General features: G+C 58.2%; 2 protein-coding genes across 6 annotated transcripts in view; one reads left to right on the top strand and one right to left on the bottom strand.

Annotated features, from left to right (window-relative positions):
- MRGPRF (MAS related GPR family member F) overlaps positions 1 to 4,438 on the bottom strand; it is an 8,375-nt gene extending 3,937 nt beyond the window's left edge. Inside the window, exons 1-2 of the mRNA XM_058526197.1 lie at positions 4,312 to 4,438; positions 974 to 1,086 (exon numbers count right to left, since the gene is read on the bottom strand). Coding sequence (XP_058382180.1) covers positions 974 to 1,021 — 48 coding nt within the window. The 5' untranslated portion in view covers positions 1,022 to 1,086; positions 4,312 to 4,438. The remainder of the gene's footprint in view (positions 1 to 973; positions 1,087 to 4,311) is intronic.
- A 28,073-nt stretch (positions 4,439 to 32,511) lies between these two features.
- Positions 32,512 to 60,666, top strand: TPCN2 (two pore segment channel 2). 5 transcript variants are annotated; one of them, XM_058526194.1, is made up of 25 exons: positions 32,512 to 32,655; positions 35,843 to 35,907; positions 36,491 to 36,567; positions 36,960 to 37,137; positions 38,540 to 38,656; positions 42,052 to 42,158; positions 42,869 to 42,941; positions 44,900 to 44,999; positions 45,987 to 46,052; positions 46,800 to 46,864; positions 47,414 to 47,514; positions 48,160 to 48,241; positions 48,475 to 48,561; positions 50,340 to 50,459; positions 50,619 to 50,678; positions 51,201 to 51,329; positions 52,145 to 52,194; positions 53,627 to 53,726; positions 56,171 to 56,242; positions 57,565 to 57,638; positions 58,146 to 58,227; positions 58,329 to 58,411; positions 58,894 to 58,975; positions 59,387 to 59,481; positions 60,065 to 60,666. In XM_058526194.1, exons 1-25 carry the CDS (start codon positions 32,544 to 32,546, stop codon positions 60,141 to 60,143), a joined length of 2,256 nt encoding a protein of 751 aa, XP_058382177.1. In that variant the 5' UTR covers positions 32,512 to 32,543; the 3' UTR covers positions 60,144 to 60,666. The 5 variants fall into 5 exon arrangements, 4 of the variants coding, with proteins under 4 accessions (XP_058382177.1, XP_058382176.1, XP_058382178.1 ...); XM_058526193.1 differs by having other exon boundaries at positions 44,897 to 44,999; XM_058526195.1 differs by lacking the exon at positions 38,540 to 38,656 and having other exon boundaries at positions 44,897 to 44,999.
- The last annotated feature ends 7,624 nt before the right edge of the window (positions 60,667 to 68,290 follow it).

The following is a 68,290-nucleotide window of genomic DNA, read 5'->3' as shown; positions in this document are numbered from 1 at the left end:
TGCTGTCTTTTCTCTGGGGATTCCCCCCGCTCCTCAACAAGCCAGTCCCATCTCTGCCTCCCTGGCTGCCACTCTGCAGTGGTCACCATGGGAAGCAGGACAGGGCCGCAGGCATGGCGGGAAATGGCAGGGAATGGGGTTCAGGGACCCAAGCGGGAGTCCCGCCTCTGCCTCCACCTCTGGGCTCACCCCAGTCCAGTTACTACGCTGGTGTCTGCCTCAGTTTCCCCAAATGTGGAAGAGGTTGCACCAGGTAAACTCGAGGGGTCCTTCCAACTTGAGAGTGTTTTGGCCAGGATTCAGAAGGGAATTCCAGAGTTTCCAAAGGCCTCAGAGGAGTAGAGGGCCAGTGGGGGGAGGACAGAAGCTGTGGGTCAGCCTGATGGTCTGTCAGAGTCTCAGCCACGGCTCAGCTCGTGCCTGGAGAAGGGCGGGGGATGTGACCTGTGACTAACGGACCTTGGCCTGGGGCAACACTGGTGGGATGGCCTAGGGCGGGTAACGCTCTGGGAAGCATGTGACATCAGGGCCACCTTGGAGCCAACCTCTGGGGGCCTCCTGGCAGGGCCTGGCCGTGGGAAGTAGCTGACCGCCCCATCTCCACAGGGAAGAGATGGAGCGAGGCTTCTGAAGGCTGCTAACAGATGCCCCCAAGGTCTGCATGGGAAGGGATTCGAGAGTGTCCAGTCCCCTGTGCTTGCTTCTCTGGTGAGGACACTGGGGACCTGAGGGACCCAGTAACCAGTGCCAGGCCACACAGCCCAGAGGGGCCCTGCTGTCCGCCTGTCTGTCCCGAGCTAGATCACAGAGCCTGGGAGAGAGAGAGAGAGAGAGAGAGAGAGAGAGAGAGAGAGCGCGCGCGCGCGCACGTGTGCGTGTGCGTGTGATGCTGGGCTGGGTCTGCCCCCTCCCACCACACCCTCCCGACACAGAGTTCCCCCTGCCGTGAGCTGCTGCCCCGGGCGGCACCTGCCTTGTTCCTGTTGGCAGGATGGGCCTCCCAGGAGCAGTTTCCCGCCATCTCCAGGCCTGGCGAGTCCAGATTCCACACGGCTCTGCTCTCGGCTCACCCGCCTGCAACCCGACCTGGCAAAGGCAGAAAGGGTCGCATCAGTGTTCTCCGCCCCCTCCCAGACCCCTGTCCCCAGGTCCCTAGGGCTGTCACCTTAGAAGAAAGGTGATGAGCAGTCCCCTGGCTTACTCACAGGCAGGGCGGTGTGGGAGGCACAGGGACTGCCCTGCAGAGTCCAGAGCGGGTCACTTCACGCCCCCTCCCCTCCTGCCCTGGCTCCTCATTCGCCCCCCTGCTGATGCTAGTCGTCCACTGCCATGGGCTGGGGAGGAAGCCCCTCTCCTTCCCCGACTCTCGCTCTGTCTGTGAGATTTCTGGAGCCCAGGCGGCTTCCGGAGATATATCTTTAATTAGCCACACACATTTCCTGGGTGCCTCCTTTGTGCCCACCCCAGGGTGCGACAGGGGTTCCTGGCTGTCAGTCCCAGAAGGCAGGGAGGCTTCCTGGAGGAGGAGACCTTTGGCTGGGCCTTGGGTATGTAACACGCTAAGGGATCCCCCTACAGGGGACTGGAAGGCAGGACAGCCCAGCCATCATGAGCATCATTGTCACCACCATCAACCCCGGGGGAAAATGAGTAGCAGCATGAGGTGGGCACTGTGTCAGTGGCCCACACCCATCCTCCCGTTTGGTCCTCAGTACCAGCAGAGGCAGGTTTTGTCACTCCCCTTTGACCCGAGCACTGAGGCTCAGGGAGGCGAGGTCACCTGGCCAGCAGCACAGCCATAACCGCGGCACACGCTGCAATTCTGGAGATCTGTGTATCTTCAGGACTAGAGAGCTGCGCAGCAGGGAGCGGCTGGAGGGGTCAAGCCAGGAGGCCGCTGCGGTTACCCCAGCTCCAGGCTGGAGGAGGGGCAGCTGGACTCCGCCAGGACTGCAGGTCGGGGAGGCGTTGTCCCTGCCGGAGACCGGTCCACCCCGGCCGGGCACAGCTCACTTGGTCTGCCTGCCCCGGGGTTCTCTCGAACTGACTCCTGTCCCCCGACCTGGGCTCTGCCCCCGCAGGCTAGCATCTCTCCCTCCCACTGTGCAGGTGGGGAAACTGAGGCTGCAAGCGGGGCAGGAGGTCTTGCGAGGGCACGGCCAGGCGGCAGGCAGCCGGGCCCCTCCACCGCCTGGAAGGAGCGCAGGGCAGCGCGCTTGGCTGACTCCCCCGGAATTCCTGCCTCCGCCGCCCGCGGCCGCCACGCGCACCCACTCCACCCCCTCCAGCCGGTGGGCGGGGCCGAGGCAGGCGCGCCCGTCATTGGCTGGAATGGGTGGCCGTCCGCGCGAGTGGCCCGCCCCCCCTTTAACCCTTGGGACCCCGGAGCCTGTGGAGCCAGTGCCGCCCCGAGGGGCTGGGGCGGGGCAGGGGGCGCGGAGATTCCCGCGCCGGTGCTGGGCCCCCTCGCTCCCTGCCCGCCCCGCGCGCCTCGGTCCCGCGCGGATGAACAGCGCGGCCCTGCGCCTTCCGGGGGACAGCGTGGGGGCTTGCGCCGGTGCCCCAGGGTGGCTTCGCGCCGGGTGGGAACCCCTGTGCCCAAGAATAAGTGAGCGAGTTCATGATGCGTGTGCAATGTGCTTGCAGAGGGCGGGGTCTGCGGTGCGCATATTTAACCCCCCCATCTTGACTCTAGTTGGGCTGCTGTCCGCGCTGCCAATGACAGGCCTCGTGCTTCTCCACCTGTTGGGGCTGGCCCAAACTTTCCCCGTGGCTGCAACCCCAAAGCTACCCACCTCACCCCCATCCTTCCTGCCCCCAGGTCCACTCCACCCGGGCTGGTCCCACTCTTCTCAGTGGCCCTTCCAAACGCACACCACTCCTAGCTCTGGGCCCTAGGTTTGGCCCCCAGGGATGTCCGGACTCAGGAGTGCCGTGCCCTTTCACCTCTGCCAGGCTAGACCCGCAACCACACAGATGCCCCCCAAGGGCAGCTGGCTGGAGCCTGCCCATGAGGCCAGGCTGGGACTGGGCATGTGGTTGGCAGGAGCCCACCTCTGCTGATTGATTCCATGTGTGGGTGTCCCTTGTGTGTCTCTGAGCCCTCGTCCTGTCCTGCCACGGGCAATCTGAACAGCTATTGCACTCATGCGGAGAGATCTGGGAGCCAAGTGGACCCCACGTGCAACATAGAAAGACATGCGTGTGACATGTGTATGGGGTGGTGTGAGTGTGTGCGCCCCTCAGGTCAAGATCTGGCCTATGACAGAGCCAGCATCAGGTAAAGCAGACAAAAACGCTGCCAGCTCAGCTCACCCCTGACCCTCCCTTCAAAACACAAGCCCCTGAATGGGCCCCCAGCCACCTGTTTGCCTCCTGCTGCCTGGGTCTCAGGAGGTTCATCTTCTCCTGTTACCCTCGCTCCACCTCCCCCCAACCCCAAACTAATTTGGGGCCCCCAAGGCCACCAGGCAAGGCTGTCCTCCAGGAGGCCTAGATGGGAACCGTCGGACTCCAATTCTCAAACTGTTTTCCCAGACCCTCTCCTTGTCCCCGGCTGGCCACCACCTGGGCTGGGCCTGAGAGCACTGGCTTTGAGGTGGGCTCCTGGCTGTCACCCACTCCAGGTGCAGAGCCTGTGTTTCTCCCTCCAGGCCCCCTGAGAACCCTGCTCACAGCTTAGACTGAAGAGGTTTATTCTCTTGTTGGGGGGAAGTGAGACCTTCCAGAACTCTCACGAACAATACCAGCACAGGGCGCCTCCGGCCTGGGAGAAGGTGGGACGCAGCTGCCCAGCCTCCCGTGGCTGCCATCCCTCGGTGTCCACCCTGGTGCCGGTCCTGCGGCTGCCTGAGCTCAGCACCGACGGAAGGCGAGGAGAGCAGTGGGTGAGCGTGAGAGCGATGGAAGCTGTCTCCCCGAGCTTGGGATGCTGCCCGCTGGGTGTTCCCTTCCCGCCCTTCCAGAAAGCACGCTTGGCTGCTGGAGAGGGTGGGGGAGGGACATGGGGGAGCCCCCATTCCCAGGAGGGCAGAGCAGGAGCTGGAAGTGGAGGACAGCTTGGGGGGCAGAAACTGCCAGAATGTCAGGGCCTGCCACCCTGAACGGGGACTCGCCAAGCTCCCCTGTGTCCCTGGGACTCCTGGAGCCTCGGGGGTGGTGCAGGAGGTCCTCCGGCGGGTGACAGCCTTGCCCTGGGTTCCCAGCACTCCCTGCATGGGGCCGTGTGATTCCTTCAGCCCCAGCTGGCCTTCCCTGTGCAGCCCCGAGTTCGGACCGCCCTCCCCTGGGCTCTGGGCCCCGCCGAGCTACCTGCAGCTGTCCCGATCCCGATCCTCGGAGGCCTCCCCGCTGTGGAGGGCTCCTCCCGTTGACACCCACCTCCAGCCTCGACCCAAGGGGCAGCCGGCCAGTGAGGAGCTCTGCCCCGAGCCTCGGAAAATGCGAGCTCAGAGTGGAGGAGAGCCCTCGCCTGCTGCACGAAGAGATGGCCTTGGAAGCAGAACCCGCCCCAAACCCAAGTCCAGGCCCGGCGGGAGGGGGAGGGGGAGGAGGGAGGAGGAGGGGCTGAGCTGGGATGAGGCTTCAGGAAGGAATGCCCCGCTCGGGAGCCCCCCCAGAGCCCCGCTGGGAACTCATCTCTCCGCCTGGTGACGTCACGTTGGCCCGAGCACTGCGGCCCGAGTCCAGCTGTTCATCTCCCTCACATCCTGCAGCTCCAGCAGGCTGTCCCGGAGAAGGAGCGCCAGGCTGTCCACTCGCCTGGTGCCTTCTGGCTGCTTCCACTGGGCATTTCGGGGCATTTGGGCCCAGGAGGGGCGGGTCCCACCTGTTTGTTGAAATGTACTCAGGGGCTGATATGGAGACACCAGGAGGCGGTGGGTGAGGGCTCCACGGAGGGGCGGTGCAGGTGCTTCAAAGAGAGAATTGGCAGAAGGGCGTGACTCCCCCGGGGGGCACCCCACTCTCCCTTCCCACCCTGGACTCTGCCCAGGGCGCCCTGCGGGCTTCTGGAACCGGGAATTCCCTTTTCCCAGCCCTAATAGCAATCAGATGGTGCAAGTGGAAAATCACAGTCCTCGCCTGGGCCGAGGGGGGAATTGGCGGGCTGTGGTGCCTGAGCTGTGGTGCCTGGTGCGTGTGCCGCTCAGCGGGAGGATGAGTCAGCCTCCCCCTGCCCCGCCATGAGCCCCCGTGGGGTCCTGGGGCACTGAGCCAAAGCCTGGGGAGGGGGGGTGCAGGAGCCCGAGGAGTGGCTGTGAGGATGGCCGTGAGGATGGCCGTGAGTGAGGAGTGGCTTCCCAGGGAGCCACCGGGGAGGGGCCCCTGCCCTGGGCCAACTTTCTCATGGCCCAGGGAGCCCAAGGGAATTCCGATCAGTGCTTTCCCTGCGGGAGCAGATAGTGCCCAGATTGTGGCGTGCCTCTGGGCATCTTGGAGAGAACCCAGAAGCAGAACTTCCCCTGCACCTGCCCGGGAGCGCAGGCCTCTGTGGAGGAACCCGGCGTCCTGCACTTGGGCTGGAGGAGCCGGGGGTTGTTCCCTGCGTGGTCCAGCTGGCCTCCTGGGCCTTTGCTTTTAGGGAGGGGGGAGAGGGAGGGCTCTCGGATGCTGAAGCTCAGGGGCCGCGCCCGAGGCTGTGAGAGAGGCTGGGCAGGCGGCAGGCCGCGTGGTGACCCTTCCCTCCCCTCCTCTCTGGGGCAGGCGAGCCGGGGCCCAGCTGGGCCGCTTGTTTACATGAGGAGGCCAGGCGGAGGCGGGAGGAGGGCCGAGAGCAGGCAAGTTCCAAGAGTAATTGCATTTGGACACTTAAAAGGAATTGTGTGAAGTGGGCAGTGGCTCCGAGTCCGCTGCCTTATTTGGTCTGGAAATTTGTTTCTTTCGAAACTAATGAGAGGCGCTTGCGGATGGAGAGTCGTCCCGTGCCTGGGTTTGCGGGGTCCCGTGGCTGCCCGGTGTCCCCACCTGGGGAGCAGTGAGTCAGGGCTGCCGGGGGCAGCCTGGGGGCTGGGCTCCCACAGGGACAGTGGAGGAGCCCCGCTGGCTGGCGCTGGGGCTCCCGAGGCTGCCTCCAATCTTGGGTGACCCTGGGCATCGGTTTTCTCACCTGTCGGGTGGAAAAAATCATGATTCACGGAGGAGCAGTGAGGAAGGGATCGGATGTCAGGTAGGAAGGCCCTTCATGCACCTCGAAACACTGCCCCGGGCTCAACGCGTGGGCCTGGCGTCAGCCATTCATTCGTTCATCATCCGTTCGTTCATTCGTTCGTTCGCTCCCTCCCTCCTTCCCTCCACAAGGCTTAGGGCTCAGGCCTGAGGTGACCAGCCCAGTGCTGGCCAACACGGAGACGGAGACGAGGTCCCTGCTCCCTCGCACCCTGTCCTCATGCGCTGAACAGCCACCACCCTGCCAGGTGTCCCCCTCCGCCCCTCCCAGGAGAAAGGAACTTTATTTTTAATTTTTCCCTGCCATGGGCCTCACAGGAGGCCTCTGTGGTCCCACACCCCACCCCACACCCCCCACCAAGGGTGCAGGCCAGGCCCCTCCTCTGCTGGGGCTTCCTGGGGGCAGAAGGCTGGGTCTGGGCAGGGCTGTCTCCTGCCAGAGTCCTTCTGTGGTCCACGGTTGCCCCGCTGCTCCCCGGGCGATGGGTGGGGCACGGACCGGCCTTGCTGCGGCCCCTCTGAGCTGGCAGGGCAGCAGAGCCTCTGGGGTCCTCTCACATGGCAGGTGTTCCCGAGAACCTGCTGGGCCCCAGGCCCTTGCTCAGGGCTGATGAACAGCTCAGACAAGGTCTCTGCCCTCAGGGAGCGACAGCAAACCGGGAGGCAGACTGGAATCAGAAGACCCAGATGTGTAAGAGTGCACCTGGCCAGAAGCCACGCAGGGCCAGGTGGGCCAGGTAGATCAGCATGACATCTCTGAGGAGGCGACCATGAGCCCATGGGGAAGGTTGGGCAGGAGTGACTCAGGAGAGAAGGGGAAGGAAGGCATCCCCAACAGAGGAAATGGCCTGTGCAAAGGCCCTGAGGCAGGAAGATGGGCAGCACAGTGAATGAGGGGCTGGAGGAGGCCGAGGGGATGCACAGAGGGCAGAGGTGTGGATTAGGACCAGAGATGGGCAGCTCTGAACGGCCCCTGAGTCCTAGGATCTCACTCTCCTTGTCCTGTTCTCACCTCTCTGAGCCACACGTCCCATCTGCTCAGGGGACAAGTGCGGTGATGGTAATGACAACAACTACAGCCACCATTCACTTGTCCTGTGAGCCAGGGCCTACGTAGACTGAATCATTTAATCCTCACAACATCCCCATTTTACAGTCATCCAGCACACAGTTCCTGAACACACGCCATGTGCCAGGCACTGTTCCAGGCCCTGGAAATCCACTGATGGATGAAGCAGATAAAGATCCCTGCTGGCTGGGTGTCCAGATTCTGGAAATGAGGAAACTGAGGTCCAAGGAGAATCTCTGTGTATCTGCTGGACACCCCCCACTCCAACAGGACCTGAGCTGGGGAACTGGGCCACTTTATGTCTACTGGGCATGGAGATGTCAAGATGCGAGGAGAGCTCCGGAGCCCCAGGATCTCGCCCTGGCTCTGCCTCTGACAAACGGAGGGAGACTGAGCCTCGGTTTTCCCATTGTACCAGGGAGTGGGAGTGGTGGGGTGGGATTTGATGACACCTCTGCTCCATGCCCTGTTCTCACCTTCCACTGCAGCTCTGGTGGGCTCATTCTTCTTTTTTCTCAGCAGATCTATTGAGATATAATTCACATACCAAGAAATTCAGCTCTTTATAAAGTGTACAATTCAGTGGTTTTGGTATATTCACAGACTTGTGCAACCAACACCACAATCTAATTATAGAACATTTTTGTCACCCCCAAAAGAAACGCCGGACCCATTAGCAGTCACTCCCCATTCCCCCACTCCCCAGCGCCTGGTGGCCACTAATCTGTTTTCTGTGTCTGTGGATTTGCCTATTCTGGACATTTCATAGAAATGGAATCACATACTTTGTAGTCTTTTGTGACTGGCTTCTTTCACTCAGCGTAAAGTTTTCAAGGTTCATCTGCGTTGTAGCGTATATCAGTGCTTCATTCTTTTTTACCGTGGTAAGCTGGTTCTATAGGGCTGTGTGGTCCCAGGTCCTTCTCTCTTTTGCTTGACTAAGATCCTCCAGGAGTCAAGGCAAATGTGTGCGTGGTCTGGGTCTCCCAGGCTAATTCCCAATGCCCTCTGGTTTCAACCCTTGAGATAAAAAGATCTCTCTAAGGTCTAGCTGGCTTACCTGATGGGGAAGGGTGAGTGGGACCTCCTCCTCTTCTCTTCCCCTCCTGCAGCCAGGCTGGACCACCCATGATGGAAGGTGCATCTTGGGAATCTCCCAGAAGCCTACGTTCTTCTCTGTCCTGCATGTAGGAGACTATTCATTTGTTCATTTGTTCATTTATCCATGCATGCATGCATCCATCCACCAATCATCCATCCATCCATCCACCACCTTCCCTCCTTCATCCTCCATCATCCATACATCCATCCATCCATGCATCCCTCCCTCCATCCATCCATCCACCAATCATCCATCCACCTATCATCCATCCATCCATCCACCACATTCCCTCCATCATCCATGCATCCCTCCCTCCATCCATCCATCCACTAATCATCCATCCATCCATCCATCCACCACATTCCATCCTTCATCATCCATCATCCATCCATCCATGCATCCCTCCCACCATCCATCCATCCACCAATCATCCATCCACCTATCATCCATCCATCCATCCGCCACCTTCCCTCCTTCATCATCCATGCATCATCCATCCACCATCCATCCATCCATTCTTATCTTCATTCAGCATATATTTACTGAACACCAACAATGTTGATGCTGGGGAAAGAATTGTGGAGTAAGCAGGCATGGGGCAGAGAAGAGCAGATGGAAAGCAGAAACACATGAACACAAGAATTCCAGTGGGGCTCAGTGCCGTGAGGAGAACACACAGGTGTGGTGATGGAAAATCATGTGGAGGGAGATGAGGGGTTGTGATGTAGGCTGAACAATGGCCCCTAAAGATGCTAACGTCTCAATCCCCAGCTCCTGAGAACATGTGACCTTAGTTGGCCAAAGGGACGTTTGCAGATGTGATGAAGTTCAGGATCTGAGATGAGAGATGACCCTGGATGATTGAGGTGGGCCCCGTATAAGCACAAGCGTCCTTATAAGACAGAGGCAGGAGGGTCAGAGCGAGATGTGATGATGGAAGACGATCTGGAGATCGGGCAGGAGATGTGACGACTGAAGAAAGAGGTCGGAGTGACGTGAAAGAGGGGCCACGAGCCAAGGATGCAGGCAGCCGCTAGAAGCTGAAAAAGACAAGGAAATGGATTCTCCCTGAGGGGCTCCGGAAGGAACCAGCCCTGCCAACACCTTGATTTCAGGCTTCTGGAACTGTAAGAGAATAATTGTGTGTTGTTTTAAGCCACTAAGTTTGTGGTCATTAGTGACAGCAGCCATAAGAAGCTCATGAAGGATGGTAGGTGGGCCTATTCAGCAAGGGCGGCCTGGAAGCCCTTCTTTTTTTTTTTTTTTTTTGTGAGGGAGATCAGCCCTGAGCTAACATCTGATGCCAATCCTCCTCTTTTTTACTGAGGAAGATTGGCCCTGGGCTAACATCTGTGCCCATCTTCCTCTACTTTATATGGGATGCTGCCACAGCATGGCTTGACAAGCGGTGCATCAGTGCGCGCCTGGGATCTGAACCTGAACGCACTTAACTGCTGCACCACTGGCCCAGCCCTGGAAGCTCTTTCTGCTTGAGCTGAGACCTGAAGCCGGGAGGAGAAGGAGCCAGCTACTCACTGAGCCCAAAGGAAAGCATTCCAGGACAAAAACCAGCAGGTGCAAAGGCCCTGAGGTGGGAAAGGATTTGTGTGTTAAAAGAACAGAAAGGGTGGCTGGGGCAGGAGTGGGAGGGTGCATGCAATGAGGCTGGGGAGGTGGGTGGGGCTCCAGCCCCTACAAGCCCAGGTGCAGAGCCGCCTCCTGGAGCCTGAGGTTGGGATGCTGGTTTCCCAATTTGCTAGTCTGAGACTCTGCCCAGTTTCCAATTCCTCACTTCCCTGATGCCCACACATTTCCCGACTGTGTCCACTTCTCTCCCTCCCCATGCCCACTACCCTGGTGCAGACCTCTGGCACCTCCCGCCCTCACTCCTTGCTGGCGCCACAACCTCCACAAGTCCCAACGTGCATTCTGCTAACACGTCAGCCTTCTTCATGTGGGTTACCCAGCCCGTGGGGACCCCTCCAGCATCGTCGCTCCACTGCCACACCCACCTTAAACTCCATGGCCAACCATGATACCAGCCTTGGTCCACCTCTGCTCACCTACAGCCCTGCTCCCTTCCCTCCACACCCACCCCCGCCTGAGCAAATCCCAGACGTCGTAGCATTTGATCTGTGACCATGTCAGTGTGGAATTGAAAATAAGGAAACTTTGAAAAGTCCACAATACCCTTATCACTGCTAAAAATAATGAACAATAATTCCTTAAAATCAATAAATATGCAGTCCATATTCAAATTTACTTATTTGTTTGTTTTTATTTATTTCTTTATACAATTCTCTGTGTGCGAATCGGGATCCAAACAAGGTCCATTGGTTGATACACTTCTTTTTTCTATTTTAATCTATAGGTTCCCCGCAGCCTCTCTCCGTCCCTCTCTCTCTCTCTCTTCTCTCTCTATCTGAGTTGGATCAGGAAACAGAGACCTCACACTATTACGAAGATAAGAGCTTGAATACAGGACTGTGGGTGGGGCCGGGGCGTGGAAGTCCGGGAGGCTGTGGCCAGAGGATGGGAGAACCGGTCACTAACCAGCCCGAGCCGGGGCGGGTGCAGAAGCTGGAGAGGCCAGAGAAGCCGTCCCATCTGGCCTTCACCGGCCCCAAGCAGTAGCTCGTGGAGAGGTCTTCGAAGCCACGGCCTCCTGAGAATAGCAGCGCCCACTTTGCTCCATCTTCCAAACATTGCCGTGAGTTCTTCTTGTTGGCAAGCTCTGACACGGTATCACTCTGGGAGAGAACTCAGAGAAACACCGTTTCCAGCCTTAGACAACATGAAGGGTCGGCAGGCCCTCCAGCACAGTCCACCCCTCTGTCCCGCTGCCATGCAGACACCCGCCCTTTGACTATACTTAACTTTTTTTGGGGGTGCAAGTAGTTTCTTTGGGTGCTGATCCCAGGAAGCACAGCACGGGAATGGGGAAGTGAGACAGGAAGGAACGGAACTATGAGAATTTGCTGCCTCCTTGCTTTGAAGGGTCCAGTCTTCAGCTCAGCATCGCCCCAGCCTCCTTCAGTGGGTTATTGTGACACTGATACCTGCAAAACCCAGGCAGGTGCCAGGGAGGGTGGCTTGAGGGAGAAGAGACAGGCTGCGACCAGCAGTCAGGGTGGCTGTCAGCCCCTTGGGGGGACTGGTGTAAACCTACTCCTGATTTGGGGGAACAGGAGGGAGGGAGGCCATTGGTGACATTGCACTAAATACCAAGCTCACCTCTGGATTTCCGCCTGCTGTCGATGCATATGTGCAAATACAATGGAAATGTGTCTGGATACCCACATCGAATTCATCACGGTTTTCCCTGGGGCTAGTGCAGAATCGCAGAGAGTGCGATCGTTCTCAAGTCTGATGTCTCGAGCTGCTGTCTTCTGTTTGAGGGAGGCCACGTTTCCTGAACTTTCTGGTAGAAGTAGCTATTTTCCAGATAAAACTCAAGATTGTTTAGCTCCTGGTACATCTGTTTGATCTAGAATTTCCCCCGAGGCCTGGTTCCATCTGCCAGCTGAACAGATTACACTCATTGGTGTGTGTGTGTATTGGTGTATGTGTAAGTCATTTTTTCTTCTTTTAAAAAAATTTTCAATTCCAGGATCTTTTTAAAAAAATTGTGGTGAAATATACCTAACACAAAATTTGCCATTTTAACCATTTTTAAGTGTATAGTTCAGTGGCATTAAGTACATTCACATTGTTGTGCAACCATCCATCTATCCATCTCCAGAAATTTTTCATCGTCCCAAACTGAAGCCCTGTCCCCATTAAACACTGACTCCCCATGCCCCTAGCACCTATCGTTCCACTTTCTGTCTATGAATGTGGTGACTCTAGGGACCTCCTAGAAGTGGAATCATACAGTTTTTGTCCATTTGTGTCTGGCTTATTTCACTCAGCACGTCCTCAAGGTTCATCCATGTTGTCGCATGTGTCAGAATTTCCTTCCTTTTTAAGGCTGAATAATATTCCATTGTATGTATAGACCACATTTGTATTATCCATTCGTCTGTTGACGGACACTTGGGCTGCTTCCACATTTTAGCCATGGTGCATAATGCTGCTGTGAATATGGGAGTGCACAGTTCTCTTTGAGACCCTGCTTTCAGTTCGTTTGGGGATGTACCCAGAAGTAGGTTTGCTGGGTCATATGGTCATTCTATGTTTAATTTTTTGAGGAACTGCCATAGTGTTTTCCACAAGCAATTGCACTGTTTTACCAACCAGCGCACAAGGGTTCCAATTTCTCCACATCCTCACCAACATGTGTTATTTTCTATTTTTTTTTCATAGTAGCCATCTAATGGGTGTGAGGTGGTATCTCATTGTGGTTGCCTATACTTAACTTTTGAATAAAGAAAACAATAATATCCTTCTACCTAATATAACCCACCTGTCCCTTGTTACAACCGAGCATACACTAACCCTCCTTCCAAAAGAGGAGACACAAAGTCCCATTCGTGTCTCTCTCTATCTCTGGGTGTGTTCCCTTCTCTTCTAGCTGAGCCACACCCGCTTCTGTACCCTGTAACTTAGATGTTAAGCATTGGGTGACCACTATTAACACGCTTTATATTAGATGGACTAGGAATGGTGGGGGCAGAGAACGCACACATCTCTACAACAGTCCTTGTTCCTACAATTCCAACTAGGTAGATAAAACTTCCTTCTCCTCTACGCATTCCATACCATTCCACACCCATTCCTTTGGCCCGCAGCACCCATCTCAGTCTGTCTTGGTTCTTTGCCTGGTGGGGTGATCCAAACCTCATTCCTGAAGGATCCATGCCATTAGTGGGCCTGCCTCTTTTGGGTTGTTGCGGTTTCTCACAGATTTGGACCACAGGACATGGGAGTGCTAAGGGATGCCTCAGAGAATCTCCTGGATTCCAGGCAGATGCTCCCCACTGCGCTGTAGAACCCCAGTTTCCTCGCGGAACCAGGACGAGTCATCCCAGCTGGTCCAGTAACTCCCTTCTTTGCCTCGTGGTTCAGAGCCTAGACTGCATCCATGAGTCCTGTGAAGGACCATTCACATCAGCCATCAGAAGGCCATTCCTTCACGCAGAAATGCCTAAGATTGGGGCCGGCCCGGTGGTGCTAGCGGTTAAGTGTGTGTGCTCCGCTGCGGCAGCCCAGGGTTCGCCTGTTTGGACCCCGGGCGCGCACCGACGCACCGCTTGGCAAGCCATGCTGTGGCGGCGTCCCATATAAAGTAAGGAAGATGGGCATGGATGTTAGCCCAGGGCCAGTCTTCCTCAGCAAAAAGAGGAGGATTGGCAGATTTTAGCTCAGGGCCAATTTTCCTCACAAAAAAAAACAAAAATGCCTAAGATGATGGGAAACATGGCAAGACAGAGAATTCGGTGGGCATAGCCTACGGATACAACTCATTTGTGGAGAAGTGAGTCCTTCATCTAAACAATGTCGTGGGGGAGGGGAATATAACAACGAGAAAGAAGGTTCCGTAAGTCCATGGATGGTGGTTTTGACAGAAGCCTTGCAGGCAGGGAAGGCAAATTCATATTCAGAGCAAGTGATTATTCCAGGAAAAACAATTTGCTGCCTCTTCCATGATGGAAAGGGTCCAGTGAAATCAACCTGCCACCAGGAGGCTGGCTGTCCCCTGGGGAATGGTGTCCTATCGGGGTGTCTGCGCTCTCAGCAGTGGTTGAGCCGTGTCAGCGGTGGTGAGGGGAAGCTTGGGTTGCTGAGCCGATACAAAGCAGGGCGGCTGGGGACACAGGCTGACCGACACCATCAGAGCAGCTCATCTTGTCCGTCTGGTTATCGAGAGCCTCCTCTGTGAAGTTGGCCTTTGGCGAGTATTTTCGTGGGACACAAATATCTATCTGCTCGCCTCGTGTCCACTAAAAGAGGTTCTTCCTCCTGCCTCTTCCCCAGACCTCCTGTGACCAGTCATCCAGTCTTGTTCCTTCTGAGTCCCTGGCGATCCATTAGGCTCTGCCAATGAGTCTATAGATCTATTTTTCTGACCATCTCTCCTTCTAAGTAAAATGAACGGCCAGGTGCACTGTTCGGAATTCTGTCCCCAGACTCTCAGGGCCACCTCACCGGAGCAGCAGAGCCACAGCTGCCCGCTCTCAGGTGATGCCAGCGTATGGTGCAGAGCCATCTGTGAAACAGGCCTGGAGTTGTTCTTCCTCAGTCCGCTGGTCCTTAGGAACTCCCCGTGAAGTCCCTTGTATGGATGGAGGGAGAGGGGCCGACGCAGCGGAGTAGGTGCACGGGGAGTCTGAGCATTTGCTTCTGCAACTAGCTTGTGCCGTCAGGACCTGCTCAAGTCTGACCCCCTATGTCCCACCTCCACTTGACCATAGAGAGCTACGGTGCCCAGCTAAATGTGTAGCTCGTGGGGTTGGTTATCCTCTAGTTCAAGATGGGCAGCTCAGAGCAATGGTAACTTTGTGACCCCTGGTCACACATATAGTCTCTACCAGGACCCAGCAGCAAGCCATAAGCTGTTTTCAAAACGAGAACAGTTATCTTCAGAAGAGGACACGCTCCAAAATTCTAACACCCTGTTCTTTTTTTTTTTTTGGTGAGGAAGATCAGCCCTGAGCTAACATCCATGCCAATCCTCCTCTTTTTGCTGAGGAAGACTGGTCCTGGGCTAACATCCGTGCCCATCTTCCTCTACTTTATATGGGATGCCGCCACAGCATGGCCTGACAAGCGGTGCGTTGGTGTGCACCCGGGATCCGAACCTGGGCCACCAGCATCAGAGTGCACGCACTTAACTGCTACGCCACAGGGCCGGCCCCTAACAACCTGTTCTGTGAAACACCTGTAAGAGCCTGCTGAAGGCTTCAGACAGGATCCCTACTTCCCCCAGACACTTTGAGATCCATCGGCTCTGGTGGGTCCACTGGCCCAATTTGTAGAGTAGCTTGCACTGCAGCCTGGACTATGGCAGAGCCTCCTCTGGTTCCAGGCCCTGTTCAAGCGTGGCAACGTCACAGGTAAGTCAGCTGGAACAGCACACCTGCGTGAGGTGTATATCGCATCCAAAATCTGGAGGCCCACTAGGCGTTGTGTTGCTCTCTCAGTGATAGGAGCTGCCTGGTCTGGCAACTTCTGCTTCCTCTTTGAGGGGATATCGCAACACACCCCGGCCCATTGTACCTCTAGAAATTTCACTGAGATGAAGGCCTCTGCATTTTGTGGGGTTCACCTCCCACCCTCTGACATGCATGTGTCTTACCAAGATTTCTAGAGTGTTTCTGCGTCTTGCTCATCAGGTCCCATCTGCATGATGTCATCAGGATAGTGGGTCAGTTTGTTGTCCTGTGGGTCAGATCTACCATTTTTTTGCTTATTCCAATCAAGTAAGATCTCAGAAGGCTGCTCATTTATTAGGTTGAACCATGTTAAATTGTAGTTGTTCAGGTCAAAAATGGTTGCATATCAGCAATTTTGTGTGGTTAAACCCAACGTTTCAGTCCCAGGTACTTCATGATCAATTAGCCACTGCCAAGGATCTCTGTGGGTCAAGCTATTCTGACGATGACTGTTTCTACTATGATAATGACACCCTCCTTGTCTCCTGGGCCCCTGCCATGTTGGGATTCCATCATCCCCATTGAACTCAGGAAGCCTGTTTCAACGACAGCATATCCCACTGTTGTTCCCGGCCTGCAGGGAACAGCCACAGCCTTTCCGCGTGCTGTGCTCCTTCCCCAGTGTATTCCTCCCAGCGTCGGTGAAGGCCCTCCTGGGGGCATAGCTGGAGTATGGGTGAGCAGGCTGTGTATAATAAATCCACTCCAATATTCCTATGTCCTCAAGTCTTTGAATACCTTTGTCTACAGCAGTGGTTCTCAGCCAGGGGGGATTTTGTCCCCAGGGGACATTTAGCAATGTCTGGGGACATTTTTGGGACATTTTGGGACAACTAGAAGAGGTGTGTAACAAGAATCTGGTGGTCCAGGGATGCTGCTAAGGCCCCACAATAGCCTCCCCAAGAAAGAAGTATCTGGCCCAAAATATCCATAGTGCCGAAGTTGAAAGACTGTGCTCTACCAAGGAAGTCCTGGTATCTCATCTTTGTTTAGAACGGGCCACCATTGGTCCAGATTTCAGTCAATGAAATGAGCGAATGATTAGAGCCACTCCCAGCTGTCGAGTTAACATGTTGAATCCAGGATGGGTGGTGCACTCATATCAAAAATAAAGCCCGGCCCAACATCACATTTTTTCCACCAACATTACATTTCTTCCATCCTGGTCTAACACCTATAGGGGCCATTCTTATACATAATCCCGAGGTTTCTGCCAAGAGAAACTGGAAATACCTGTCAATTCTTTTGCCGTGTCTAGTGTATCTTCCTGGGATAGATTTTGTACCCACACTCCTGGGCCGTGCTGCGATTTGAGTTTAAGCACAGATCTAGAGGGAAGAGGTTGTGGTGGGCTCTTGAGGAAGGCTCTACCTTAGGAGTGATCATTATAGTTTCTTCAAGCAAATGCCCTTAGAGAGGGGACAAGGGGCTGCTTCTCCTGGCGAGAGAGGTTCTATGGAGTTTGCAGGGTCAATGTCCTAGCCGCACTGGACTCTTTCCAAATGGAGTCCGTGCCAGTGTTGAGGATTCCCCTATTTCCCAATCAATGCCCCAAGTTCAACTGAGGAGAACCCATGTGGCCATGAGTTCAAATGGTTGTGTTGTAATTTAGCCACCCACCGGGTCAGAGTTTGGTTTTTCTGAAAACTCAGCTCTGTGGCTACAAGAGATATGGGCTCTTTTAGGGCAGTAATGGAAGTTTTTAATAACTTGGTCATGGCTGGGTATTTAAAGCCTTGAGCTCATATTTTTTTCCTCTGAATTCTCCAGTGCAGTTAGAAGAGGCCGACCAACTTCACAACATGTGCGCTCTGCTGTGCATTGTTTCCCTATCACAGCCTATCGCAACAGCTACGGGTCACCATGCTCTGCCCTCTGTAGGCACTTGACTCCATGTGACTAATGGTGATAATTTAGATCGCTGTTTTGGCCGCGTACGTGCACGAATACCAGCGTCCCATTCACTGTTGCAATGAGCTACTAAAAGCCTTTAAATATAATCAGACCAGAGAACACTTTTCAGAATCTCATCTTTAAGAGTTTGTTTTTCCAGACCCCACTTCTGTTATAGAAAACTGCCTCCATCTGAGTTTGATCAGGAAAGCAGAGCTGCTACATGTATTCCAGAAATAAAGGGCTTAAAATAGAAATCAGGGCTTATGTGAATGTGGGAACAGCTGTGGGGTGAAGGTCTGGAAGGCTGCAGGCGGCGGGTCAGGGACAGAGTCACTGTTCTCTTGGACCTGGAGCACTGGAGCAGGTGGGAAGCCGGGGTCATGGAGAGGTCCAGAGGGGACGACCTCGGGCCGCCATGGGTGTGAGTAAGAGCCCAGGGAGAGGCGTTCGGGGCCAGGTGGAAGCTCTTGGAGACATTCGTGAAGCTGTGGTATCTGGTCGCCACAACATCTAGAGGATAATGGTTTCTGTTTTCCTTATTCCTTACGAATCTTCTGAAAATGCCTCCCATTGGTAACTTACCAGGAACCACACAGAGAAGGGGATTCCGGGATACGTAGTTCTTAGCTTTAGAAGGGCGTGGCATTGGCCCCTACTTGACAACAGATGGTCCACCTGTCAGCTCAGGCTGCCAAAACAAAGCACCATAGTCTGGGCAGCTCAAACAATAGAGATCTATTCTCTCATTGTTCTGGAGGCTGGGAAGTCCAGGATCAAGGTTAGCAGGGTCTGGTTTGTGACGAGAGCTCTCTTCCCGGCTTGTGGGCGGCTGCCTTCTCGCCGTGTCCTCACGTGGCAGAGCAAGCTCTCTGGGTCTCTTCTTGAGAGGGCACTGATTCCGTCCTGGGGGGCCCCACCCTCATGACCTCATCTAACCCTAACCACCTCCCAGAGGCCCATCTCCAAGTACCATCACGGTGAGGGGGCGTTAGATCTTCAACGTATGAATTTTGGAGGAACACAGATGCTCATAAGACCAGCACACTCTCTATGTGTCTTTGTTGGTTTTAGTGCATATTTAGGTATTTAGAACCCTTGTCTCCTGGTGACCTTACACCTTTATATGACACCCTTAGTCCCTCATTTTTTTTCGGCCTTTTTCATTTGATTTCCTGTTCAGAGCAGTGTGCTCTTTTATTATGTGGTTTAAAAAATTTTTTTTTTTTGTGAGGAAGATCAGCCCTGAGCTAACTTCCATGCTAATTCCTCCTCTTTTTGCTGAGGAAGACCGGCTCTGAGCTAACATATATTGCCAATTCTCCTCCTTTTTTGTTTTTTCCCCCAAAGCCCCAGTAGATAGTTGTACATCATAGTCGCACATCCTTCTAGTTGCTGTATGTGGGATGTGGCCTCAGCACGGCCGGAGAAGCGGTGTGTCGGTGCGCGCCCGGATCCGAACCCGAGCCGGGTGCGGCAGTAGCCGCCAGTAGCAGAGCGCGCGCACTTAACCGCTAAGCCACGGGGCCGGCCCTAAAATTTTTTTTTTATTTCAGGATATTTTCTTGAATTATAATTTTTGTTTCTCGTTCTGATTCTTTTCTTTGATTTTCTTCTGGGTTCTTCTTATACGTCTCTTGGATATTACTGTCCTATTTTCCACATCTATAATTGTCCCTCAACGTTTCTTTTTTGTCTCAACATTTCTTTTTGGTTTTTAAATGCTCCTGCTTTCCGATCTGTCTTCCTTACGGCATTATTTGCAGTACTTATGTGTTCTTATGTTCCTTTTAGTTTCACTCTTCATTTTCTTAAACAGTTTTCTCTCTCATTTTAATTCTTTTCTGAGTTCTGTCACCTCTTCCCAAATTTCCCTCTTCTCCGGTTGCTTTGTTTCTGAGTTTTTTCTCATTCTGAATATGCTACTCGTTCACAATTTCTATTGGGTCCTTAATATCTAAAATAATAGGTATTATTCAACCATAAAAAAGAAGGAATTCCTGCCCTTTGCGACAACATGGATGGAGCTTGAGGGCATGATGCTAAGTGAGATAAGTCAGACAGAGAAAGACAAATACTGATGATCTCACATATATGTGGAGTCTAAAAAACCAAACTCACAGAAACGGAGGACAGATGAGTGGTTGCCAGAGGTGGGGGCAGCGGTTGGGAGAAACAGGTGAAGGCAGTCAAGAGGTACAAACTTCCGGTTATAAGATAAATAAGTCCTGGGGATGTAAACATTGAAAAATAAATAAATAAAGTGAAATAGCTCATTTTGAAATGTTGAACTTACTTCTCTTCTCTGTCTAGGGCGTCTCTTTTCGGCAGCTCTTCCCGGGCTGGGGAGGGCTGTCGTCTGCTCCCCCTCCTCTCTTTGCAGTGTCTTTGTGTGGGTTTTGACACAGTGTGGGCCTTTGTCCTGGAGGGATGTTTCCTTTTGTTGGTTCAGGAGTTCCCGGGCCCAGGCCGCTCCGGCACCGGCTGATCTGACTGCTGCCTCCCTGCGCGCTGTGAGTGGAAGCCCGCGCTCCCCTGGTTGACTCCTGCTCTCTGATGGGACCATCAGGCTGGCCGGGGAGGACCTGTTGGTGACTGGGGGGTCCTCCAGGGCTCAGGACCATCAGGGCCCCACTGACTCCCCTCCCCGTCCTCTCTTGCTGTTGCTGATACTACGTGGGTCTGGCAATTCGTGCCCCCCGGCTCGCATGCTGGGGGGGCCTTGCCGCCCAGTTTCACGGGGGCTGCTCCCCCCGAGTTTGGGGTTTTGCTGTCCTAGCGCTTTGTCCATTTTTATAGGGGGGTTTTGGGAGATCAAAAAACTATAGCATTCCTGTTCCTTCTTCCCAAAATTGCCTTCAAGACTACTTACTAGACAGTAACGGAAACATCTACCCTGAAAGTCCGAGGGCGAGGACAGTTCGCAGTGGGCTGTTCTTCGATAGAAACCAGCCACGCCAAAGAGCAGAGCATGACATGCGTGGGGATCTGGGCCTTTCCAGGCCCCTGTCGCCAGACTGCAGAGGCCCTGCGGAGAGAGCTGCAAGCAGGGCCACCGGGTACTGTTGCTGGGTCGCGCACTCCTCAAGTGCACCTGGCTACGAGGCCGACTGGGGCTGAATTCCAGCTCATGCTGTTTGCTGAGCCTCGGGTCCCGCCCCGGGGCTGCACCCCTCCACCCCGAGAATGCGCGTACGTGCTGGTGGCTTCCCTGACTGAAGAGGAGGGCGTGACTGCATGACTTCCAGGTCTCTTTCCGCAGTGGGATTCCCTGCAGGGGCGTCTGCAAAGTGTGGGCTGGGCCCCAGGTCTCTCCCTGAGATGGCGAGAGCCGTCACCCAGGTGAGTGCACGGCCTCCGGGTTCGGAACTGCGCCGAAGTCCCTTCCAGCAGAAACGCAGATTCCCTCACCTCTGTCCTCGTCCACGGTATCTGCAGCCTCACCTGCAAAAGAGGCTTCAGGAATCGGGAGCGGGTGGACCCACAGCCAAGCCAGAAGATGGGAGAGTTAAAGGAATCTAACCAGATAGGGAGCTGCCGGCTCACCCTCGCTCAGCCCTGGAGGAGTCCCCAGCTGTCCAACCCTGCCCCAGACACAGACTGCTCAGTCACCTGGTTGGTACAGGCCCTTTCTCCCCTCTAGGTCTGTGCTTATGCGGTTCTCTCTACCTGCTATTCCTTGGAAAACTCCTACACATCCTTCAGGACCAGCTCAAATGTCACCTTCTCTGGGAAGCCTCCCCACAAAGCCTCACTCCCCACCCAAGCTCAGTTTGTTGCTCCTTCCTAAGTGCTGCCACCGCGGTGCTGCTTCCATTCAACAGGCGTGGCTCAGTCAGTCATTCAACAAACGTTTGTTGAGCACCAACTATGAGTTCAGCCTCTGAGGTGAGTCCCCGGGAGTGAATGAGACAGTCCCGGCTACTGTCCCTCGGGAGCGTGCAGTCTAGGTGTCACTTGTCTACCTCTCCCCAGGGACGGCATTACGGCTGATCCTTTGCTGACCCCAATACCCGGTGAGGACCTGGCACACAGGAGACGCTCGATGCAGGATGAACGTTCCCAGGGCAGCAGGCTCAGCTGGCTCTGAAGGGGAGCGGAAGTTCCTTTGGCATCGTTCTCTGAGTAGCTTCCCGGTTCCAGCTGCCGGGACGTTGCCGGCTCTCTGACGGGCCCCCCTGGTCGACTAGCCACCTGAGTCGGGTAGGGGCTTCTCCTCTGCCCAGCAGAACAGACCTTGACCGTGAACTGCCGGGTCCCCTAGCCTGGCTTAGACCCCTGGCAGGCGAGGCAGGACCAGCCCTCTGCAGCCTGGGTGACCACCAGTCTCTCCCCGGCCTCCAGTCCGGGGTCCTCCCCTTCCAGGTCATCTCTGCCCCTCGGGCTCATGTCCTGCTGAGGAGCCCTGGGCAGCTGGCCAGCAGCAAGTTCAAAGTCCAGGCTGCTTTCCAGGCAGTCACGGGGTCTGCTCCCGTCCCTGTCCGGCCGTCTCTCGCTCGTCCGCAGCTCACCTTCCCTGCAGCCTGGAGGTGGGCCTCCCCTGAGCCCCCTTCTCTGTGCTGTGGCACCCCCAAACTTTTCTCTCCCCGCCTGGGCGCATCATCTGAGGGCAGGGGTGCCTTTAAGACACCATGGGACGCAAATGGCCATAGCAGAGCAAGGTGCCCCCCACCCCAGCCCCACTTAAGGCACAAGAGTGTGTTTGCACCGAGTAACCTCCAGCACCAGTCCCAAGAGACTCCCAGGAGGTATCTGGACCCCTGGAGGGTCTGCCTCCCGCCCCTTCTAATTCACTCCCCCCTCCGCCACCCCCCTTTAAAAGCACAAATCCCATCGTGTCCCTATCCCTGGCTCGAGACCCTCCAGCGGCCTTCTTGTTGCCCTCACAATAAGATTTGCACCCCTCAGCACGGATGCCTAGCCCTGCAGGGTCGGCTGCTGCCCCTCACTTCCTCTCGGCCCTCTCTCCTCAAGGTCATTGCCCTTGGCCCTGCTGTCACTCCCCCTACACATCACGCTTCCTCCTGTCCCCCTTTCTCCACCCCACAGCCAACTCCTCATCCTTTAGACCTCAGCTAAAATGTCACCTCCTCCTGGAGGCCCTCCGTGACCCTCTCATCTGAAGATGGCCCACCCTGTGGGTGCTTTTTGGAATCAAGATATAATTCACTTACCATGAAATTCAGCCTTTCAAAGTGTACATTGCAGTGGTTTGTAATATAATCGTGACGTTGTGCAACTGTTACCACCGGCAAATTTCAGAACACTTTCATCACCCCCGAAAGAAACCTCTTACCCGTTAGCGGTCACTCCGCATCCCACCCTCCCCTTGGCCCTGGCCCCCACTAACCTGCTCCTGTCTCTGTGGGTTTACCTATCCGGACAGTTCACGTTAATGGAATCACACACGACGTGGCCTTTTGTATCTGGCTTCTTCCACTTGGCATAATTATTTTCAAGACTCAGCACTTTGTTCCTCTTTATGGCTGAATAACACCCCATGGTGTGGATATGCCACATCTTGTTTATCGGTCTGTCAGTCCCTTCCTGGCGTGATTCCCACGTGTGCTGTTTGTTTTCCTGCGTGTTCTTCTCATTTTCAGCCACCTCTGAGAGGGAAGGCCTGACTGTGTGCTCCCTGCTGTGCCCAGTGCCTGACCGGTACCGGGCACATTGGGGTGCTTGGTGAATAGGAGCACGTGGGACGGTCTCGGTGCTGCCGCCTCGCCTCGGATGCCATTGGTGCTTGTTGGCAGCGTCCTGGTGCTCACTGATCTAGGCCAGGCTGATGGCGCCCTCCTGCCAGCACCCACGCCTCTCTGTGCAGGCAGATCTGGGCCCTAGGGGCGGCTCCAGCAGATGGCCAGTGTCGCAGGGGAATTGGAAACACCCAGCTTCCTCGGCCCTAGGCGGGGATACCCTGAGGTTCCTTCTCTGTTATCTCCAGGGGGCCCCATGGAGACTGAGCCCTGTTGCCACCCGCTGATGACGCACCTTCTGTGACTTCCTCCCCATCCCAGACCCCCTTCTCGGGATGGCGGTCTGAATAAACCGCTCACACCCCATCTCAGGCTCTGTGTCTGGGGCTCCCAGCCTAGGAAGTCACGTTTGTGCTGGGTAAGGCCCAGATGCCGCCCCGGCCACCGGCCTTCCCACCAGGACCGACACGGCCCCTCGCCTCCCCCAGGCCCTCCCTCCAGGCTCCCCACGGGCCTTCAGCCCAGTGCTGCTCCCCAACCCCGCGGGCCTCTGCCCTCCCACCCCGCCCTGCTGACCCTCAGCCCCCAAGCCCCTCCGCTGGTCGCCACCATGAGCAGCTCAGTTCCCAACACAACAAGTGATCCGGGTCTCCCTAGATTCCTGTTGCTTGTGTCGTGCGTGAAAGGACTCAAAATAGCAAGTGCAGCCTGGGCGGCCTGGGAAGTATTTGTTTTTCCCAGGGGTTGGTCCCCAGGGCACGGACGAGGAGGTCTGCTCACGAGCGCCCCCGCTGGTGGCCCTGTGCCCAGCCCACATGCTCTCCTTCCAGGCTCGGGCCAGGTTTGGCGTGCACTGTGCTCCTCACTCGCTGTGTGACCGCAGAGAAAGCACACAGCCTCTCTGAGTCTCGGTTTCCCTCAGGAGGATGATCGCCGGGCTGCTCTTGGTGGTAGCTTCGAGACTGAAGCGTGATAAGCGATTGGAGAATTCTTCACGGTCTTAGACACTGCCTGTGTTTCTCCCAGAGATGCTGTAAAGGACGCGGGTGGAGGAACAGGAACGGGGACCACGGCCCCGTCGTGTGTCCCCTCTTGCTGCAAGCCCGGGAGTCACCTCTGTCATTATCCCCACTTTATGGATGCACAAACCAAACCCCAGCGAGGCGTTGGGCTGCCCGAGCGCGTGAGGACGGTGGTGGGGCGGGATGTGAGTTCAGATCTCGATGGTTCAAGGCTCATGCTTTCCCCACATGCCCACGAGGCCCGGTGATTTCTGCTTTTCCCCACGTGCTTTCAGAAATCGTTTGGAACTGTTGCAATGAGCACGTTTTGTATGAGTCAATAGTGCCCAGGACAGGTCCCGGCACACAGTAGGCGCTCAATAGATTCGTGGATGAATGAGCGCAGAAATGAACAAAAGACATGAAGCTACGTTTAGAAAGACCTACGTGGGCGCGTGCTTGCCCCTCATGCAGCTAAACAGAGGAAACCCAGCCCGCGGCGGGCGGTTGGTCTGGTGCATCCAGGAAGGAAATGAATATGACCAAGACGCGTCCCCAAGATGTCCGACCTGTGATGCCTGGTGCCTCCAGGCTGCAAGGACGTTTGGCCCCTCTTGGAGTCTGCTATATACCCCATGGCCTCACCAGGAAGGTTCCAGTATTCCCCCTATAGAACCAAGCAGGAACGAAACACAGAGGGGGTTGGCATGTTGCCCAAAGTAACACAGCTCGGGGCACGTGTTTGGAATGGGGCACTTCTGACATGCACACCCAATGTGGTACAACCTCCGTGTGGGTATCTTAGAAGAGAAAGCTCTCTATTGATGGAGCAGTCCTCCAACAGTGGCCCTGGTGTGACATGAAGTGATCCTCAGGCTGAGCCACAGTCATTGTCCCCACCAAGAGGACGGCTTTCTCCACTGCAGGTTCCGAGGGGCACAGGCAACAAAGGCAACATTGGAATTGCAGCTGCATGGTGGTGGGCGTGTTCTTCTATCATTTGTGGTGTGTGTAGGGGGTGGTGGGAGAGAGGAGGACACTGTCCCTGATGAATCTCAGGTTTGTTTTCTCTCTGGGGGCAGGGCAGGGAACAGAGTTCTGTGCCAAGAACCCCCTTTCTCATCTACTTTGCAAACTGCTGGCTCTGACTTTGCCCTGTCGCTTCCTCTGGGCTGGCCTTGTAAGTGAGCATAAGTGAGGCCATCTTGTTACACTAAATAGCCCAGCTCCTCCTCTGTGTGACTACTAGCTGGGCTGCACATACTCCAAAAATTCACATGCTTTCCTGATTTATGGCCTCCACTTACCTACGTACTCCCCAATAGCTTGATAAATTAAAAACTTTGTTCTATAAGTTTCTCTCCAGGAACAGGCTGACCACAGACAGGAAACACACCTACAAAGTATCCATCACAGCTGACAGAAGAATGGAACAATGTGATGCCTGGAGCCCATCATGCCTGGAGACTAACATCCCTGGACCCCCTCCTTACTGCCCATTTTCTCTCTATAACTGCCTCAAGATTCTGTAATCTTTGAAGATGGGTCTTTGAGACATTATTCACCTGTCTTCCTATTTGCCGGCTAATCTGATTAAACTTCGTTTCTCGATCTGTAACTCATTGTGATTAATTGGCTCAGATAGCAGCGAGCAGAGCGAGCCCATTGCTGGGTATCAGCCTCACTCACGGGAGAAAGCCACTGCTTTGTGGCGTTGGACGGTGGTGCAAGCCACGCTGGGCCCTTCCCCAGGCCTGCTCTGCTGTGGCACGCCCACCCGGCCCCATCCCACCCTGAGCCGGGCCTGTGCTCCTGGGCCCAGCTGATGGCGGGCCAGGGCTGTTTTCAGACACCGTGCTTCCAGCCCGTTGGGCAATGCAGCCTTGGGAGGCATGTCACGGAGCCCCTCCAGCCTCAGTTTCCTCATCTGCCCAGGGGACAGTGACAGCTGTCTTGGCTCACAGGGGGGATGTGAGAACCAGGTGAGAATTGTGTGGGAGATGGTCTTTGAGGCACAGGAATTAACATGAAAACAAAGCCTTACTTGCCGCCTATTATGGTAGGCAGCCTTCTAAGATGCCCCCCAAGGGTCCCTGCCTCCTGGTGTTCTTGCTCGAGTGATCCCTGCCCCTTGAGGGTGGGCTGGACTTGGTGACTGGCCTCTGATGGATAGAACACAGCAGGAGGAATGGGAGGTCACTTCTCAGATGAGGCTATGAAGGACTGTGACTTCCATTGTGTTAGTCCTCTCTCTCTGGCTCTTCTCGCTCGCTCCTTCTGATGAAGCTGGCTGCCGTGTCCTGAGCTGCTCTATGAGAGGCCCACGTGGCAGCGAACTGAGGGCAGCCTCCGGGCAATAGACTTGGAGGAACTGTGGCCTTCAGTCCAACGGCCCATGAAGAACCGAATCCAGCCAACGGCCGCTAAGTAAGCCTGGACCTACATTGAGCCTTGAGATGGCGGCAGCCCTGCTGGACACTTTGATGGCAGCCTGTGAGAGACCCAGAGCCGGAGGCATCTACCTGAGCTGCATTCAGATTCCAGTCTAAGAAAAACTGGCAGATAATAAACATTGTGTGAAACCATGAAGTTTGGGGGCTGTTACATAGCACTAGATTACTAATACATGTATTTATTTTAACGTGTGTTAGAAAAAACATAGTAGCCCATTAAATTGGGTTTGTAGCATTTATTACCTGCAATGAAATTAAGTAGCGAAAATGAATCAATTTAGATAGATGAGATCTGTTCTGCTGAGGGGGCTGCATGTGAAGACCATCCAGGTTGCTGCCTCCTTCCTCCCATCACTCTGTCAATGAACAAAAATTCAACTGAGTAAATTGAAAGATTGGATTGGCTTTATTCCATGATTCAAGAATCAGGCAGCATCCCATCTAGAAAATAGAAAGGTGCTCTGAGGAGTTTGAAAAAAGGGAAGGTATTTACGGGCAGAAACTCGGCGGGACGAAGTTATTGGGAAAAGAAAAGAATAGGGTTGTTTCAGGCGAGGTCACTTTTCTTTGGTGGAGGGCAGCCAGGGTCTTAACGGGCAGATGGCCTCACTCATGTTGATCAGGAATTTCCAGACGGATCAGCTTAAGGTCACATTCACGGGAGGGGCTGAAACTGCAATCAAGACTTCGTTTGCTGCCTTGGAGGCAAGTGACTGCACTTTGGGCCTGTTGTTTCTTTTTTTTTTTTTTTTTTAGCGAGGAAGATTCACCCTGAGCTAATATCTGTGTCCATCTTCCTTTGTTTTGTATGTGGGACACCTCCACAGCATGGCTGATGAGTGGTGTACGTCCGCACCCGGGCCGCCGAAGTGGAGCATGTGGAAATTGAACCACTTGGCCGCGGGGCTGGCCCCTGCCATTTCTTTTTTCAATAGCTCCCTGCCCCTCCCTGGTTTCTCCCTGCACCACAGCCTAAGGGCGTGCAGTGTCCCCCTCAGGGGAGGAATGGCTTGTGGCCTGTTTGCTGCAGCCCAGTGTCCAGCAGGTTGAGGGGACTGGGGTCTGGGAACCCTGGTTCTAGGGCAGCTTCTGCTGCCACCTGGACAGGGGACAGCAGCAGAGTTACTTCTGTCTGGGCTGGAGGAGGGACAGTAGGGGCCGGGGCTGGAAGGGGAAGGAGAGAGGAAGACAAGGGTAGGGATGGGGTCACTGTCTTGCCTCAGGTCTCGTGCAGGACTGCCTCCCAGTCTGGGCACCAGAAAGACCCACGCACCCAGCAAGTAGGGGCACTGGTGACCTCACCCAACCTCAGCCACAGACAAGGGGAGAACTTGGCAGAGCCCTTCTTGAAGTGGGTACCTGAGGGTTACTGTAAATATTCAATAAGAATATGATTACCCTTGGACTTTGTTCCTGACACAGACACAGATGAAAAGAAGTTGACTTTGTTAACTTGCTGTTTTCTTGTTTAACCTGAGGGGTGACTCAAGGGTCACAAAGATTTATGAGTTTGTTTTGCAGAAGAAAAAGAATGCCTTTAAGGGAGTTGTCACCAGATAACCAGCCCCCAGCTGATTGCCCTAGGGCTTATCTGGAGTGAAAGAAACACGATTCTCCTTTGTTTCTCTGAAACTCCTCCTCCCAAGCCCCTTAGCTCTATAAAACCCCCTGCTTTCTTCTCTTGTGAAGGCAGATTTGAGAGAACCTATCCTCCTGTCTTATGTTTTGGCCAATTCGAATAAACCTTTCTCCATCTCCAAGCACCCATGTCTCAGTGATTGGCTTATGGTGCATCAGGCACACAATCTTGAGATTAAGAGGTTCAGTATCATTCTCACCTTGGCCTCAGTTTCCTCATCATGAAAAGCAAGGCAGAGGGCCCTGTGGGCCTGCACAGCCTTGGAGGGATGTGGCCAGAGCCGGCTGGGTCTGCATCCTTTCCTCCCGGGCCTGGGAAATGCTGCTGCAGTGTCTTCTTTCCCAGTTCTGTCTGTCTCCTCCACTGGACCAGATAGACGAGGAGCTCTGAGGGCAGGCACGCAGGGTGGGGCCGGCACTCAGACTGTTCCCAATGGAAGGGCAACCTGTTCATCTATCACCTCCCATCTGCCCCATGCTTGACATGTGTCACCTTGTTGGGACCCTCCCAACAGCTGTGTGAGGCTATTGCAATTGCCTCCCCACTATACAGATGGAAAAACCGAGGCTCAGAGAGGGGCATGATGTGCCCAGGGTCTCACAGCTGGGCAGCCTAGGAGGGGACGCAGCAGAGCCAGAATGCAGGTGTCCCAAAGCTCCCCTGTTTTGTTCACCGTTGTGTCCCCAGCACCTAGAGTAGTGCTGGGCATGTCATAGGTGCTCGATAAATACTTGCTGGGCAGGGCTGGCCTGGTGGTGGCTCCTGGTGGCTCTCACGGGGTGGCTGGACCTGGAGGAGGTGATACCGAACCTCTTAATCTCAAGTACACGTGCCTGATGTGCAGTAAGCCAATCACGGACACCAGTGCTTGGAGATGGAGAAAGGTTTATTTGAACTGGCCAAAATGAGAAGGAGGGAGGATAGTTTCTCGCAAAGCTTCCTTCACAAGAAAGCAGGGGGTCTTTATAGAGCTAAGGGGCTTGGCAGGAGGCGTTTCAGAGAAACAAAGGGGGAAATCTGTGTTTCTTTCACTCCAGATAAGCCCTTGGGCAACCTGACTTCAAGGGCGTCTGGGGACTGGTTATCTGGTGATGTAACTTCATTGAAGGCATTCTCTTTCTTCTGCAAAACAAGCTTATAAATCCTTGTGACCCTTGAGTCACCCCTCAGGTTAAACAAGAAAACAGCAAATTGAACAGATTAACTTCTTTTCATCTATGTCTGTGTTGGGAACAAGGTTGAAAGGTAATCATGTTCTTGTTGAACATTTACAGTAACCCTCAGGTACCCGGCTTCAGAGGCAGCTTGGGCTAAGGCCTGGAGCTCAGCGGCAGTTACATTGACTTGAGGTGGGCCACGTGTGCCCAGCAATTCTTAAGTGCCTGTGTGACCCTTCACTCCTCACAGTGGTCTTGGGTTTGTTATGACCCCACCTCACAGAAGGGGAAACTGAGGCACAGACTGGGGCAGTGTCTTGCCTGAGGGCACATAGTGACCTGGTGGGTGTCTCTGGTTTCACTCCCAGGCCAGCACTGCTCCCCTGCCCTGCCCCACTCAGCCAGTGCCCCAGGGCCCCAGAGATGCACATGCTGGACCACAAGGCTGCTGTGAGAGCCCAGCTACCCAGAGGGGCCCACCAGCCCTTTCTCTCCCTGCAGGCCCCCTACGGACCAGCTGACTGCCTTACGGAAAGCTGGTGATGGACACAGACCAGCTGCCATCTGTCTGCACCCTGGGGACAATTTGGCGGTACCGGGGACAGCGCACTGGCATCTGAGGGTCAGCGCCTTCCTGCGGGATCATGCTGCCCCCTCCATAGTTTATTTCTGTCTCCCCTTTCATGAGAGCTCCTTCTGTTAGCCCACCTGCATCCACACCAGGCTCGACACCCTAAAGTCGGTGTAAATGCTTATGCTGCACCACATTCCACCGAGTTTATACCCAAACATCAAAGGAAATCTTTAATTGCAATACAGACAGGTCCTTGGGGGATGGGCCTTTTTTTTAATTGACGTAACACTGATTTATAACGTTATATAAAATAAATTTCGGGTGTATATCATTATAATTCAATTTCTGTATGGATTACATCATGTGCACCACCCAAAGACTAATTACCATCCATCATCACACACATGTGCCTAATCACTCCTTTCACCCTCCTCCCTTCCCCCTTCCCCTCTGGTAACCACCAATCCAATCTCTGTCTCTGTGTGTTTGTTTGTTGTTGTTTTTATCTTCTACTTATGAGTGAGATCATATGGCATTTGACTTTCTTCCTCTGACTTATTTTGCTTAGCACAATACCCTCAAGATCCATCGATGTTGTCACAAATGGCCATATTTTATCCCCTTTTTATGGCTGCGTAGTATTCCATTGTGTATATATACCACAGCTTCTTTATCCATTCATCCCTTGATGGTCACCTAGGTTGCTTCCAATTCTTGTCTATTGTGAATAATGCTGCAATGAACATAGGGGTGCACGTATATTTATGCATTCCTGTTTTCATGTTCTTTGGATAAATACCCAGCAGTGGAATAGCTGGATTGTTTTATTTATTTATTTATTTATTTTTTTCCCCAAAGCCCCAGTAGATAGTTGTATGTCATAGTTGCACATCCTTCTAGTTGTTGTATGTAGGCCTCGGCCTCAGCATGGCCGGAGAAGCGGCGTGTCGGTGCGCGCCCGGGATCTGAACCCGGGCTGCCAGCAGTGGAGTGCGTGCACTTAACCGCTAAGCCACAGGGCCGGCCCTGGCATAGCTGGATTGTATGGTAGCTCTATTCTTAATTTTTTGAGGAATCTCTACACTGTTTTCCATAGTGGCTGCACCAGTTTGCACTCCCACCAGCAGTGTATGAGAGTTCCCTTCTCTCCACATCCTCTCCAACACTTGTTATTTCTTGTCTTGTTAATTATAGGGGATGGGCCATTTTTGCAAAGAGCTGCCTCTATTATTTCCTTTTTTCAGAATAAAAATATCTTACTTTTTTGAAGTTTTAAAATGCATGCTCCTTGGTAAAGAAAAAAAATTTGAGCCCATGAGCTCATCCTGTGATTTCTCTCTACCCTCCTGGGTATGCCACCCTCTTGCCCTCAGGAGCTGAATCATTCTTTAAATATTTGCCTTGCCAACTGAAGGGCTTAATGATTTCATTGCTATTTTAATTTGCATCTCTGTATTCTAATAAGGGTCATCATTGATATTTCTTCCTTTGTGAACCTCTGGTACATGTCCTCTGCCCCTTTCCCACCTATGGAGAATTTAATCTTTTTCTTACTGATTTTTAGGAGCTCGGTGGGAGGCAGGATTTTGGCCCCCATGACCTTCACATCCTGGCATCATGCTCTTGGTTATGGTAGGTTACATGGCAAAAGGGATTTTGCGGTTGTAATTAAAGTTACTAATCAGCTGATCTTAAAATAAGGAGATTATCCTGGATTATCCGATGGGCGTGATGCAATCGCATGAGCCCATAAAAGCAAAGAGATGTGGCAGAGAGGGACGTCAGAGGCACTGGCAGCATCTTGCTGTGTCTTGCAGCATCTCGTTGGAAGCATGCAAAAGATTCAGTGCACTCTTGCTGGCTTTGATGATGGAGGGGGCCGAGAGCGAGTGGCCTCCAGGAGCTGAGAATGACCATGGGCCGCCCTCCAGGAGGAGATGGGGACCTCAGTCCCAGCCCCATGGCAGTGGATTCTGCCAGCCACCTGGATGAGCCCGGCTCAGGCGGGCCAACACCTTGACTTTGGCCTTGCGAGGGCTTGAGATGAGAACCCGGCAGAGCCACTGGACTTCTGACCTCTAGGACTGAGAAATAATAAACGGTAGTTGTTTTAAGTTAAATTTGTGGCAATGTGCAATAGAAAACAAGCTCTTTATTAATCTTGAGAACACTTTTTATACATGTAATTATTTTTTCAGTGTGTCATTTGCCCTTTTAAACTTCACCCTCTATTCTATTTATTCTTCCTAATTTCATTAGCAGAGCGCAAACTCAAGTTCCATTTTAGGGGGTGTCCTTGGCGGTCCCCCACGTACTCAACACTCACATGCAAAACACAGATCCCTGGGCCCGGCCCCCAGAGTTTCTGATTCGGCAGGTCTGGGCGGGCCCAGGTGCGGCTGGCGCTGCAGGTCCGGGGACCATCCTTTGAGAAGCACTCCTCCCAGCCCTAAGGAGTCTTGAGAGCCCCTCCCTGGTGGAAGGAAGAGAGCCGCACGCCGAGGGGCGGGGCCCAAGGGGTCCCCGCCTCCTCACTTGAGATCTCCGTCCTCATTGGCTGCTAGCGAAGGGGCATCCCCTACGTCACAGCCGTCCGCCCCTCCCCCCGAGCCTCAGGGGCGGGGACGCCGCGCCTGCGCAGTGGAGCCCGCGCCGGCGTCCCGTGTTCCTGTGAGGTCGGGGCGGCGCGGCGACCCCATGGCGGACCCCCGGGCCGAGTCGGAGCCCCTGCTGAGCCGGGCCCGCGGCGGCAGCGGCCGCGATTGCCCCGCGGGCTCACCCGCTTGCCGCGGCGTCCCAGTCGGCCCTGGTGAGCGGCGGCCGGGGGAGGGGACCGGGCGCGGGGGTGGCGCGTGGGGGTCCCGCCGGCCCGCGCCGTGTCGCTGCGGGCGCCCCCCCGCACCCCGGCCGGGGTCCGAGCGGGCGGCGCGGGGCGCCAGGTGGCCGCCTTCCGGAGGGCGGGGCGCTGCGCCCTCGGAGCCCGGCCCGGGCGTGGAGTGGGGGGCGCCGGCGTCGGCCGGGCGCTGCGGGCTCGCGCCCTGCCCCCGACCAGCCGGACCGAGAGCCCTCGCCCAGCCCGGGGGCAGCCAGCCCCCTGCAGCCCCCGCTAGTGCCGGGGGCGGACCCGGGCCTCGTGCTCTCCGTGGGTCGCCTTGGTGACTCCTAGGAGGCAGCACTTCCATTTTCCCGTTATTAAGGGGGGTAACTGAGGCACAGAGAGGGCGTTCCCGTACCCAGTGCCACACAGCCAGGCAGTGGCTGACGTGGGATTCGAACCCAGCTGGGGGTGACTTGGGAGTCCTTCCGCTCTCCCTTCTCGTTCATGGTCCCAGGAGGCTCCCCAGAGGTTGGTCCCCCTTCAGCCTGGGGCTGGGGCAGGCCTCCGTAGGCCAGGGCAGCTTCCTCCCTTTGCCTTCTGCAGCTCCCTCCTACCGTTCCTGTTTACGGCTGAGAGATTGCTGAATCCCAGGAGGGCGGGGAGGGTGGAGTCTGTCTGTCTCTGGCTGACACCACAGGCATTGCGTGCTGGGTTAGGGATGGAAGGGCTTCAGCCCCATTTTGCAGAGGAGGAAACAGGCCCAGAGCATCTGGGATCTGGTGCAGAAGTTGCTAGCATCATGCTGGGTATCCTTTCTGGGCCACTTTCCCTCACTGGGCTCAGTTTCCTCCTGTGTCCGGGAGGGGTCTGTAGTGTGTTCCTATCCATGGGATAAGGTGGCAGATCCCTGACAGGAGATGAGAAGACGAGGCTGAGGCGGCCACCCACCTGCCCATCTCAGTGGCTGTCCCCAGGAAAGTTCTCCATCTGGCCGTGCCAGGCCTGGCAGGGCCCTGGACAAGGGACATAGGACATGGCGGCAGTCAGGGGATACACACTTTGTGTCTGGAGGTCTGAGTGCCTTTCTGGTGCTGTCACTTCCCAGCTGTGTGACTGTGGCAGGTTGCCTAACCTTCCTGAGTCTCAACAAAAGGGGAGTCATCATGGGGGCTGCCCTGAGTGCGGGGTGTGAGGGTTTAGAGAGAATCCAGGGACGCCCTCAGCACAGGGCTGGCCGGGTGGCGGAGCTGCTGTGTGTGGGTGCTGATGGCTGTCCTGGGCGGAGCACCATGATGGTTGCGGGTCCTGGTCCTGACAGAGTGGACAGCTGGGCAGATGAGACCCACATTGTAGAGACAGGGGCCAGGTCAGGCAGTGTCCAGCAAGAGGGGGCTCTGGGGGAGGGCTTCTGAGAACGTGGACAGGACACTCTGTGTTCTGCATCTCTTTGGCCGGGCTCTGCAGACCCGGGGCAGCGGGGGCTGAGAATGGCCCATCCAGTCTCCGTCCAGCTCTGTGCGGGGCTCCTAGCTGAGGCCCTGTGCTCCGGGTTTGCGTGTCCTGCAGTCGGATTCTTCTACCCCCAAGGTAGAAGGGTGCCCCAGCACCTGCCGCAGCAGGGTGCCCCCAGACCCCAGTGGACCCTGCCGTCAGGTCCTTCAGACTCAGCCCCACCTCGTGGGACACAGCCAGGGAGTGAGGATAGTCGTTTTCTTGTTGCTGGTCAGGAACTCATCCTCTTACTGGTTTTGGAAGAGTCAGAGGACAGGGATTGCTATGCTGTAGAAGGGGCTTTAGAATAATAATAATAATAATAGTTATAATAATAATAATAATAATAATAATTATAATAATGTCCCAGACAGAGGAGGGTGCTGGCTCTGGGTGATGCAGCGAGGGGTGATGGCAGAGCCAGGACAGAGTCTGGTCTGCTCCCTCTGTCTAGGGTCCCCCACATCCCCGATTGGTCCCTGGGCCCTGCTGCATGAGCCCTGAGCACAGGGGCAGCGGCCTCCCTGGGGATGGTGGGCAGTGGCCCGGAGCTCTGCCAGGTGCCTGGCCTGCCTCTTCCCCACCTCTGGCCCCTCTGCTCCAGAGGTGTGCATGTCTGCTTTCTCTCGGTACCGGGGAAGGGCTGTTTCGGCAGCGCTGGCCCCACAGGACCATGTGTCAAAGCAGAATCTTCAATGGAAGTGGAGACAGGGCTGTTCGCCTCATTTCCAAGCCCTGGTCTGGGAGTGCTGGGGCTGCAGACGACTCTGCTCCCCAGGGCCCTGGGCTGCCTGGACTGCTCCCTGTCTCCTGGGCCTCGGGCAGTGGGGTTCCTCTGTCGCTGTGAGTGGCAGCTCCTTGTGCCTTTCTTCTCCTTTTGTGTCAGGCAGTGGCTTCTGCAGCGAGGCCACAGAGGCCGCACTTGCCCTTGAGGTGGTTGGCAGAACCCAGGGCTGCGGTGACTGACGGGTGTGCGGCTTGTGGGTCCGGGATGGGCGGGGGCCTGGGGTGCTGGACGAAGGCTTTCGAGCTTCCTGACTTGTCCCGAAGGCCACTCGTAATAGGGAGCCTGCCCAGCCCATGGGGGCCCCATCCCTTCCTCCTGTGCCCTGAGCGCCCTTCGCTGGTTGGGGAAGGTGGCAGAAGGGTAGCAACAGCCTCCCGTTTACTGAGTGCACTCTGTATGCCAGGCCTGGCCTGGGGACTCTCCTGTGCTTGCGTTGCCCCTCACGGTACCCTCTTGGGGGCCCAGTTGGGTGGCCATTAACCCCCCCATTTGACAGAGGGGGAGATGCACAGAGAGCTTAAGCCCATAGCCTGAGGCCCCCAGGCCCACAGGCGGGGGAGCCGGGGTCTGAGCGCTCCGAGTCTGCCTCCGGGCCTCGCTCGTGCTGCGTGGCCTCTACCACTGTGTCCTGGGGGCAGGAACTGTGGGGGCGGAGCTGGGCCCGGAGCCCCATGCACGCAATGAAAAGACCGCTTACCTGTTCAGACCCTGCTCCACATGGGGGACACAGCACCGAGGGGGGTCCTGTCTTCTGTGTGGGTGCAGACACAGCGCAGAGTGCAGGACATCTTGTTCCAGAAGCTTGGAAAAGAGCGCAGCCAGGTTCTTTCCCTGATCTCCTGTATTGGGTGAGCGCCACGTGATCCCCCTCGTCACCCGATGTGTCCTCTCTGCCCGCAGGCGCCGAGGCCAGGCGGGCTCTGCGCTTCGACCAGGCTGTGGTCTTCATTGAAGACGCGATCCAGGTGGGTGGCGCCTGCTCCGAGTGGCTGGGCCTGGGCTTGTCTCTGGGTCTTGTGGGGACTGGTGGTGGCTGCCCCACCGGCCCCTTCACTCCTCGCCATCCTGGGGCCGAGGCTGTGGTTGCTGGACTGTGTGGTCAATGTAACGCTGACTGGCCCTTGGGCCCGTCTCCTCTCTAAAGGAGACGGGTGCTGGGCGCTCTTCTTCTGAGTCCCAGAATCATTCATTTCGTTGATTTACTGCCTACTGAGGGCCTGTTGTGTGCCGCCCTGTTCTGGTCCTGTGAACGATGCCCAGAGATGACAGGACCGTCCCCTGCCCACAAACGACACACACGCTCCAAGAGGGAAAGAAAATATGGAAGCGAGCAGTGTGCCACATGTGGGATTAGGCTGGGGGGCATCCTGGAGGGGGACACAGTCACCCTCGCAGAGGAGAGAGCCTTGTGGGCAGACAGAGGGCACGGCTGTGTGTTCGGTGCGCCTTAGATCTGTCGTGGGGAAGGTTGGCCTGCACGTGGCTGGCTGTGCGGCGGAGCACTGTAGGGACCCCTCACGCTCCCCCGTGTGTTCTTTTCACTTCCAGTATCGCTCCATTCACCACCGCGTGGACGCCAGCTCTTTGCGGCTGTACCGATGGTACTACTCGGACGTGTGCCAATGGTGAGAACGCTCACGTGGAAGGCGGGGTTCCCGTGGCCTCCCGGGGGCGGGGGGCAGGTCTCAGGGTCCAGGCAGGCTCCCCCTCCCCATGGTGGAGAAGGAGGTGCTGTTTCCCCTCCTCGTGGGAAAGGAGCCCAGCCTGTACACAGAAAGTCTCCTTTGGTGCTGAGGGTTCCTTTCCAGAACATTCCGGTCAGCCATGGCAATTGAGTTTCGACCCCATTAGTGTTACCTGACCACACATGAGTAGCCACAGGCTGGAAAGTGTGGGCTCTGCCCTTGGGACTCGTGGAGTCTGTCCTGCTCTCCAGGCATTCTGCCTGCTGGTCTGCGTTGTGGCCCCAGAGTGCGGCTGGATCTTGCATTTTAACCAGTTTTTGTCCCTTTTCCAGGGTTTTGAGCTTGACCATTTTCTTGATCCTGTCTTTGGCTTTCATTGAGACCCCTTCCTCGCTCACCAGCACCTCGGACGTCCGCTACCGCTCGGCCCCCTGGGATCCGCCCTGCGGCCTGACGGAGGGCGTCGAGGTGCTCTGTCTGCTGGTCTTCGTGGCTGACGTCACCGTGAAGGTGAGGTGGGCGCTGACAGCTGCCGGAACCCGGGCCCTGGCGCCCCGCCGCCCATCTGCTCCTTTCCTGGTTGACTTGTACGCTCCTGGAGCCGGCTGCCTTTTCTCCCGACTGTACTTTGACCCTCTGGGCAGAGGCCTGGGTGTCTTGGAGAATTCTGGGCCTGCAGCAGAGGCTCTGTCAGCTCCACTCCCTCTCCAGAGTGTAAACTGAGTCAGAGTGTAAAGTGGAGCCATCGAGGGCACATAGCCTTGCAAGACCTCTGGGAGTGGCCGGGGGTATGGCAGTGCCCCTGGGACAAGAGACCCCGACCGAATAAGAGAGGACTGGTGGTTTCCCTCACGACCCCCCCCTCCCGCCCCCGAGAGAAGAGAAACATAGGAGGCGAGGAGCTGGGCCTGGGGTTGGGGGGGGTCTGTTGCTCATGCTGCTGTGTGTCTAGCTCTGGCTTCTGTTTGTGACTTGAGTCTTTGCAGCAGCTGGAGGTGGGCCCTGCCCTGCTCACTGGGGCTTCTGAGCCGTGTCAGCTTCAGAGGCTTAGCAACTTGCCAGTGAGATGCAGAGGGGCTGGGTCTTGCTGTGGCCACACGTTCTGTTACGTGTGTCAAACAACAGCGATTCCAGTGCTCCAGTCCCGGCCCCATGTCCACATCCCAGGCTCCCGAGCGCTGGGCCGCACCCTGCCCGCAGGCCAGGCCGGTCACGGTCACAGTCGTGGTGTTTGCCCGGCAGCCCTGCTGTGGGAAGGGTGGTTTCGCGCCTCTCTGTTCTGACCCTGAGGGGCTCGGGTGAGCGCTGGTGCAGTATGTGACTGAGGGCCCAAGGCAGTTTCTTGTTCCTTCGTCTTCAGCCCATGCTGTGGTTAGCAGGTCTGGGGGCTTTTAAGGTGGAACTGAGACTAGTGAGAAGTTCTCATTAGCGTTTATTGAATGGTCGGGCCATTTGGGAAGTCTCCAACGGTGAGAGAGAGCACACGTTTTTATCTGCAGGCCGTGACCTCTGGAGGCCTTAGTGATGGTGGGAGACGGGCCCTGAGCCTGTGCTTGCTGTGTTTCCTGGTCTTTTCCAGAATGCTTCTCATGCACAAGTTAAATTGATGGTTGGGTAGACAGAGTGGGCAGGGACCCCTCTTTCCGATGAGAGAACTGAGGCCGGAGTGGTTCAGTGCCGAGCCCGAGGCCACTAGCTGCCCGAAGTCACCAGCAGGCTGGGCGAGGAGTGTGGCCACCTGACCGCTGCCCAGTTCCTGCTCCCCGAGTCACGTGGAGATGCGCTGCTCGCCGAGGCGCTCTGCTCTGGCCACGCCAGCCTCGCCTGTGTGCGTGGACGGACGGTCTCAGGCTGGCTGCAGGGCCGGTGCCTGCGTGGCCACCTGCCTGCTCACCCGCCGCCTCTCTTGCAGAGCTACCTGGTCGGGTGGGCTGAGTTCTGGAAGAATCTGTGGCTGCTGGCCTACCTCCTGGTGCTGGTCGTGTCTCTCCTGGACTGGCTCGTGTCACTGAGTCTCCTCTGTCAGGAGGTAGGTGGTGAGGTGGCTCTGAGGCGAGAGTGGGGAGCTCTGGGCGGGCTGTGGGGTGCAGCCATCCCGGTGAAGAGTGGGCAGGGGTCCTGAGGCCCCGCAGCCATCCTGCCCAGCTCTGCCCACCCTCCGTACCGCTGCAGTCACCCATTGGCCGGGAGCCTTGTTCCCGTCCCGTGGATGAAGACACTGAGGTCTAGGGAGGCACGAGGAGCTGGGAGCAAGTTCCAGGACTCCTGATTCCTGCCTCACCATTTTTAGTTAATTCCTCGACTGGCTGGGTCCCCCATGAAAGCACCCGCAAGACCTCACCCAAAGGACACATCCAAAGCCCTGTGAGGCCCGACAGTAAGAAAACCCACGTCAGCTGCCGGTCCTCTGTCCTCTCTGATCGCAGCATCTTTGTTTCCCCTGAGACACCCAGAAGCACCACGTGATCTGATAGGACAGGGCTGGGAAAGTTGGTTTGGGGCCATCCGTATCCATCAGGGCCGGCCACAGACGCCCATCAGGTCCTTTAGTAGAGGGAATTTTGTATGGGGACTTAGGTGTGGAGGAACCGGGAAAGGAGAAAGAGACCCAGTGGACACAGAGCTGCAGGAAGCAGCCCCACCCCGGGCTGGGGGAGAAAGGGAAGAGCGGGCTTGTCGGGACCTGGAAGCCCAGGGGAGGGGCACCCGGAGCTGGGACCCTGCCCTCCGACTTCTGAGGAGGGGCTGCTGTCTGGCGGGTGCTCGAGGAGGTTGGTTCTGGGGGTGCTGAAAGAAGGGGAGGCTGGAAGCCCCGGGGCCCTGCGGTAGGAGCCGCCAGTGATCAGAAGGGAGCAGGCCCACCTCCCTCTCCTGCCTCCGGCCCCTGTCTGAAGCGGCGTTGGCCCTGAGGCTCAGACGGTGGTCCTGGGAGCGGCCTGGAGGGCAGGGCGGGCAGAGCCCTAACCTGCACACCTGTCTGTCCAGTGAGGACAGATGAGTGCCCTGCATGGGGGAGGGGCCCACGTCACCCACCCACCAGGGGCCACATCCGCGCTGGTGCTGGCTCGCTTCTGGCAGCAGTGGTGGCCTTGAGGGGCTCCACATGGTTGGCCCCGGGGGTAGCCTCCGTCCTTGCCTCCATGGCCACTTTGTGTGTGGCCCATGAAGATTGGAGCAGGTGGCCGAGGGGAAAGGCTCAGGGGCATCACGGGACGTGTCATCTGTCCCGAGAACCTCCTCTTGGGGGTACCCTGTGGTGGGCGTTCACCCTGCCTGTCCACACGCGTCCTCCCCAGACCTCATTTCCAGCGTCCAGCCTGTTCTTTCCGCACCCCTGACCACCCACCCAGGAGTTGTTACCTTTCAGTCCAGACGGGGAACCCTGCCCACTTTGCCTCCTGTGCCGTCACTCGGGGGCTTTCCCGATTGAGGCTGTAACGCCAGGTCTGGTCCACTTCTGCTTGGGGCCGCCCAACACTCAGAGCCGCCTGCAAACCAGGCCTGAGGTTTTCCTCTGTGGCCAGCTGGCCGATCCTGAGATCTCCCAGGGGCATGGGGCGCCCGTAGGGAGGACCTGCTCAAGCCAGGCCTCTCATGTCCGTTTCTACCTGATGGGGTGCTGCTGCCCCCAACCTTGTGGCTGGGAGGGGCAGATCACACGCAGGCGCTGGTCACCTGACAGGCCGTGGTCACTGCTCTGGCTCCGCCGTGGCTGTTTCTCACAGGACGTGCGTTATCTTCAGATTGGTTGGTAGCTTTTTCCTAAAGCCTTGGGGGCCGGGGTTGCAATTCTTAACTGGCACTGGGCCTAGTCCTCTCTGCAGGCGAGTCCCATGGATGCCCTGTCCCCTCCTTCATAAAGGCTGCATGTCCCTGTGTCCGTGGCACGGACGTGGCCCCAGCATTGGGCAGGCCCTTGGTGTGGTGGGTTACTGTCTGGGAGAAGCTGCGCTCTGGTCCGTGTCTGACCACAGGCGAGGGTCCAGACCCTGCGTGGGGGCGCCGGCAGGATCTTCAGCTCCTGCTTGACTAAAGGGCTGGCTGAGACCCTGATACTGGGCCTGAGGTGGGGCCTTCCCTCCAGTGGCCAGTGAGCGGCTTCTGGGTGAGCTGGGGGCCTGGTCCTTTAGCCCTCGGGGGCAGGAGGCAGAGCCCTGAGTGGTGTCCCTTCATCACTGTTTCCTTTGGCCTTCTGAGTCCCGTGCTGGGAGCTGGGTGCCCTTCTGAGGATGGGTGCAGCCCGGGAGGTTGAGTGAGTCCTCGGGATAACGCTTCTGTACACATTCTGGAGGGCCTGCTGTGCGCTCGTGCTGGAGGGACCTTATTCTGTTGTGACTGGGAAACAGCACATACCTAATAGGATCCCAAATTGCGACAGGTGCTGTGGAGGGGAGGAACCCGGGGCAGCACTGCAGGAGGTGGCATTTACGCTGACATGGAAGGGACGGGCACACGGGCCAGCTGAGCAGACGGGGGGGTGGAGCGCTGCAGCCAGCGAGAAGGCAAGGGGCAGGCCCGGGACCGGTGGAGTGGGCCTCAGGCAGCCATGGAGCGCTTGGGCAGGGAGGTGACACAGCCTTGTGTTTCTAAGACAAGATGTCCAGGGGGATGAGAGTCTGGAGTTGAGAGCTTGGATTGGAGCTCGAATGTGGGAGTCTAGAGCGTAGACCTGGTGCTTAACATCGCAGGGACGGACAAGTACCCCAGGGCGTGGGCCAGAGTGGAGTTGAGGGGCTCAGGGCCTCCAGCATGCCAGGTGAGGCACGGATGAGGGGCCTGAGGGCCTGCGCGGAGGGAGAGGCAGCTGTCTGTGCTGAGCGCCAGGGGTTGGAAGGCGATCTTGGGCTCAGAGGCCTGGAGGTCCCCTTGGGTGGGTCCAGCGCCCCTGGACGGATTGGCTAGGACAGGGCAGGGACGCGTGGGGCGAGTGAAGGGGCAAGTGTCTTTGTTGTGAGTGGAATGTGTTAAAACATGGAGTGTGTTGATAGCGGAGGCGGAGAAAGGGCGCCTGAGGGAAGTCTGGGGGGGTCCTGAGGACAGTGTGGGGAGGGAGGACCCTTGTTTGCTTCTGACAGAAGGGCAGGGGAGGGAGGAGGTGTGTGTGGGTTGGTGTGTGTGTGTGCGCGTGTGCGGGCGTGCATGCTTGGAGGGTGCCCCGAGAGGCGCTGGTTGCCCCCTTTTCTGAGGTGCCAGTGGAGTCCGAGATGTGCCCTGGGGGGCTGTGGGGGTGGGTGTCAGGAGCGCAAGAGGACGGGGTGTCTGGAACTGGGAGGAGGCCCGAGTCTGCAGCAGTGGCCGGGAGCTGGCATGTGGCGGGGGAGGTGGGAGCTCTGCCCTGTCTGCCCACGACCGTCGTGGCAGCAGGGGCGGGGTGGACTGAGCCGACTGTGCCTGGCGCGGTCTCCAGCCCGTCCTGTCTCGCAGCCCCTGCGGATACGCCGGCTCCTGCGCCCCTTCTTCCTGATGCAGAACTCCTCCATGATGAAGAAGACGCTGAAGTGCGTCAGGCGGTCGCTGCCCGAGATGGCCAGGTGGGCTCTCAGCGCCGGGCTGGCGGGCGGGCGGGTGGGGCCTCCTGCTCCTCGCCGTGTGGTTGGGGGCCGCCTGGGCCCCCTTCCTGGAGCCGTGGGCCGAGACCTGCATGCCGTCTGTGAGGGTGGCTGGACGCTTTCCCCCGCCTGGGGTGGTCAGTGGGTGGACATTCGGGGACCTCTGTCCCGCACTTGTGCCCTGTAGCTCCGGCAGCCCTCTCAGCGGCCTTGCTGAGGACCCCACCCCTGCTCCATAGCTGCCAAGTCCTGTGGATGCTCCCCTCCCTCCTGCCCTCCTTCCGCAGCGCCCCCCCAGTTCCCCTCCCGCCCCTGGCCCCTCCTCAGAGAGCCAGTGCTCCCTCTGCCTCCAGTCCCTCCCGCAGCGGATTTCGTGACTGACCCCTCACCGCCCAGCCCAGATGGATGGAAGTGGCCTTTCCTCTCTGAGAGTCCCTGGGGTCCTCTGACACTGCCTCTCTGGGCCCCCAGGACATGTCCCCGGAGTTGCCAATTGTCCCTGCCAAGAAAGAGGGCTCCACTGGGCCAGGACCCCACGGGCGAGCTCGTGGCAGGTTCTGGGGAGGGGAAGGGACCTGCCCCAGGGGCCAGTTACAGGGAGCTCTCTGGGCGGCCGGGTCAGCTGTCCCTGGACCCCGTCCCACTTGACGTGTGGGGTGTGCCCAGCGCTGAGTGCCATGTCTGTCTCCCAGTGTCCTGCTGCTGCTGGCACTCCACCTGTGTGTCTTCACCATGTTCGGCATGCTGCTCTTCACCAGAGAGAAGGTACCGAGCTCCCTGTTCCCAGCCCTGCGCCCCCAGGTCTGATTGACAGGTTAATGCGTGTGGGAACTCTGCCGGCTGGTTCTTGGGCCAGCAGAGGTGAGGACCAGGTCAGGCCGCCTGCTCACCTTGTCACCAGGGTCAGTGGTGACCCACCTAGACTCCAGGTGTCTTTCTTCAAACGGCCACAGCGTGCCACTGCGCCCCCTGCCAGGGCACCTGTCTGCCAGGGCCTCCTGGGCTCAGGGCTGGTCGGCTCTGTCTGCTCTCCCTCCCTCCCCCCCTCTCCTTTTCCCTCCCTCCCTGTCTGCCCCCCTCCCTGCCTCCTTCCCTGCCTGCCCCCTCCCTCCCAGGCCGTTCACTGACCTGGCTTTCCCCACACCCGTCCTAGAGGCAGGCCCCCAGCCTGGCACTCGGGGCCATTGGGAGGGCCCCACTTGTCCCTCCCTCACAGCCTCTGCCCGTCTCTGCAGACAGGCACCCTACCACTTCCTCCTCTCCCTCCCTGCCGGGGTCCCCTTCCCTGCAGCCCCCTGCTTCCCAGCCCCAGCAGCTCGTTGCCATGTGGAGGTGTCTGTGCCTGTCACCCCGACCCTCGGCGCCTGCCTTGTCCTCCCCGACCCCGTGCGTCTGTGGTCCTGTGTGTCTTTCCTCGTGTCCTGGCCAGAGTCACTGTCCTCAGGGCTGGGGCCGTCCTGCATCTCTGTCCTGGCAGTGTGGCCGGTGCTCGGCCAAGGCTGGTCTTCATTGAGTTTGTGGCAACATTTGGGGTTGGGGTGGTGCTGTCCATGGGGGAAGACTGAAGACTGTCTCTTCTGACCCTGGGGGAGCTGGGGCCCCCGTGTGTGTGTGTGTGTGTGTATGTGCGTGTCTGTGGGGGTGGGGGGCAGCTGGGCTGTGAGGTGGGACCAGACAGAACCTCAGGCCTCTCGTGACCATCCAGTGACGCTGCCGTTGCTGCTGTTTTGCGGAGCCCAGGACCGGGTGGGCAGGGCGCTGGGGGTGGGCCTCTGTCCTGGGAACACTGAGTGTCCCGAGGTGCCCAGAAGGGTTGGCTCCTCTGCTGGCTCTGTCTTCTGCCCCACGAAGGGGGACCGGGCTGAGGAGGGAAGTGTTGTGTCATCATGGGGCCAGCGGGCTATATGTCTTGGTCTTGGTCTCGGTGAGAGTCCACTCCCCCGCCAGCGTTCAGAGGAGGGTGTGATAGCGGCCGACCTGTGAGGGTTCCTTGTCCTCGGCCCCCACAGGCCGCCTCCAGGCTGGTGCAGAGAACAGGTCAGGAATGAGCGGCCGGGGATGCGCTGTGTCCCCCCAGGAGGGAGAGGGTGGGGACCCAGGCATGGACGGCCCTGCAGGTGGCCATGAGTGCCAGGCCCGAGGGCTGAGTTCTAGTGAGTGGTTGAACGAGTGGTCCCCCACACACAGACTATAGGGCAGGTGAGGTTCCCCGAGACCCAGAGAGAGGGGGCTCTCCCAGGAGGGTCACCACCGAAATTCCTGCTCTTCCCTCCGCAGCGTGGTCCCCTGCTCCCGCCGCCCTGACCTTTGGCCTCGCAGCGCACAGTCCAGTGCGTGGCAGAGTCGGGCTGCAAGCAGGCTGGCTTGTACCCATGTGTGGTCTGTTGGTCACCAGGCTGTGACCCTCTCAGTCCGGCCGGCCGAGGGCTTTTCACGACCTTCCGAGCAGGCCCGCTCCAGTGGCTGCGTCCGTGTGGGTGTGCAGCCTCCCTGGACGCTGGCTCTTAGGCCTGGAGGCCCTGAGTTAGGTCCTGCCTGGCTGTGAGCACAGAGCCTGCTGGGAAACGATGGGAAGATGCAGGTCAGGGGCTGTTGACCCCACGGTGGATGGTCCTGGCTTGTTGGGTCCAGGTCCGGGGCCCGGGGCTCTGGCAGCCTGAGGCCTTAGCCGGTCGGGCAGAGGCCTGAGTGGCTCCTCAGAGCTGCCCGTCTGCTCTCAGCAGGACGATGGGCAGGACAGGGAGAGGCTGACCTACTTCCGCAACCTGCCCCAGGCTCTGACGTCCCTCCTGGTGCTGCTGACCACGGCCAACAACCCTGACGGTGCGTGGGGGGCGAGGACGGGTGGTGGGGGCCAGCCCGGCCTGGGTGTTGGCTTGCTTAGTGCTGGGCCGCCGAGCCCGGGGTCTCAGGCCTTTCCGTCAGCAGGTGGAGGATAAAATGGGTGGCGTTGGCTTCCCTCTCTCCCTCCCTCCTTTCTTTCTTGTTTCTATTTTCCCCTTTTTCTCTTTTCTCCTTTCTTATGTACTTTTCCCTTGTTTTCCCGTCTGGCTGTCTCACTCCCTCCTCTTGTTCTCTGTCCCCTTGGTCTCTCTTTCCCTTGTCTCCTGACTCCTCTGAGGAGCTAAAAGCCAACGGTGTTGTTAGGTGGTGCCAGATGGCGGTGTGTTCAGTGGGTCCCCCAGGCGGCCTCCTCTTGGGGGTCTGGCCACTTCCCCCTTTGCTCCCTGGCCAGCTGTGGGTGCGGCTCAGTGGCGATGTGTGTCGGAGGCCCTGGGTCTTTAGTGGCCAGACTGTGGGTGGTGCTGGTAGGGCCTCTGTCTGCTTGGGCTGGGGGTGTGGCCGGGATGGGGCGGCCGCAGTCCTCTAGGGCTTGGCTGTGGACCCTGGCTGGTGCCTTTTGTCTTGGACTCAGGATGGTCACCGACCGTAGAGACCTTCCCAGGAGGGCAGCCCTGGCGTCCACACCCAGGGAGAGCTGTGCCGTGGGACCCTGAGCCCTGTCCCCGCACGTCCTGGGGATCCTAGCGAGTCCCCCAAGGGAGAGCTGAACTTTCCATCTGTGGGGAGTGGTCCCGGGGAGGCGGATTTCAGCTCAGCATCAGGGCTGAGCGTCCTTGAAAGGTAGTGAGTTCCCCATGCCCGAGGGTGTGCAAGCAGAGGCGTGAGGATTGATCCGAGTTTGGACAGGAAGGCCCCTCAGCTCTCCCAGAGCAGAGCCCTCTCTACTGAGTGTGGGGTCACGATGGGAATCAGACTGGATGCTGAGGTTGTGAGCCTGTTTCAGTTTCTCCAAATTCTTTCTCTCAGTGATGATTCCTGCGTATTCCAAGAACCGGGCCTATGCCATCTTCTTCATAGTCTTCACGCTGATAGGTGAGTCCAGGCGGGTCTGTGGGGCTCGAGATTCTGCCCCCGTAACAGGATCCCGAACCCTCAGGGGTGGGTGTGCTCCCCCGACCCTGTGACATCACCTCAGTGTGCCCTCCCTGTTCCTGTGACATCACTTCAGTGTGACCCCTGACCCTGTGACTTCATCTCAGTATGGCCCCCGACCCTGTGACTTCACCTCAGTGTGGCCCCCAACCCTGTGACTTCACCTCAGTGTGGCCCCTGACCCTGTGACTTCACCGCAGTGTGGCCCCTGACCCTGTGACTTCACCTCAGGGTGACATTCCTGACCCTGTGACTTCACCTCAGGGTGACATTCCTGACCCTGTGACTTCACCTCAGTGTGGCCTCTGACCCTGTGACTTCACCTCATTGTGACCCCCGGCCCTGTGACATCACCTCAGTGTGGCCCACCCCGTAATTTTCAGTCTGTGACCACTGATGATCTGTGTCCTCAGCGCCTGCAGCTGGGCAGGCCAGGTGGCACTCCCATTCGATGGCCGAGGACAGGAGGCCTGGGTGTTGAGTGGGTGCCCCAGCCCCCTCCCTGCTCCACCATCGTCCGGGCCCTTCTTGCTGGCTCCCCCGGGTTGGTGGTGCCCGTGTCGACCCTCTGGGCACCGCCCCCAGCTCTGTCCGTGACACAGTTGGTTTTGAGATGCGGCTGCTCCTTGCAGACTCTGCCCTCTGCCCATGGTGGTCCCCCCTGACCGTGGCTGTTTCCTCTCACAGGAAGCTTGTTTCTGATGAACCTGCTGACGGCCATCATCTACAACCAGTTCCGGGGCTACCTCATGGTGAGCCCGTCCGCCCTCCCGGGCTCGTCCCTGCATGGTGCTGCCCTGGAGACCAAGCAGGGTGTGACTTGAGCTGACCAGTCGGGTGGTCCTGAGGCCTGGCCAGGCCCCCCAGGGTGGGGTATGGGAGGGCTGTGGCCAGGACCCCAGAGGGTAGGGTGGGTAGAGGGCATGGTCCATGGTGGTTTCTGCACCGCCCTCTGGCTCCCTCTTGTGGGTGAGCGGGAGCTGTGTCACATCCTGCTCCCTCCCTGTCCCCCAGGGGGTGAGGTCCCCATAGCCCCCAGGGGTCCCTCCTCTCCCCACCTCTAGGGGAAAGCTGCAGGAAGATTGCAGCCCCCAAGGCCACTGGCCCCGAACCCCCTGTGGGCGAGCTGGGACCCCAGATACGGCGGGAGTCTGTGACTGTTCCTCTGATGCCCCAGGGGCCGAGGGGCTGCTCCCCAGGCTGTGGGTGGGCAGGGCGCCCTCAGAGGCTGCTCGGGGACGAGTGGACGTCCAGCCCGGGAGAGGGCTGAGCAGAGCCGCTCAGAGCCATCGTCCTCGCAGAAGTCTCTCCAGACCTCACTGCTCCGGAGGCGGCTGGGGACCCGGGCTGCCTACGAGGTCCTCTCCTCCCTGACAGCAGAGGAAGAAGCCCACCCTCAGAGGTGAGTGCGGGGCTCCTGGACCCCCTTCTCCCTGAGGAAGTGGGGCTGCTGCTCTGGAGGGGAGCCGGGTGTTCATTAGGGGTGTTTCCTGGGCACACTCTGGGCCGAGCTCCCTGCTGGCCGCCACCGGGTTCTAATCTCCATTGGACTCAGGGAAATGCCGGATCCAGGCACTCCAGGGTTTCTGTGGTTCTTGCATCTGAGTTCACTTGTTTGTCCCCGTGACCCCCAGAGACTCTGGGCTGTAGGGGCTGAGCGGCTCTGGCCTACTCACCCCACCTGCACCCTTCCCACACCCCTGTGCTGTCACTTGGGTGTCGGAACCAGAGGGGCCTGGGGCACGTATCCACTCAGCCGCCTGGTTCTGAGTCAGTGTCAGCGTGGAAGGTTCCGGTTCTGACTGCTTGTTAACCGTGGAGCCTCTGACACCTCCGGCCTCAGCATGCTGCTGTTCAAGGCGGGACGCTCGTGTCGCTCGGGATTTTACACGACAGGATGATGTGAAGCTCCCGTGGTCGGCTCCGTTGTGGAGGCCCTTGCGTTGCCCAGGGCTGCAGAGCTGATTCACGGCGCAGCTCAAGCCAGAGGTCGGGGCGCCCCCCCCGCCGCCCCGGGCTCACCGGGGTGTCGTGTTTCTCCCCACAGAGTGGGGGTGAAGCCCCAGGACTTCCTGCAGGTACTTCAGAAAGTCCAGCTGGACAGCAGCCACAAGCAGGCCATCGTGGAGGTATCCGCCCTGCCCTCCGGCCTCCTCGGCTGGTGCTTCTGGGCACCTCCCGGAGGTCACGTGGGCCAGCAGCCCCTTTTCAGGATGGGGGTGTCATTTCATATCAGCGGGGCTGGCTGTCTGGGTGGGGCTGGGGCGGCTCCCCCCTGCTCTGGGCCCTTGTCCCCTTGGCCGTGGCTGGCCCTGGCTGGCCCTGGCCGACCCTGGCTGACCTGTGCTTCCCTCCTTTGCAGGAGGTGCGTTCCTACGGCGATGATGTGCTGTCAGCCGACGAGTTCCAGAAGTTCTTCCACGAGTTTGACAGACGGGTGATTAAAGAGGTGAGGGAGCCGGGTCAGGGCACTTGCCCGGGCTGGGCCAGCAGGGATAGCGGGAACCTTTCAGGGTGCGCTGACGCTGACCACCTGGGTGACTTAATGACCAGCGCCAGGACTCGCCTCCTTAGGGCTTCTGCTCCAGGATGGTAAATGGGAACAGAGGTGGTTTGGCTCTTGGAAACTGGGAGATTTTATTGACCTCATGAAATGCACAGACCAGAGACTGGCCTGGGCCAAACCTGACCCAGGGGAAACTTCCGAATGGTTTTCTCCATCTGTGACAAACTCTCGTCCTCTTCCCGTGTGTCCCTCCTTGGGAGGTTCCTGAGTTTGTTCAAAGCCTTTTCTCTTGTCCCTGACACTGATTTGCAACAGGTGGGCCTGAGATCCAGCTCAGCCCTGTGTCCAGAAGACCCTAGACTGCCTACGTTTTACGCAGTGGGTTTCTGGGATATGGGCGGAGGTATTGGGAGACAGCCGAGGTGCTCACGGGCACTTTGTGCACAGAAGGGGTGCCGTTTCAGCCACTGGGCCTTGAGAGGGCCAAGCTGGACCCTGGAGTGGGGATGGGAGTGAAGAGGTGGAGTCACACGTGTCCTGCTGGGCCTCACATCTCTGTGTCACTCTCTGTTAGTCAGCTCAGGCTGCCGCAACAGATAGTACAGACCTGGCGGCTTAAACCACAGACGTTCATTGTTTCTCAGTCGAGGTTGGAAGTCCAAGATCCAGGCGTGGGCAGGGCTGGTTCCTCCTCTCTCCTTGGTGTGGAGACAGCCATCTTCTTCCTGTGTCCTCATGTGGTCGTCCCTCCGTGTGTGTCTGTGTCCTGATCCCTTCTTCTTAGAAGGACCCCAGTCACACTGGATTAGGGCCCACCCCAGTGACCTCATCTTACCTTGATCACCTCTTTAAAGGCCCTGTCTCCAAATAAGGTCACATGTGGAAGTATTGGGGGTTAGGACCTCAACATACAGATTTTGGGGAGACACAGTTTAGCCCACATCATCTGTCAACTTCTCCAGGATTCGCTGGCAGCCCTCGTGGCCTCAGGCTCATGTCGGAGGTGGTTTTCCTAAGAACACGTTTTCCTGAAGTCTTTCCAGGTCACCTGGAGCCAGGCCCTGCTTGGCCAGTCGCCCCGAGCGCCCCATGCTTGTCCCTTCTCAGTAGTATTCCTCCGGGTGGCGCCCTCCACACCCCTTGGGGCATGGGGGATGGTCGTAGGGACAGACAGGCACTTTGTATGTTAACACTCATCACGCTTCTTCTTGGGACGAGGCTGGGCAGTGGACTGTCCCCTTCAAGGTGACTTGAAGGGAACGTTAAGTACCTGCTATCAGGTCCTCAGACGACAAATGGTTCTTGCAGGAGGTCTGCCGGGCCTGGGAGGCAGCTCTTGGCGGCTGCTGTGGGCCTGATTTGCTGTGGTCGGCCCTTTTCCGGGTGCAGGCCGGCCCGGGCAGGGTGAATCGGGAAAGATGGGCTCCTTTCTCAGGGTTTGCTCGGTGGTGTCTGCTGGGCCAGCGGGCTCTGCCTGGACAGTTGCCTGCTGGCCCATAGGACACTGCTGGGTCCGGGTCATCCAAAACCGACTCTCTCCCCCTCTGTGCGTAAGACCGTTTCTGTGTTTGGGATGATTTCCTTAGGCCTGGTAGACCGGGAGAGGAGATAAGGTAGGAAAGAGTGGAGTCCTGGAGTAAGGGGGCGTGGGCATTGTTGGGCTCCCTTTGGCCCCGGCCGCCTGCCGGCGGGTGTGTCTGACCACGTGTTTCCCTCCCCAGCCCCCGCCGCAGCCCGAGTACCGGTCTCCGTTTCTGCGGAGCGCCCAGTTCCTCTTCGGCCACCGCTACTTCGACTACCTGGGCAACCTCGTCGCCCTCGGAAACCTCATGTCCATTTGTGTGAGTGCAGGTTTGCCCTCGTGTTGACGCAGGAGGCGCCTCACGTCCTGGCCCCTCGCTCTCATGCCCGCCCTTCCTCCCAACCCCCCGACCGGGGGCCCGCGTGTCCCCCCAGCGCTGGGCCGGGCTGGTGAGCCACCTTCTGTGCTGGCCTTGCAGGCATTCCTGGTGAAAGATGCAGACGTGCTGCCCGCTGACCGTGACGACTTCGTCCTGGGGGTGAGCTCTGAGGATGCTCGCCTGTTGGGCCTTTGTTGGGGTGACGGAGTCAGGAAGAAGAGCACAGCCCCCACCTAGTGCTCTGGGTCCCCCCTAGTCTGGGGCTCTGGGTCCCCCACCCCGGGACTCCAGATACCCCCACCTGGGGCTCTGGGTCTGGGGGAAGACAGGGCCATCCTAGTGCAGAGCGAATCATCCCGTCAAGGGGGTGCACCAGAGGGGGAGGTGCCGGGCTGTGGGAGGGGAGGCTGGGTCGGGCTGGAGGGAGGCAGAGGGAGCGGCGAGCAGAGGCCCCTGGTGAACGAGGGTGCAGATGGGCAGTCAGCTTAGCGGGGCGGACAGTGGAGGGAGGGTCGTGTAGAGAAAGACCCGAGGAGGCAGCACAGATTCAAGACGCCCTGCCCCGGCCTCCTTTGGGCCGACGTGAATGACCAAATGGCCACATGGGCCCTGTGGCCAGTGGGTGAGGTGGGGGAGGCCGGCAGCACGGGGACGAACCCCGGGTGCCTGTGTCCCCTCCAGATTCTGAACTGCGTCTTCATCCTGTACTACCTGCTGGAGATGCTGCTCAAGGTGTTTGCTCTGGGCCTGTGGGGCTACCTGTTCTTCCCCAGCAACGTGTTCGACGGGCTCCTCACCGTCGTCCTGCTGGTAAAGTCTGAGGGGCCGAGGTGCCAGCCTCTCCGGGCGGGCGGTGTGCACTCTGATCCGGCTCTGCACTGCGTTCTGTCTCAGGCTGCCCCTGAGGACCAGAGGGCTAGGGGAATTTGGGCTCCTACCTCCAGTGACAAAGGGGCTGCTTTTCTTCCAAGCGAGCTGCTTGGCGGGTGGCTGGCAGGGGCTGTAGGAGTCTGGGCTTCCTCTGCATCTGAGCGTCGTGGGGTGCGGGGGCAGGCTGCCTCTCCTGACCCCTGAGGGAGGCCTGGAAGGAGCTTGCAGCCTCGCTGGCTAACCCAATCCCACTAGGACAGTGGGACCTTGACCTGGGGGAGGGCCGGGCTGGGGCGCCGCAGGCACCCGGTGTCCTCGGGCAAATCTCCTTTCCCCAGAGCCTGTGGGTGTGAGGGGTCACACCCCGTGTGTGTCGTGGCAGTGATATTGGTGCGACATCTTTTCATATTGGACCGATTAGAGCCATGGGCCCCCTGGGGCAGGCGCCAAGGTCGTCTGAGGAGGGCCGTTCAGTCTGCCTTGACCAAGTAGCTTCTGCACCCAGGACTTCCCCAGCCTCTCCCGTGCCCCCCTTCATGCGGGTGGGCCCCCGATTCCTGAGACCAGAGTGTCTTTCTCAGCTGCAGGAAGTCCCGACGTTTGGAACCAACCCTTGGGGACAAGGACCGAGCCCTGATTTCTCCCCGAAACCCCCTTTTGGGGAGAACATGTTAGGAGTGAGCTATATAATTCACTTAAAAGCCGCCCAGATTAGCGTTGCTGTAGCGATGCCTTCTTTTCTTTTGTAATTAAAGGTTTTGGAGATCTCAACTCTGGCTGTATACCGATTCCCACACCCAGGCTGGTATGTGACTGCAGAGAACCGAGGGAGGCTACAGCAACCAGCGCCCTGGCTAGCGCCCCAGGGGAGGGTCCTGCTCTCCCTGATGCTCGGGGGCCTGTTTAGTCCATGAGGCTGCTCAGGCCCAGGGCCAAACGCCCGCTTGTTAGGAGGGCAGGCTGTCGGAGCCTTGTGGGGACCGTGGGAGCTCACCCGTCCTCGTCGCTTTTGGGGATTCTTTCTTTAACATTTTCTAACTCATCTTTAGGATGATAGCGTTCCCAGAGCTGTGACAGGCAGCTGGCCAGATTCCCCTCGAAGTGCAGCGGGCTCAGCCCCCAGCCTCAGAATGGGACGCGAGGCCCCAGGTGTGCTGGGGGCCGGAAGCAGAGCCGCCTGGCTCAGGGCTGGGGTGACCTGTGAGCTCTGGAATTAGGCTGGGCCCTCTGGTTTGTCACCTCCCACTCTGGGTGTCAGTTTGCCTCCCTGTAAGGTGGCAGGGGACGGGGCCCGGGGCTCACTGAACTCTCACACTGCTGTTGAGCCCCACCGTCCCCGGTTCTGGCCGTGCAGAGGGATGGACGTCTGGGCAGGGATGCCAGCGTGCCTCGTGGCTTGGCTGGTGGCAGCCTTCGGGTCACGCTGCCGCAGCAAGCACACGCGCCAGCCTCAGGCCCTCGGGCGGCCCTGGTCCCCGTGCCTCTGTTGGGCTGCTTTTGTCCTAGTGGGGCAGCTGGGAATTGGCTGAAGCAGGGAGTGGAGCCACCAGACGCCTGCTGTTTAGGGTCAGCTCCCCAGGGGCCGGCCAGGAGGGGTTGATTTTGGGGAAGATGGGCAGGGCTGGTGTGGTCCTTGGTGGTGAGCCGGGGCCCGGTTTGAGCCCCGCCCCAGGAGCAGTGAGGCCGCGCGGCCCGGGGGCCGGCGTCTTTTGTTTCTAATATGCCATAAGAACCTGCGGTGCACTTTGCCTAAGAATCGTGGGGTGACATTTTGGGTGAGAAGGGTTTAAATTTAAATAGAAACGAGAGCATGGTAAGGCCACGAGGGCCACCAAGGGGATGGGGACAGGATGGGGTCAGGGTCAGGGGACAAGACACGTGGTTAGGGGTCAGGGGCCAGGGCTCTCCCCGTCCTGCTGGGACCTGAGCGCGGCTGTCCCGGCGTCTGGAACCTCGATGGTGCTGTGTGTAAGCCGGGGGTCGGACAGTCCTGCCCTGCAGTGGGGCCGTGCCCTGGAAAGTGTTGCCGTGACCAGCGCTGCCCTGGGCGGCGGGCGTGGGTGGCTCAGGCTCTGCCCTGTTGCCACGGCGGAGCTTTTCTGGTTGGTGTCGGCTGCGGGGTACGTTCCTGTCGCTCCCTTTCACTCTCTGCGTCTCTCTCTCTGTCTCTGGACCCTGTGTCTCTGTGTCTTCTCATGCCGAGCCCCTCCTAACCCGGCTCCCGTGTGTCTCTCCAGGAGGCCGGAGACGCTGGGCCTACTGTCGCTGTGGGACATGGCGCGGCTGGTGAACATGCTCATCGTGTTCCGCTTCCTGCGCGTCATCCCCAGCATGAAGGTACGTGGGCGCGGCCGCCCCGCCCTCGCCCACCCTGCCGTCTGCTCACGCTGGTGCTTTGCCCTGAGGGCGGGTGAGCCTGGGCAGGGCGGGGGGACAGTTAGAAGCGTGAGAGCTGTGCAGCCGAGGGGAGCGAGGGCCAGTGCAGGAGGGACTGGTGTGACGCCCCTTGCCTGGTCGCAGAGGTAGCTTCTGGCTCCTTGGGGCTGCAGCCTTTGTGAGGGCCAGGGCTGGGGCCCTGGAATCAGCGTGTTCCCAGGTGTCCTGAGGTTTCTGAAAGGGCTCTGGGCTCCTGGTGGCTACTAGTAACGGGGGACAAAGGTGGGACTGGCTGGGGTGCTCGCCTCCGGGACCCCCACTGCAGGAGTGAGGTGGCTCATGACCACCTCCAGGCCTCGGTTTCTCTTAATGTGCCCATCTGGAGTGACACCTGTTGAGGGGCGGGGAGGTGGGGTGATCGGGGTGTTCAGGCCCAGCCCCTCTCGTCACGGAGGCAGAGTTTACTGTTCCCGTCTGTTTTCCTCAGATCTTTTTAGGAGAAATGAAGCCCGAGAACATCAGACCCCTTTTTGAGGGTCCAGGTCCTTCCCCTGTGCATGTCCATCCCTCCTACCAAGCTGTGCACCTGTCCCATCTGGGGGGCCACCTGTTACCCAGGCGGCTCGGGGCTCCTGGGTGCAGTTGGGGCTGCTGCACCGAGGCCTTCATGGACGTCACACGCATGCACACGTGCTCGTACATGCATGCGTGTGCAGTCACGCAATGCACGTGGTCACATACATGCGTTCACACGTAATTACGTATCCACATAATCACACATGCGTAATCGCGCACAACAATACAATCACATAGCTACGAAACCACACACGTACAGACTCATACATATACACGCAGCTAACATGTGCATATACACGTCATCACACATAGTCGTACACACACAACATAATACATGCAATCACACACAGTCATACATGTGCACAGAACACGTATACAGACAGAAATAATTGCACACATGGGTGTGATTATCTGTACATATGTACGCGTAAGTACACGTATGCACGTACGTATGTGTGCATAGTTATATGCGCGCGCGCGCACACACACACGACCTGCCAGCATCCGGCATTCCCAGGTTCTTCTGACACGTGAGTCAGGGTGGGTGGACTAACTGGAAGCCTTTCTTGGGGGCTCAGGTCTCACGTGAGGGGAGCAGGCCTATAGCTGGTTCCTGGCTGGGTCTCTGAGGCCCCTTTTCTCAGACCCCATCACTAGGGGCTGACCTGGCCACCTCCAGGTCTGTATTTCTTTGGAGCCTTCCCAGAGGGGAGCTAACCCAGCTTGGGTCAGCGGGCAGTGTGGTCTGAGGTCCTGCACACGGGGCTTCGCCAAAGGGACTAGGAGCGAGACTCACCTAAGGCTGGGCAGATGGAGGTGTCTGGATGTGTGGGGGCCTATGAGTGCATGTGGGCGGGTGTCTACAAGTTTGGGTGTGTGGGTGGCTGTACATGTGTGTCTAGTTGGTGGGTGGCTGTGGGTGTGTGTACGGGTGTGTTGGGGTGGCTGCAGTGTGTGTATGGGTGTGCATGGGTGGCTGTGGGGTGTGTATGGGTGTGCATGGGTGGCTGTGAGTGTGTGTACGGGTGTGTTTGGGCCTCTGGGGTGTGTATGGGTGTGCATGGGTGGCTGTGGGGTGTGTACAGGTGTATGTGGGTGGCTGTGGGTGTGTGTACCGGTGTGTTGGGGTGGCTGCAGGGTGTGTATGGGTGTGTTTAGGCCTCTGTGGGGTGTGTATGGGTGTGCATGGGTGGCTGTGGGGTGTGGACAGGTGTATGTGGGTGGCTGCGGTGTGTGCACGGGAGTGCGTGGGTGGCTGTGCGGTGTGTATGGGGGTGTGTGGGTGACTGTGGGTGTGTGTACAGGTGTGTGGGTGTCCGTGGGTGTGTACAGGTGTGTGGGTGGCTGTGGGTGTGTGTACGGGTGTATGTGGGTGGCTGTGGGGTGTGTACGGGTGTGTGTGGGTGGCTGTGGGATGTGTACGGGTGTGTGTGGGTGGCTGTGGGATGTGTACGGGTGTGTGTGGGTGGCTGTGGGGTGTGTGTGGGTGGCTGTGGGGTGTGTACGGGTGTGTGTGGGTGGCTGTGGGTGTGTGTATGGGTGTGTGTGGCTGGCTGTGGGGTGTGTATGGGTGTGTGTGGCTGGCTGTGGGATGTGTATGGGTGTGTGGGTGTCCGTGGGTGTCCGTGGTTGTGTGTGGGTGGCTGTGGGTGTGTGTACGGGTGTATATGGGTGGCTGTGGGTGTGTATATGGGTGGCCATGGGTGTGTGTCCGGGTATGAGGGTTGGTGATTCACTGGTCTGTCTTGCCTTTCCGGGTCAGGGTCGGGGGTGGGTGGGGTCACCTCCGTGGGCCCAGGAGGCAGGGACTGCTTTCTCTCTGTCCTCAGCTGATGGCTGTGGTGGCCAGTACCATCCTGGACCTGATTAAGAACATGCGGGCCTTCGGCGGGATCCTGGTGGTGAGTCAGGTGGCCGCGAGGGCCTTTGGGGGAGGGCGCTCGAGCGGGAGCCGGGCCCCGGGACGGGGTGCGCTGGGCGGGAGGCTCTGCAGGAGGGAGGCCCCGGGGTGGGGGCAGCAGCGGGTTATGCAGGCTGGAGGCCCGGGGCCAGGGCCGGGAGCCAGAGTGGCCCTTTGTTTCAGATCGAGGACCTCTGTGGGTCTGACCACCCGCCCTTTCAGGGCTGGAGATCCTTTCGGTCACTTGCGAATCCCTCACGTTTTCTGGGTCATGGGCCTCATTGAGAAACTGATGGAAAAAAGCAAGAGGCGCCAGGACCCCAGAGCCGTGTGGACCCCGGATGGGGTCTCGGTCGCCTCCTTGCTCAGAGGGATTTGGGGAAGTCCCACACCGCGATGTCCGCTCTCCCCGGGGCCTGCCTTGCCCCTGAGGGGCTGTGGGCTCCACCGTGCAGCCCAGCCCGGGCGGGGGCCCTGTGGGCAGGTGGGCCCTGGTGCCGCTCCAGGCGCGAGGCCCAGCGGGTGGGAGAGAAGGTGGCAGAGAGACGAGGAGCTGCAGTGAGGCCCCCGTCTCCACGGTGCCGCCCCCGGCACTCTTGTCTTTTAGTTTGGATACCCCAGTGGGAGGGGAGCCCCGTGGCACCCCAGGGCTGTCTCAGGAGCCAGAAATAGAGTCTGGCATCGGGCACTGCCTGCTCAGGCCCCTGTTTGCACAGTGGGGGAAACTGAGGCCAGAAGGGGGCTGGTTAGCCTGGGGTGTGTGCCCCTTTCCTCTCCGCCTGGGCTTGTTAGGAACAGGTGAGGGTCCCCTGGCAGCCGCCTCTCTGACTGGGGCACGAGGCTTCCCCGTGGCGCTCCCTGAAGGCCTCCTGCTGGACGTGGAGAGTGTGGCAGGACAGCGGGACTTCTTCTGGAGGGGCAGGGCCAGTTCCCTCCTTCCCTTCCCCTGGGACCGCCTTCCCCTGGTTCTCTTGCCCTGTTCTCAGTGGAGCCCAGGGGAGGGTCCTGCCCACCCCTCTTCCTGCCCTGCCTGTACCGGAGGAGGAGCGGACAGCCTCGGCTTCCTTGGCTAGCCTCGGTCTTCCCCCCGGCCCCCAGTTTATCTTTGGGGCTCTCCTGGCAGCAGCTCCTCCCTCCTTCCTTCTGGGGCAGGTTGTCGGCTGCAGCGGGTGCCTGGGAGCGGAGCCCGGTGTCCCCGGGGAGGCCAGCAGTGCTCACAGTTGGGGTGGCCAGGGTGGGGGACCGCAGGCCTCAGCCTGGCTCTGTGGGGCCCGTCTGTGGGCGTGCGTGCGTGGTGCTGACTGGTGGGCCGCACCTCACTAGGTGGTGTACTACGTCTTCGCCATCATCGGCATCAGCCTGTTCCGAGGTGTCGTCGTGGCTCCTGGAAACAGCAGGTGAGGTGGCAAAGGAGGTGCCCCTAGGGGTGCAGGGATGGATGTGGGGTCAGCTCCCTAAGAGGGGCCCCCTGGTTTCTCTTCCTTTGCCTCCCTCTTTCTTCTCTCCCTTCTCCCCCCGCCACCTCCGAGTCTGCACTGAGAATGTTTCCCGTGGCCTGCTCAGAGCAGCACCCCTGCCCTTGTGCCCCTCGAGGGCCTTCAGGCCAGGCGGCGTGCTGGCGGAGGGTCGTGTATGCTGCAGGCCAGGACCGGAGAGCCCCAGCGGCCCTGGAGCTGCACGAAGGCAGCTCCTGCCTGGCTGGCCGCGGTCCAGGAAGTTCCATTTCTCGTGTGTCCACGGCTCTGGCCCCTCGCTGCCCGCATAACACCTTGGAGGTCGGGGGGCTTCTGTTTCCCCCTTTCTCAGGGGCCCAGAGGGGTTCCGCGCTGTGCAGGGCTGAGGCAGTGTTGAGCCCCCTGATGCGAGTCCTGGGGGCCCCCTGACCCAGCTTGTCCTGTCCCCAGCCTGGCCCCAGCCAACAGCTCAGCGCCCTGCGGGAGCTTTGAGCAGCTGGAGTACTGGGCCAACAACTTCGACGACTTTGCGGTGAGTCCTGTGCCTCTGCTCCCCGGGCCCTGCGCCCTTCCTGGCCCCTGGCCCTCCCCGCCTCCCGCGCCGCCCTCGACCGTGTGTCTGCCGCCCCGCAGGCCGCCCTGATCACTCTGTGGAACGTGATGGTGGTGAACAACTGGCAGGTGTTCCTGGATGCCTATCGGCGCTACGCAGGCCCGTGAGTGACCCCGTCCTGGGGGCCCCCTTCCCTGTCGCCACAGTGCATGGCGCACGTCCTGCGCCCCTGCTTGTGACCCTGGGTCTGCTCCTTCTGGGGCTCGCTGGGGGGCGTGTGGCAGGAGCAGACGGCTTCTGGGGACTTCTCCGTGACGGCGGGGCCCCTCGGGCTCCTGGGGTCGGGGAGCCCCGGGAGGCTGAGTGAAGGAGTTCAGCCTGGAGCTTGAAGGGCTCAGACCAGCCCTGCACGTGGTCCCGGGTTCGAGTCCCAGCTCCGCCCCTTGCTGGTGGCGCTGCCCTGGCGACTCACTGGATGTGTCTACACCGCGGCGTGGTCGTCTCTGAAACGGGAATGACATCATCGCGGGTTTACGGGGCGGGAGTCAGTGAGCGCTGTCCCATACGCACGTGTTGTGCGCGTGATTTGAACGGCCTCACTCGGCTCACGGCGGGCCGGGCCGGCCTCCGTCTCGTCCCCTGCAGGTGGTCCAAGGTCTACTTCGTGTTGTGGTGGCTGGTGTCGAGTGTCATCTGGGTCAGCCTGTTTCTGGCTCTGATTCTGGAGGTATCGGCTCCCTGCCTGGGCTCTGCTCAGGGGTGATGGTGGGCGTGAGGCCCCCGGCGGGCCCCCCTGGCGCTGGGTGGGAGAGGTGGTGCCGGGTTGGGGCGGCCCTGAGTTCAGGCTCAGTCCTTCCCTCGGGGCCCCGCGCTGCTCGCCTGGCCGCTGGGAGCATCGTGGAGTGCCCTGACATTTGGCCTGTGGGGGCTCTCAGCCTGGGCGGGGCGGGAGGGGGGCCCACAGGCGTGTGGCTTGTGCAGGAGCTGACAGCCTCGTGGGCCCTGGATCCCGGCGTCCGGGAGGAGCCTCTGAGCTCCCTGCGTTGGACGCCAGGCCAAGCTGGGGGCGCCGGGGAGGAGACCGGCTGGTTTCGCGTGGGGCCCACACCCACTGGCCACTCTCTCCCCCTCTCGTCAGAACTTCCTCCACAAGTGGGACCGCCGCAGTCACCTGCAGTCCCTCGCCGGGGCCCCAGAGGTCCCCTATCAGATGACCGTGGAGCTCTTGTTCAGGTGCGCGGGCGGGGCGGGAGGGGCGGTGGGTGGGCGTCCCGGGACGGCGTCACTCCCCGCACGCTCCAGGCCCCTGCCTCTCCCGCCGAGCTCCGAGCTGGGGTCGGGAGGGCGCCCTCTGCTCCTGCCACCCAGCCGTGAGCGCCGCCCTGCTCTCCGGTGAGCATGTTTAAGGGAACAGCCTCAGGTCCCGTTAGTCTCCAGGTGGCTGTCGGTGGTCGGGGGCGGGTGGCCGAGGAGCCCTTGCCCCCTCTTCTCTGTGGTAACCTGGCTCAGAAAAGTGGCGGAGGTCCCGGAGACAGCCCAGCCTTCCCTCCGCGACACCTGCTGTGTGTCTGCGGCCCCATCAGCCAGCGTGGAGAGGCGTCCTCCCGGGCTTTTAAGAATGCCACGTGAACGTCCCTACGTGGATCTGAGTCCCCGTGTCCCCAGTCCCGGCTTTCACTTCTGCACGTGTCTGACGATTCGGGGAGTTCCTGGCGGGGCACTTACGAGGCTTTTCCCTGAGTTCTGTGCACTCGCTCTTCTGGAGGCGCCAGGGTCTTCTCTCAGGGCACCTGTCCGTCTTCTCCCGGTTCCACAGGGATGACCTGGAGGAGCCGACGGAGGAGGAGCTGGTGGAGAAGCTGCGCCACCACCCGCACCTGCGACTGGGCAGGTGACGTCCAGGCCCCTTCCCGGCTGGGGCGCCGGCCGGGGACTCGGTCTGGGGACAGACGCCGGTCGGTTGTGGGAAGGGTGGGCTGCAGCCCGGAGGACAGACATTCCCTTGGCCAGAAGCACTCTGCCCGCCTGAGGCTGGGACAGAGGACAGAGGTCCTGGGTCCCTGCCCAGCGGAGCCACCAGCACCAGCTTCTCTGCAGCATCTCAGAACAGCGACCCGCGCCTCGGGCGGCGTCCACGCCACCTTCTTCTGTAAGCTGCTGCCGTGGGACTTCCACTTTTCTAACCACGGGAAGAGGGTGATTCCACAGGGACCTTGAAGACAGTCTGAAAAGCGAGAAGCAGCGGCCTCCCCTCGTGCCCTGCGGTTTCCGTGGTGCCTTTGCTGCTGGCGGCCTTCAGGGACCAGGTACCCACATGGGGCCTGCACAGGCCAGCTGGCAGCTTTCCAGGGCATGAAGTTTGGGGTCCTGGTGATTTTACATGAAGAGAATCTTGGCTATTTTATTTTATGGATTGTATGAATGTGATTGAGTGTGTTTCTTTATGGGTCAGAATGCCAATAATTTTCATTGATAATCTTGCAAAGAATGAGGTCGTCATCTTTACTTTGACACAGTTCTAGTCCTGCTTTTCTGGAGTAGGGCTGGCAGGTAAGGTTGTTTGGGTTGTGCACTGCACAAGGGTACCTGGCTGCAGGGAGTGTCCTGGCACGGGGCTCTCTACCCTAGGTGAGGGGCACCTTTTTCTAATCTGCATGAAAGCATATATAAGCCAGTGGTGGCCCTGCTTTTTGTGTCCTCAGGGTGTGTGCACAGGGGGCTGGGCTGGGGAGGAGGGGAAAGTGAGCAATGTGTGGCAGGCTGCGTTGCGGCTTGATCCGCCTTAGATCCAGATTGACAAATGGTTTTCTCATTTCAAGAGCCAGTCGAGTGGTTGGTGGTAGCTCCTGGAAATCCCTGTGAGAAGGATTGGAATCTTCGTGGGAAAGAATGCTGGGATCGATTAGCGATGTCTGCCGTGGGTGCTGAAGGGGAAATGAGGGTACAGGTGCCGACTCCACCGTAGGAAGCCATCTTCTCAGTCTTCTCTGTCTGAGAAACGGGGTTAGGAGAACATTTAACCAAAAAAAGTAACTTCCAGAATGTCACCAAACCCCAGTGGTTGGGGATTTGTAAATCCTGGAAGTGTTTTATGTATCCGCGCTCACTGCGGTTTCTGGTCCTGGAGTTGATCTCAAATCCTGGGCGTTTACCTGCTGTCCCGCAGGTTTGGGGGACTTCTGGGGGTCGTAACTGTACTCCCAGAAGCCCCTCTGTGGGCTGCCTTTCTGGAAGGCTGGTTTGGGTGGGGAGGACCTCAGGGAGCAGCGGGTTTGCAGTCTGCACCTAGTTCGCCTTGGGGCCCTGTCTTGGGACAAGGCGAGGGGCCCATCTCACCGCTGCTGTCAGCGCTGCTCTCTCCCCGCCCCACCCCCCCGTGTCTGGGCGCCATCTAGTGGCGGGATTGGGTTCAGGTGACTTCATTTTTTTTTTTTTTTTTTTGTGAGGAGGATCAGCCCTGAGCTAACATCCGTTGCCAATCCTCCTGTTTTTGCTGAGGAAGACTGGCCCTGGGCTAACATCCATGCCCATCTTCCTCCACTTTATATGGGACGCCGCCACAGCATGGCCTGACAAGCGGTGTGTTGGTGTGCACCTGGGATCCGAACTGGTGAACCGCGGGCTGCGGAAGCGGAGCGTGCGCACCCAACCGCTTGCACCACCGGGCTGGCCCCCAGGTGACTATTTTTAAGGGTGACCCCCGAGGATAGCTCCCTGCTTTTTCCAGGTCAGCTGGAGGCCTGCTTCCTCTGTTGCCCCCGTGATCTTGGGCCAGAGTCCAGCCCCACTGTCTGGGCTGCGGGCTTCTCCACCCGGGGTGAGCCTGGTTCCAGGGGCACTCGCCGGCAGGACGTCCGTGCCCTCTGCCCTGCCCTCTTGCACGGCCCAGCCTGACGCCGCGGGTCTGCCCGTCTTCCCGTTTCGTGGCTTGTGTGCAGAGATGCCCCCTCTGAGTTTCACTGTCACGTGGCAGATGATCTTGGACGATCCGCGTGGGCACGGGGAGACAGCACTGGTCGGGGGCCTGGCTCTGTCCTTGGGAGGGGGTAATGGAAGCTGGTGCCGGTCGCGCTGTGCCTTCCGGCCATGAGCTGGGGTCCCGCAGATGCTCTGGGGGCACTCGCGGGTCCCCCAAGCTCACGTTCCCCCGTCAGTTGCAGAGCCTCTGTCCGAGGGAGCCCCGGGCCTGAGTTCAAGGCTGAGCTCGGCTCGGCCGCATTGGCTAAGGAGGTGGGGCTGGTGGGTCGCCTGGTCTGCAGTGCTCCTGGGGTCCCCCCCCAGCCGGGTGCTCCAGGGCTCAGGGGGATGAGGTCCATTTGAGGAAGGCCGTGTGCTGCGCTCTGGTAGGTGTGTCTGTGGCTGTGGCCGCAGTGGCTCTGGTCACTGCTCAGCGCCCTTGCTGGGCAGGAGGTGCCGGGGGCTCAGCCCTGCCGGACCCTGGCGTCCCCCAGCGCAGTGGCAGGGGTTGAGGGCGCCTGGAGCCGGTACCGCTGCCCCGATGGAGGGGAGGGAGGATCCCTGTGGCCGGGGTCGGGGTCCACGGAGGCCCCGTGCCTGCATGGGCTGAGTGTTGGCAGGAAGCTGAGTGGAGGGGGCGGGCCTGGGGGTGAGCGGAAGGTGGCCGGAGCGGCAGGGCGGCAGGCAGGCCGGGGGCGGGCCGGGGGTGGGCCGGGTGGTGTGGGGCCTGTGGCCTGAACCTTGGGCGCGGGGCTGCACGCACCACAGAGGAGCAAGGCCTCGGGTCCGAGTCACCGAGGGGCCAGGAGTCGGGTGTGTGGGCGAGGTGGGGACCTGGGTGGGCACCAAAGCCCCCACCCGCCTGGGGGGCCCGCGTCCTGTCCCCTGGCACTCGCAGCCCCAACGTGGGGAAGGTCTCACCTCCTACTCCGCCCAATTTGGGGCCACTGGCCGCCCGGAGCCTCCGTGGGCAGCTCCTCCCTGGTCCTGGTGCCCGTCTGCCGGTGTCCCCGTGACCGGGAAGGGCCGGCGCTGGCAGGGTGGCCTGCACACCTGGGCCTTCTCACGTGAGGTTCCCGTGGTCCCGCCGTCCTGATGGAGGGCCCCCCCACCATTGGGGAGCAGCCCTGAGGACCGAGTGGCCGTTTCTGAGGTTGGGGAGACGGGAGGAGCAGGTGCAGGGTGAGGTCACGAGTTTGTTTTGCTCATGTGTAATAATAATAAATCATAACGACGACGATAACGCGGAAGAGCTGCGGACTCAGAGAAATGTTGCAAGAGCAGTGAAAGTAACTTTTCCTGAGTCTCTCGAGGGAGGGTCTGCAGCAAACAAGGACCCCTCTGCCAGGAGCCCAGACCGCCAGGGAGCCCGGGACCTGCCGGCCGGCGCTCGCCCCATTCACGCCCGCCCTGGGCCCCCGTTTCGAGCCTCCAGTTCCGGTCCCGAGGGCCTCTGGTCGTGTCTGATCTCCCCGACAGGCGCTCAGTCTTCCTTGACTTGATGACCTGGACGCCTCTCAAGGTCAGCCAGTGATGGTGTAGAACGGCCCCCAGACGGGGTTCACGTGAGGTTTCTCGCAGCGAGACTCAGGTGCTGCGTTTTTGCGGGAAAATCACAGCGGCGCGTCCTGGCAGGCGGTGTGCGCTTCCAGCTTGTCCCGTGGCTGGTGTCCTCTCGTCGCTGGGTTCGGGTGTAGCTGTCGTGCCGCCCGGCGACTTTCTCCCGCCGTAGTCAGTGAGTGGGGAGCTGCTTTGAACTGTGCATGTCCCGCTCCTCGTCAGTCTTTCTTGAGTCACTTCTCCTCCCCCTCTTCCGTCGTCCTTTTCTTCCGTCTGTGTGGACCGTGGGTCCTTTACTCGGTGGGTTACAGTCTGTTACTGTATCTAATTTGATGTTCAAGTTGTTCTCATTGGGCCTGTGGAAGCCCTTCATCCAGCGTCCCTGTGCTCGGTACCTACCATCCTGTGAATGTTTCTTTGCTTTCTGGCATGAAAAGATGTTCCGGACTCATCTTCAACCTTCCCTGCCCCATTCCTGGAAGGAGCTATTTCTCCAAGGAGCCCTGTTCCTTTAAGTGGAGAATGGGATCTAGGAATCAAGATGTGGTGTGAGGTGTGCTCACTGCTCCTGGGGTGCTCCTGCACCCAGGTTCTCTTGGAGGACAGAGCTAGGGAAGGTATGCATCTATCAGTCTGTCTGTCTACCCACCCCTCCTTCCACGCATCCATTCATCCACCCATCCGCCCACCCACCCAACCATCCATCCACCCACCCATCCATCCACCCACCTACCTACCCATCCACCCACCTATCCATCCATCCATCCACCCACCCGTCCACCTGTCCATCCATCCATCCACCCACCCTGTTGACAACTATGAAATTACACCAATACCTCCAATTTCAACCCAACATCATGGGGTACATTCTGGTTTTCTCTCTCTCCATAGTTGTAAACCCTTTCTGAATGGTTCCCCTTCTGCTTAGTCTGTGCACTCACACAATCAGTTCCTCTGTAAATAGTCTCCCACCACTGCTGCCACCACCTCCCCACAGAGATGCCCTCCTCACCCCACCCTACCCTGTGGATGCCCTCCCGCCAAAACCTCTGGGAAGGAGCTTTCCAGACGGGGGCCCTTTATGAATTAGGAACAGCAAAATCTACATTTTACTGGAGAGCCTTGCCAGCTCATTGAGACCAAACAAATAACTAAATAAACAGCATTAGAAGAAATGTCTTTATTCACAAATAATATGATTGTATAGAAAAGCCAAAATTATTAAGCATAGTAAGAACTCTGCAAAATGGCTTGTTGTAGGATTAATACAGTGAAATCAATTGCTTTTTTAAACACTAGCAACAAACTGTCATGTTTATTTTAAAAGATACTGTAAAAAAGATACAATTTAAATAAGAGTAAAATCTTAAGGTTCTTAAAAATAAATTGAAGAAAAGATGTTGAAGGCCTATTTACAGAAAACTGGAATTGCACTAAAATCCCTGGCTGTGAACTTGAATAGAGAGTGCGTTAGTTTTCTGTTACCGAGGGTTAAATTGTCACATAGCCTAAAACACTCCCCCCTTACTAGCTCACAGCTCTGCAGGTCAGAAGTCCAGGCCGGGCTTAGCCAGGCCCTCTGCTCAAGGCACTGGTCAGGCTGCATTGCTCCTGGACTCTGGGGAAGAGCCCACGTCCACGCTCGTTCAGGTTATTGGCTGAATGCAGTTCCTTGTGGTTGCAGGACTGAGGGCCCCTATTTCCTTCCTGTCTGATGGGGCTGCTCTTAGGAACCAGAAGCTGCCTGCCTTCTCTGCCACACGCATCCCATCCTCAAAGTCGGCAGCAGAGAACTTGCCGCAAATCTCCCTTCGCCCTTTGAATGTCGTCTTCAGCAAGAACTCCCAGCCTTTTACAGGTTCACCTGATTAGGGCAGGCCCACCAGGATAATCTCCCTTTCTTAAAAGTCATCTGTGCCGTAGAACATCACCCAACCCTGGGAGGGACTGTCACGTCATAGTCACTGGTTCCGACCACATCCAGTGGGAGGGGCGTGAGAGTCATTGGGGGTCATCTTGGAATTCTGCTTACCACTGAGTTTTCCTATCTTCATGGGGAGGAAGTGTTGATATTGTAAAAATGTCAGTCTTCCCCAGATTAACCCATAGATTTGGTATAATTCTAAACATAACACTGTTTTTCCCCACAAAATTTGATAAGGCAGTTAAGAAATGTACCTGCAACTTACCTGCAAAGATAGCTAAGTCGCTTCTGTTGAAGAAGCCGGGCTGAGGGCCTTGATGGCTTTGCTCCGGCAGCGCTCCTGGCTTACCTCCCGTGAAGAGAAGGTGAACACGACAGCGTGACACTGGTGCAGGGACGAACGGGCGAATGGAACCGAGCAGAGAGCCCAGAGACGGCCCCGTACGCGTGTGGAGCGTTGACGCGCGGCGGGGAATCCTCAGGCGGGACGATTACCCAGTGATGCTGCCCAAGTTCCAGTCCAGGTGGAGGAAGGGTGCAGTTAGATCCCGTCTCGCACTTAACACAGAATTACGTCCCGGCTGGGTTAGGCCTAAAGTGTAGAAGGCAAACTTGAAAACACTTAGAAGACATCGTAGAAAAAATATCAGTAAACACAATACACTTAAATTAAGAACCTCTTTCTTTAAAAGATGTCATAAAGTAGACGGGCAAACCACAGCGTGGGAGGAGATATTTGTAACGGATATAAGTGGTTAAGGACTTACATATCGACCACAAGGAGCGCTCCTACAAATTAGCAAGAAAAAGACAAACAAACCAGTAGGAAAAAATGGGCTTGAACTGGCTTTTCCCAGAAAAGCGAACGCCCACGTCGTGTGGTTATGTGAAAAGATGTTGTCTCACCAGCCGTTAGCGACAAGCCCGGGAAGACCGCAGTGTGATACATTTCACCGTCTCTAGATTCTCAAAACTGGAGAAGTCTGACCATATGAACGTGGAACTTTTATATGTTCTGGGAGGAAATTTAAAGGATATAACCTCTTTGGAGAATGATTTGGCACTATTTATTATTGCTGAACGTGACATACTTTGCCTTCTGCTAGGTACACACTCAAGAGAAACCCCTGCCCATGTGTGCTGGGTGGTAGAATGTTCCAGAGAGAATATGAGTCCCAGCAAAAAGCTGGATGCAAATGTCCTCAACAGAATGCACACGTACGTTGAGGTTCATTCACGCAGTGGAATATTATACAACAGTGAACAGGGATGAACTCCAGCTACAAACAGCTACGGGAAGGAATCATAGAAACACAGTGTTGAGTGAATATAGCAAGTTCCAGAAGACTCCATACAGCACAATATTATTTATATAAAATTCAAAATATACCATATGGGCATGCACACGGCGGTGATAGGATTATTTAAAAATAAATCTCATGGGGATGGTGAGCCTATACTCCAGCAAAGGGGTCACCTCCTGGGGAGCCAGGGACAGAATGAGGAGGAGAATGTGGCTACGCGCAAGTTCTGTGGGCGGGGTTCAAGGTCACTGTGTTATTAAACTTTATAACGTACATACCTGTTACGTATGTTCTTTTGTACATGCCGAATATTAAAATACAGTGAAGGAAGCGAACGAGAGAGGAATTGAAGACATAGCTCTTCCAAGGAATTCTGCTGCAAAGGGGATGGTGAAATGGGAGTGACGGTTGGAGGGAAAGTGGCTTCAGGGGAATTCCGGTTATTGACCTGGGAGAGATTGCGTGGACGGCTGGGAAGACCCAGGAGGCAGTGAGTGGGGCGGGAGTGAGAGGGAGAGTGGCTGGGGCCTTGGCTTCGGGTGGGGGAGAGGGGCCGGCCCTGGGGACGAGGGCAGTGGACGGCGGATGGTGGCTGGGTGAGGGGCTGGGGCGGCCGGGAGATTCTCTGCGTCCCCGGGGGCTGGAGTGGGGTTCCATGTCCGTGGAGCGGGTTTCTGCCGCTCCGCAGGCCTAGTGTCGTCGTGGGTCTGCCTGGCCACCGAGGTCATCTCCTGGGCTCCCTCCCCCAGGCCTTCCCTGGCCCTGGCAGCTGGAGGGGGTCTAGGCCCAGGACCCAATCTGTCACTGGCACCTCGGGGCGGAGTCGCAGTGAGCGGGTGTGGGCCTTTCATGTGGCCTGTTCGGCACAGCAGGGAGGAATCTTGTCTTTCACCGAAACAGCCAGGGTTTGGTTTCCTGCCCCTGAGATAATTGGTGGTTCTTATTGAAAAGTTAGAACAATTCCTTGTTTTTTAAAAAAATGTGGAAGGCAGGCACGCTGCACTGCACTTAAAAATTAGCGCAGGGGTGTGCGGCTCTGCCACGCCCCTCACATCAAAGTAGCCAGCAGAGGCCGCCGCCCCCCGCGGGTCACCCCAGCTCTCTGATCGCATTTGGGGGCCGAGCCATCCTGGGTAACACGATCGGGGCGCACCAGGGCGGCTGGCCCACACCTGCGGGGCCTGGGTCCCACAGCAGTTGGCTAATCCTCGCCGGGCCCCACAGCACCTGTCGCCAGGTGAGCCGGACCCGCCTGTCCCACCTCCCGGCATTTGCAGGTGGGGCAGACAGGAGCCCA

The sequence above is a fragment of the Diceros bicornis genome, chromosome 31 (assembly GCF_020826845.1).
Source record: "Diceros bicornis minor isolate mBicDic1 chromosome 31, mDicBic1.mat.cur, whole genome shotgun sequence".
NCBI classification, from domain to species: Eukaryota; Metazoa; Chordata; class Mammalia; order Perissodactyla; family Rhinocerotidae; genus Diceros; species Diceros bicornis.
This window is presented reverse-complemented; position numbering and strand designations above follow the sequence as displayed.

Coding starts and splice junctions, on each gene's coding strand:
- TPCN2 (XM_058526193.1), top strand. CDS start 32,544: ATGGCGGACCCCCGGGCCGAGTCGGAGCCCCTGCTGAGCCGGGCCCGC. Junction 42,159..42,868: donor TCGCTGCCCGAGATGGCCAG/GTGGGCTCTCAG, acceptor TCTGTCTCCCAG/TGTCCTGCTGCTGCTGGCAC. Junction 59,482..60,064: donor ACCGTGGAGCTCTTGTTCAG/GTGCGCGGGCGG, acceptor CCGGTTCCACAG/GGATGACCTGGAGGAGCCGA.